We start from the raw sequence: 72,089 nt of genomic DNA, 5'->3' as shown, positions 1-72,089 counted from the left end.
ACAGAATGTGTTCCACAGCTACACAGAAAAATTCTGTCTTGAAATCCCCCCAAAAATCTAAATCAAACAATGACTATGAGCCAACTTTAATCAGCATCTTACATTCTGGTAGCAGCAGTCACATATAAAGTATTTTGAAGAAGAAAAGTCTTTTTTGCCTCTGTGCTGTAGCTCTGGCTATCAAGCTCATTTCTTTACCAGCATTAGAGCCTACTTCATTGTAAAATTGGTGAATACTTAAAACCAGCTGAGACATCAAGCCTTGTGGGCTGAACAACTACTGGATTCTTCACTTGATTCTTCACTGAGTGTTTCTTCACTCAGACAAAAGGCTGAGAATCAGTCTATTGGATTCTTCAATTGCCATTGGAAGGCAGCTGTTCTTAATTTACCTGGACCACAGCTTGTGAGATATTCTATAAGCTTGCTTTTTAAATACATTGTGAGAATCATTCTACATGTCCTGTTCATGTAGAGAATCTTGAATACTGCAGTTGTAGATTTTATATACCTGACCATGGTGGGAGATGTGTTAGCTAACAATAGTGCTCATGAAGACATTATTTCTAGCTCCATTATTTTCCACTTATTCAAATTTCCATGAATACTACTCTTTTATTATTATTCATTTGCCTGAAGTTTGTTTCGAATTTAAGGAATGAAACCCACAAAGCAATGAACTCATCATCCAGCTTTCCAATGGGGGAGACTAATCATCTTGATTGAGATCTAGTTCCTGCTTTTCTCTTTCCTGTTGTGTAAAATCCCTGTGAAAACCATGTAAAATGTACCGTCAGTTCATCTGACCTCAGAATGAAGCCACAGAACAAATATTTCATTTTGTAACTTTAAAACACTCTTTAGTTGTTAGTATTCTAGGGATTCTTATCCCTGAGGGACAGAAAATTGCTCGACCCACCTAGCACAATGTCTGTACAAGCTAGCTAGTCATGTTGCATCCCACAGGAAAAAAGGAAAGTTCCTATGGAGAGCAAGAAGATGACATTGATTGCCTTTGTAGCCAGGGGCAAGTGCTATTGAAATGTATATATTGTCAGATCTAGAGAAGTTCTCTGTTGGGGTGAATGGAATAGATAGGAACCAGTATTCTGTCCCTTTAAGCACTCTATAGCCCTATGGGAGGTGCTGTTGCCACTCAGAACTCACTAGCCAATCGTGCACTCCAGGTGACCTGTCAGTCAGAAGCAGTGCAGGTCTCTTCCAGGCTGCCACCTTCAGTCTTGGCTTTGAAGAGGAGCTGGCACCTATGGATTCCTGTTCTTGGGTGCAGTTGCTGTTGCAGGGAGATGATGAGCTGAGAACTTTAGCAAAATGGAGAACAACAACAGGGTGAGTGAGGGAATGCTGGCTCCTGATGGCGAGGAGCAGAGGGTGAGGTGCAGAAAACACTATGGTTTCCTCCCATTTTCTGCGTGGAAAGCTGCCGCCATATTCCCTGTGTTGTGAAGTACCTCATGGTCCCTGCTAACTCATGAGCCTAGGGGCAGGCCTCTGAATAATTTTGCTCTGTGACTTAATCTGCTTAGAGTATTGGGAGCAGGAAGCAGCATGTAAAAACACTTTAGAAAACTTCAAAAGTCAGCTCAAAAGGGTGGATGCATTCATTAGAACAAGTTGCCAAACTAAGAGAGCCCTAGTTTTTCCAACATGTTCTCAATATTGAGCACTTTGCATTTAACATTTAAATGTAATCTCCATTTATATTTAAATTTGTTGAGGTTATCAAAGGCTTCTCACTTGTTGGGTGGCACTTTACTACTGTACCATAATGTAGAAGAGTAGAATTGGTGATTCATAGGATTTTGCAATGCTTATAAAATAATTGTCATAAAGTAGAATTTAGCAGAGGGAGGGCTGTGTCTAAAACACCCAAAAGCTAAGTATATGCAAATAAGGGCTGGTAGAGATTAGAATCTCTAGGTATACATTGTTCACCAGGATTGTCCAGATATTTGACTCCAAACCATTTCAAAAAAGCCATCACTGATTTAAAAAAAAATTGCTGGCGGGTAATCCCTGCACTTGGGCTACAAATGCAGGTGGATCTCTGTGAGTTCAAGGCCTGCCTGGTCTACAAGGGTGAGCTCCAGAACAGGCTCCAAAGCTACAGAGAAAATCAAAAATAAATAAATAAATAAAAATCACTAGGCCCATCCAAATATCGAAGAACAGACCTCTTAACAAGCTGCTAAAAGAGGCATTAGAGGATCACAACAAACCTTAAGGCCTGGTCTGCCTTAAAGTTCCTGTTTTCCTTTGAGATAAGCACAGTTCTACCAGATAAGCTATATGACACCAGGTGACCTATATTTGAAATGTAAAACACTGTTGTGTGATGAACTGGCCTGATCAATAAAGGCTCACTTAGGACCTCAGACAGGAAAGAGGAACTTTCTTGGGAGACCTACTAACAGCCTGGGGCCTAAGCCTTGTGAGTTTCCCTAAGGACCTGATATATTGATAATAAAACAGAGCTCATTCTCTAAAACCAGGAATATGCTTTGGAGATCTGGTAATGGTCTGGTGTCAAAGACTTTGTGGAGGGATTTCTTCAGATACTAAGAACCCAACTCTTCCCACCATATGGAGCTATGGTTATTAGTACCAATGTGCTCTGCACTTAGCCAATATTTTGAGATACCCTGTATACCTTTTGTATAGAATTGTTGGACTAGCCTCTTCTTAAATTTGTCTCCTTGTATGATCGTTTCTGCTGACTTCATATAATTCTCTCATTTTCCCCCAGGAATTAGTGTACAAATTCAAGACATCTCTCTCTCTCTCTCTCTCTCTCTCTCTCTCTCTCTCTCTCTCTCTCTGATACAGTGTTTCTCTGGGACAGTTCTGACTGTACACCAGGCTGGTCTTGAACTCGCAGAGAAGCACAGAGCTCTTTTCTCTGTGTCTTGGGATAAAAAGAATATGCCACTACCACCTGGCTAATTTTCTTAAGAAGCTTACTAGGCATGGGACGAATCTTCTGCAACCCCTCCCCACCCTATCTTTTTTTTTAACCTTTTACTCAGCCAGTATTTCTCATTTCCTGTGACCTTCTCCTTAGAACCCTGTCAGTGAAGAATGACTTGCTGTAACAGGTCACTGGAGTACTTAAGACAATAATCTGGGAATATTTTTTGCCTAAATATCTAGACTGGCAAATTGCCTGTTACTATATCTCAGTTGTTCAAAGTATAATCTGAGCCTACGAGATACTTAAAAGATAACAGCCTATATTAAAAGCAAAATCTGACTAACCTGGTTCCCTTTGCATTGGCTGAAGATTGATGTATACCTTAAAGAGACTTTTTTTTATTAATCTCCTAAGTGTGTGATGTGATTTCTCAGTGAAAAGGCATACTAATTCTAGAAGAGTTGCATTTCCATCCTGATAGAAATATTGTTTCTGAGATAACTTCTCTTATGGTGACTCAGGTGGCCTTGGTCCCTGACTGTTGCTTTCCAAAGCAGTGACCTTGAGTGTCCTCTATATTACACCTTCAAAATTCTTAAATGACTATACTAACTCACAACTTTAAAATTATGTGTTTGCCAGGCAGTGGTGGTTCCTTTAATCCCAGCAAAGGCAGTCAGATCTCTGTGAGTTCAAGGACAGCCTGATCTACAACAGCTAGTTCAAAGACAGGCACCAAAGCTACAAAGAAAGCCTGTTTCAAAAAAACCCAAAAAATTAAAATTAACCATTTGAGTCATGTAGTTCACAGTCCAATGCAGTTGCAGGGAAAGGATTTGCATATATAGCATTTCTTCTGTCTTCAGACCACAATAGAAAGAATAGATTATTGTGTACACTGCAGGGGACACAGCATAGGCAATCAGCTGTTTGAGCCACCATTATGAAAAAGGGCCTGATTGCGGCAGCAGGAGTGGTTTGTAAATTGCCAGCATGTTTAAATTAATGCCATGTGAATGAACACAGACCAGATTCTGTGTTTGTCCAGATTGGGAAGTTTATCTTGAGTCAATGAGCATTGAATTTGCAATTAGGCAACTATCCTCTACAGATATGATCAGTCTTACTTGACACAGTAATGTCAACTCAGTGATTTGAAAAACAGGTCATTGACTAACTGTATGTGTCAGGTTACAGATCTCAGCAGCCAACATACATATATGGGCAACATCAATGTATCTCTTGTTAATGACACCCCCTCTCCTTGGGAAGGGCCTACTCTTTTTTCAAAGTCAACATGGAAAATTTTATTTAATCTTAAAAGTACATTATTATCCTCACTTTATAAATCACTTTTTGGTATCAGTTTCAAATACTTTCTTTTAAGCATACTACTGCTGTTATCTCTGTTTCTGTTCTTTAATGTTTCTAAGTCATTAATATTTAATTTTATTTCTTTCAAGTTGTTGATTTCTGTGTAGAGCAATGTCTCCTGTAGTTTAGGTTTACTTCATGCTGTGTAATTGAGAATTATTTTGAACACCTAATCCTGCCTCTAAAGCCTAATGCTGGGAAGACAGTCCTGCAACTCCTTCCAGGTTTGGCCTTGACTTGTCAATGAGAAAGAAAAATAGATCAGTTAATGACTGCTAATCTTTCTGGCTTTTATTGGGGACTTAGAAATGAAGAGAGATTGGTATAAGAATTGAACTCATTGACCTAATTTGAAGCTGGTGGAGACAAAGTGCAAGAAGGGAGAGGTTGGCCCGAGGGTGAGAGCTTTCCTCCTTCAACTGAGATTACTGATGTGGAATCAGGTAGTCAATTGTGATGCTGTGTGACTGTCCTGGTTGACCATTGTTTGCAGTTCATGGACCATGGCAATCAAGAATCTGGGTAAGGGACTGACTTTATCTTGAAACCTAATTGCTATATATACAGAAGTTCATCTGAAAGAGAAGATCTGGGTAAAATGTTGTGTCTCTACTTAAGAGGACTGTTACTTTTCTGGATTAAGATCTTCATCTTTAGGGAAAATATGATAAATATTCATTGTGCTCTACTACAATTCCCTAGTCTCTGGAGCACATGGCCGTAAAGCCTGTTTCAACTTTTCAAAAATGATTTTTGAGATTAAAACTACATCATTTTTACATTGTCTTTGCTCCCTCCAAGCCCTAACATGATCTCAATGATTTTCTAATTCATGGTCTGTTCTTTAACAACAGTTACAAAGTAACCTCAGTTACATATTAACAGTAGCTACTTTATGAATGTGACCTGTGTCTTTAGGATTTCCCATCTCTGAGGCAATGGGATGGCTGCACTGGAAAGTGAGTGTGTAATGGAATGTGTACACGAAGGACCCTGTGCTTTGGATGAGGAACAGGATGTGCTCTAGGAAAGTGGAATAATGTGTACTAAATACAAACTTTCTAAACAAGGGCCCTGTCTGCTGGACTGGAGGGTTGAACTGGAAGGACCATGCTGTGTGAGTCATTTGATCTCTGATTCTCCTATAGAAGAGCTGCAAATATTGTGATGTCCAGCTGGGTGACCCTATCCAGTGAGGGATTCTGGGATGCATTAGCAATGGGGAGTACTAGTGGCAGACAATTTGTGGGTTCTTTCCATAGTTCTCTCGGATCTTCCCATACAACCCATACCTACCCTCCATTTCTCTCTTTCATTAGAAAAGAACCACACATCTAAAAGTTGTATTTGCAATCTTATACACTGCAGAACCACCTGGCCAGGAATAGCACAACTCTACAGTGGGCTAATTCCTCCCTCATAAATCATTAATCAAGAAAATCCCCAATCACTGAAGTTCTTCATAAAGAATCCTAACTTTTGTCATATTGAGGAAAATCAAACCAAGAAAAGGATCATTAGCTAAGAGCCAGCCTGAAGTATGTAGTGAAACCATATCTGAAAATAAAATCAAATAATATAACAGACACGCTAAATGAATGTATAATCCCTCAAGATTAATTTAACTTTTAACATTACTCTTCAAATAATTTGTTCCTCTTCCCAAGAATTTGGATAGTTGGTTATGAAAGCATCTACTATTTTTTCCTTCCTTAAGTTTGACTTTTAACTAAACGTGGTGATTTTGTTTAGAAGTATAAAACATGGAAATGTTTGAACTGGGTAGGATCTGCTATATAACATGAGGACCAGCTTGTTGGGGTTTCTGTCCTGCCCAGTACCCCACAACCAGCAAACCCCAAAGAAAACCAGTCACACAGAGATCTCTATGAGTTTTAAAGCTGATTGGCCCATTAGGTCAGGCTACTTATTAGTTCTTATGACACATATTACCCCATTATCGTTATCTATGTTAGCCATATGGCTTGGTACCTTTTTCAGCTGGGCAAGTTGCATGCTGCCTCTTTGGTGGTCTATGCAGAACAGGGGAGGGAGCTTCCTGCTTTCCAGAATACTCCCAGTCTCTTTGCTCCACCTCTAATTCCTGTCTGACTTTCCCACCTATACTGTCTGCCTGGCCAATCAGCATTTTATTAAAATATGATTGACAGAATACAGACAATTCTCCCACACCACTGCTACAGGTATTATATACTTTTATCTTTATTTTAAAATCAAATCTCAGCATAATAGCTGAGAAATAACACTCAAATATTCCTCTTACGCTCTCAAGAACATTGCACCCTATAGTCACATGTTAACTTTTGTATGAATACTCATGCAAAATAAAAAGAAAAATTTGCTGGGTAGTAGTGTTACAGCCCTTTAATCCCAGGTCTTAGAGGCAGGAGCAGGTAGATCTCTATCCAGCCTGGTCTACATGGGCTAGTTCCAGGACAGGCTACAAAGCTACAGAGAAATCCTGTCTCAAAAAACCAAAAAGAAAAAAGAAAAAAAAGAAATAGGAGAAGAAAGATAAAAAAATTAAACATTAGGAATAGTTAGAAGTGGAGACAGATATCTAGGAGTTCATTATTATGACAAATTTTTGTTGCTAGAGGGCAACATGAATATTGAAACTTTAGTGGGTAGATTGAAATCCTAGAGGGTAAGATTCAGAAGAGTCATTTTACCTAAGACAGTGAGCAGGAATTACTAAGCGTGAACTAGTTCAGTAAGAGCAATGCCTATAGGGTGCCAGAGAATATCCTATCATTAGGGGAATGAAAGAACAAATGCACACTACCTGTATTATTAATGTAAAATGTTCAATATTCAATTGTTTATAGACACACAGACTCTACAGTGCTTTTGCTGAAGCCAGTGGAGAATCAGGAAATTATCCTCTGATCTTCATGTAAGCTTTATTTATCAGAATACAAACAAAATATCAGGCAGTGAAATTTGTAGTTTAATTTTTCTCAATGCTTCAATGTTACCATATATGACTAAAGCAATTTTTATTATTCATTAATCAGCTGGTGCAAATCTAGGGTCCTTTCTGTGCCCTGGCTGTTGTACATATAATTACAATGAACATGAATTAGCAGATTTACCATACATGATATAGACTTCTGGATGTTTATGCCAGTGGTGGTACTGATGGGTACATAGTATCTTTAGAGGTGGCCTTTCAAGGAACCTCCAGTTTGAGTTTAAAAATGGTTAAACCAGTTTGCATTTCCTTAAGCACTGAAACGAAGTTCAACTTTCTGCACATTGTTGCCAGGAGTTGTCATTTTTTTAAAAAAAAATTAGGTATATTGACATTAATGTGGTACAGGAGAATTGTCTGTATTCTGTCAATCATGTATTTTAATAAAGCGCTGATTGGCCAGGCAGGAAGTATAGGTGGGTCAACCAGACAGGAAGTAGAGGCGGGGCAATGAGAACAGGAGTATTCTGAGAAACAGGAAGCCCCCTCTGCCACTCCTGCCCAGATCACTGAAGGAGCAACATGTGAGCTGACAGCTGAAAAAGGTACCAAGCCATATGGCTAACGTAGATCAGAATAATGGGTTAATATAAGCTATTAACAAGAAACCTGAGCTAATGGGCCAATCAGTTTTATAATCTTATGGAGTGATATAATCTTATGTGTGATTTTCTTGGGAACTTGCCGGCTGTGGGGTACTGGGTGGGACAGATACCCCAACAAAATGGCCCATATGTTACAGATGGAGCCCATGTGGATAACTGCATCCACAGAAAGCCTGAGAAAGTTTGGGAAAGAATAGAGTAAAGCATGTTTTCTTGATAGCAGCAATTTCTCGGGTCTGCTCTGTTTGTAAGAGGCAAGCAAATGTTCTCATCTAAGAGAGGCTTCCTGACTCAGCTTTAGCTGCAAAACTTTGTAGCTCATTAAGAGGTCCTGCCACGAAACACTTAAAGAGTGTTGATGAAAAGCTGAACGCATGCTTTTCGGTTTTCAGCCATAGCAGTAAACAAGTTGCAATGTTTTAAAAAGCTGACTTTCTGGGCTGTCCTGCCAGTGATTGTAAGCTACCATGTGGTTGCTGGGAAATAAACTCAGACAGGACCTTTGGAAGAGTAGCCAGTGTTGTTAACCACTGAACCATCTCTCCAGCCCTAACAATACACTTCTAAAATTAAATACAACATTTTTGTATTGACTTTGAAAAAAGAGTAGACCCTTACCCGAAAGAGAGGATGTCATTAATAAGCGATAGGTTGATGTTGCCCATATATTTATGTTGCCTGCTGAGATCTGATCCTGACAAATAGAGTTACAGTCAGTGGCCTGTTTCTCCAATCTCTGAGCTGACAAAACTATGTCAAGCAAGATCAATCATATCTGCATAGGATAGTTGGGTAAGTGCAAGTTTAATGTTTTTTGGCTCAAGATAACCTTTCAAACCTGTACAACCACAAAAACTGTTCTGTGTTCATTCACATGACATTAAATAAAACATGCAGGGAAAATACAAAATCACTCCCCCCGCCATAATCAGGCAATATTTTATAATGGTGGCTCCATCAACTTACTGCCAATGCTGCTTCTCCTGCAGAGTATACAGTAATTTATTCCTCCTATTCTGGTTTGAAGACAGAAAGAATGCTCCATATGCAAATCCTTTTACTGTGACTACATTGAATAGTCAACTACATGACTCAAATATATAATTTTAAAACTGTGAGGTGGTATAATCATTTAAAAATTTTGAAGGCAAAATATAGAGGACACTCAAAGTAATTGCACTGAAAACTAACAGACAGGGATGAACGCCACTTGAGTCTACTAGGAGAAATTGTCTCAGAAACAACTTTTCTAACAGGAAGGAAATATAACTGCTCTAGAATTAATATGCCTTTCCATTGAGAAATCACTTCACACATTTAGGAGATTAATACAGAAAAATCTCTTTAATGATGATATGCATTAATCTCTGGGTAATGCTCAAAAAGGAGACATCTTAGACAGATTTTGTATTCCATGTGTGCTATTATCCATAAGTGTCCTTTAGGCTCATGATCCAGATTATATTTTGAACAATTGAAATAGAAACAGGCAAATTACCAGTCTGGGCATTTAGGCAGATGGGAGAGTTACACAGCAAAGATATTCCCAGGATATTTTCTTAAGTACACCAGTGAGCTGAAAACAGCATGTCATTCTTCACTGACAGGGTTTTAATGTGAAGACCACAATAGATGAGAGCAACAGCACAAATAAAAGTTAAAAAGGATAGGGTGGGGAGGTATTGCAGTAGATACATCCCACCCCTAGAGACTTCTTAAGAAAAATAGCATCTTGCTAGGCGTTGGTGGTTCACACATTTAATCTTAAGACTCGGGGTGAAGAACCATGTGGTTGTCAGTGAGTTCAAGGAAAGCCTGATATACAGAGTGAGTTCCAGGAGAGTCAGAACTGTCCCAGAGAAATGTTATCTTGAAAAAACAAAAAGAAGAAGGAGAAGAAGAAGAAGAAGAAGAAGAAGAAGAAGAAGAAGAAGAAAGGAAGGAAGAAAGAAAATATTATCATATACTTCCAAGAAGGAAATGGAAGAAATATATGAATTATAAGAAGTCAGTATAAACTGTCACACAATGAGAAAATTTAGGGGGAGGCTAGTCCAACAACTCTACACAATAGGTACACAGGGTTTTTGAAATATTTACTAAGTGCATGGTTGCCTTGATCTGACAACCATAGCTCCATATAGGGGAAAGGACTGTTTTCTCAACATCTGCAGCAACTCCTCCACAAAGGCCTTGACACCAGGCCATTACCAGCTCTCCAAAGTATATTCCTAGTTTTCCTGAAGGAACTCTGTTTTATTATCAATACATCAGGTCCTTAGTGAAACTCATAATGCTTAGGTCCCAAATTATACTAGGTCTCCCAAGATTATACCTCTTCCCTGCCTGAGGTCCAAAATAAAATTTTTGATTGATCAGGCCAGTCCTTCACACAACAGTGTTTTACATTTCAAACACATGTCACCTGCTGTCATATTGCCCATCTGGCATAACTATGTTTTTCTCAATAAGAAAATTGGAACTTTATGGCTAATCAGACTTAAGATTGGTTGTGATCTTGCAATGCCTCATTGAGCAGCTTGTTAGAGGCCTGTTTTTGATATGGGGATGGGCAAAGTGACTGGTTTTAAATCAGTGATGGCTTCTTTATAATGGTTTGGAGCCACTGGACAATTCTGGTAAACCGTGTGTATCCAAGCATTCTTATCTCTAACAGCCCTGATTAACATATTCTTATCTTTTGAGCATTTAGATGCAGTCTTTTCTGAGCTCCATTCTACTTTATGACACTTAAGTATTTCCTAAGCATTGGTAAATCCTTTATATCACTACTTCTACAGTTCTACAATATTAAGTTGAGAGTGTCATCCTAACCCCTGACATCCATCCCAGACCCATGGCCTGGAAGTTGCTTTTGGCTGGACCCCAAACCCAGCATGCCACGTCCTGACCCCTCTTACAGGTTATCTAAATGGACTTCCAGAAAGGAACAAGGGGCTCTGGGTTTACATGTGCTCCCACATTTTCTGTCTCTTCTGCCATGATTTCAGCCACCTGAAAGCATTGCACTTGTTAAACCATGGACATTTTAATTTGATTTAATCTGTTTTACTTGGACTTTTGTGTGCCAGCAAAGTGGCTTGTCATAGAATTTTTTCCTAACATGGAGGTACCACCAAGGAGGTTCAGTTTTTCCTGTGGACTCAGTTCCCAGGACAATGCTGAAAATTGCCCTTCCTGTGCACGTACTCCACCAAGCATGTTGGCTTTACTTGGTGAGATCCCCTTTTTAAACTGCATGCGGGTAGGGTTTTGAGGTGACCCATTCACTTTTCAGGCTTTTGCTGAAGACTCAGACATGCCAAAAGCCTGGCCCACACAGGCGCCTGGCCTCTTGCTGAGATGCGATTTGGGAAGGAGATCTCCCTGGCCAATTTCTCATGTACCCGAGTTTCCTGACTCAATGCCATTCCAGTGGATGCACTGCAATGGCCTTGAATCACAGGCCTGCATTTACAGTGGATTTCTTGTGATTCCTAGCCAATTTCAAAATGCCTTTAAGCAGGAATTTATAATTTTTTTTATTGAGACTATCCAAATTAAAGCAATTATGCTCCAAAATCCAAGCTTTTCTAAGTGCACCCTCATTCTTAACCTCCCCTTTTGCTTTTTGCTCTCTGTTTATTTGCAACCAAGCAAACAAGAGGTTGGCCACACCACTATTTTCACCTTTCCTTGTCTGCTCATTAGTAGATAGCTCTCTTGTCCTATGTTCGGATGCTCAGGCTCTGTAAACAGTTCTCTCATCCTGCCTCTACTTCCATCACTCTCTGTGTTCTTAGTCAAGGACAGATCTATTGTTCTGCCCTAACTTCCATTTAGCCCTCTCCCACTTGGCTGCCTCCTCGCAGTTCTCAAGTGCCCCAACTTCCTGTCTCCCTTCCTGCTTGTTCACACACAGCTCTCTCATGCCACCCGATAAGCCCAGAAGATGGGCTCTGGCATGACTCTGATGTGCCCTGTTCCCTAAGCCGCAGCATAGGCCATACACTCAGCCTTGTCATTCACAGCTGTGGCATGAATAACAAAGACTCTAAACATAAGTTTTATGTACATGTGTGCTTCAAAATTACAACAGCTCTAAAAATTTAGCTTATATGCCCAGTTCAAAATACCAGGTAATAGTACCTGGCTTTCAAGTGTCTTTAGAGATCTGAGATAGTGGCATTTGAACAACAAGAGCTTCTCACACATAGACATGCCAGATTTTGCAACACCCTATGGCTTCTTCAAGAAGACACAAGACCTGCTGTCTCCAGACTTGCTCAGGGTTTGGCAAAGTCACCCACACAGAAGCAAAAAGAGGCGTTGTACCGTTCATCTCCTGGACGCTTCACCTCGGGAATCGATCCCCTCATCTTGGCAAGACAGTTACACTAAATCTTCCCCCTCACAAGAAAATCTTTGGGCCTCTCACACACAGCAGCTAATAGCAAGCACTGCTTCTAAGACTGATGTTCTCCAAGGACATGAAGAGGATTTTGGATTGCTTGCCAGGAAAACGCTGTCTCATTTTTGTTCATTAATTCCTCCCAGAACTGCCTAAAGGCATTTGACAAATCAAGGAACTCTTCTTTTACAGGCTCCAGAGTCCAGGTTTAACAGGTTTCAATCTTCAGAGGTTCATAGTTCCCAATTTTCTTTAATTGCCTTCTAACCTGAAGCACTAGCCTTTTGCTATTACACCAAGATATAAAATCTGTTCCAGTTCTCTTACAATTTCCTGGAAAGATTCTATTGTTACATCAGAATCATGTCTGGTAAAATCCAGGGTTTTTAATTTTTTAGTTGTTTTATATTACACTAACCCCAGCCAGTTTTAAGATATTTTCTTGGTCATTCCTGCTGCTTAACCTTGAGACCAACCTACAAGGCACTCTGAGGGCAATGCCAAAGGCACCTGTACCAGCTCCTGTGCCCTTACCATTGGTACCTTTGGTACCTGCCAGTTCTTCTGGATTAAGAACACCTGTCAACAAAAATCTAGTTTCACCTGCTATTGTGTCAAATCCCATGGATAGCTCCATTTCATATAGTCAGTAATAACAATATTTTTTCTCCTTGACACCTGCCTTCTTACCTCCCTCAAAAAGCAGGTGCCTCTAATTTCTGTGATGATAGTGAACAGAATGCCTTTCTATACCCACCTGATGTAGGAGAGTCTTCTTTCTATTTGTTGCTTTCATTGGTTAATTAATAAAGAAACTGCTTGGCCTGATATGTCAGAACATAGGTAGGCAGGGAAAACAGAATAGAATTGTGGGAGAAAGAAAGCAGGGTCAGGAAAGCTGCCCGCCATGAAGCTACCAGGTCAAACATGCTGAAGCTTTCACGCTAAGCCACGAGCTCATGGTGCTAGACAGATTATTAGAAATGGTTGACTCAATTTGTCAAAATTAGCCAAAAGGGGCTGGAGAGATGGGCCAGGCAGTGTTTAAAAGAAAACAATTTCCATGTAAATATTTGAGGTAAAGTTAGTCAGGCGGCCAGGAGCCGGGCAGGGTGGCAAGCAGCCCACCATTTTTCGACTCTGTCCCTCCCATGACATCCCATGCCCACAGGAAGTAGCCAGTCTTGAGTTTAGCACTTTTCCAAAGAGCGCCTAAAATATCAGTCATAATTATCATCTCAACTTTCTGTGACCCCTATATCCAAAGAGTCTGGAATGTTAAGTTGGGAGCAACACCCTAGACCCTGGGATCCATCCCAGACCCCAGCCGGGGAGTTTCATTGGTTTGGACTCCAAATCCCAGCATGTCAGGTCCTGATCTTTTCTCAAGAGGGGGTTAAGACCACTTCAACAGGGTATTAAGTGGGATTCTAGAAAAGGAACCCATAGTCCGAGGTTTGCATGTGCTCCCAGGTTTTTTGTCTCCCCTGCCATGTTCTCGGCCACCCAAGAGTGCTGTGCTTAATAAAACATAGGCATTTTAATTGGTTTAATATTTAGCCAATTTGGCGAAGTAAAGTATATCATGTATCCTACTTTTGTGAGTCTCAACTTTTATATTTACACACACCATAACTAAGGAAAACTATAATTATAGAGTTTTGAACTCAATCAAAGAACCCAGAAAGACATAATATTAGCCTGGAAAGTCTGTGGCAACAAAAGCAGAATCTTCAATCTTCTGTTGCAAAATATGTGTAGATTATTTTTAATTAAATCCCATAAATCAGTTTTCCTTAGCATGAGGAGTTATTTTATTCAACTTCATAATTAAGCAAAGTTCCATATTTCAGATATTCATTTATTACTTTCACTTTGGATAATTCAGCCATGATCTTCTGTGTAGCAAGGATTTTTTTAACTGTTTTTTATTCAACTATATATTTTCCAACTACTTTCCTTTCTTCTTTACTCCCCTTCTATCATGATCCACATGCTCCATGTTTACTTAGATATTGTTTTTCTCTATGTCCTATGTAGAATAGATCCATGTATGTCTCTCATAGGCTACTCTTTGTTGTCCATATTCTCTGGGATTGTGAATTGTAAGATGTTTGTCCTTTGTTTTATATCTAAAAGCCACTTAGGACTGAGTACATATTATATTTGTCTTTCTGGGTCTGGGTTAACTCACTCTTTTATGATGTTTTTTAGACCAAACAATTTGCCCATAAATTTCAAGATTCATTATTTTTATCTACTGTGTAGTACTCCATGGTGCAAATATACTATAATTTCTTTATCAATTCTTCAGTGGAGGGGCTGTTTTCAGGTTCTGGCTGAGAAAAATAATGTTGCTGTGAACATAGTTGAGCACTTCTCCTTGTAGTATGACTTAGTATCCATTGGGTACATCACCAAAAGTTGTTATGTTTTGATATAGGTTCTTACCTTATTTTCTTTCTTTTTTATTTTTTGGTTTTTTAAGACATTGTTTCTCTGTAGCTTTGGAGCATGTCCTGAAGTAGCTATTGTAAACCAATCTATCCTCAAAATCACAGAGATCTGCTTGTCTTTGCCTCCCAAGTTCAGGGATTAAATGCATGTACCATCACCAGGTTGTTTGCTTCCTAATTTTCTGAGAAATCACCATATTGATATCCAACGTGGCTGTACAAGTGTGCACTCCCATCACAATGGAGGAGCATTCCCTTCATCCCACAACCTCTCTAGCTTAAATTGTCATCAGTGTTTTTGATCATGGCTGTTGTTACAGATATAAGATGGAATCTCAGAGTTGTTTTGATTTTCATTTCTCTAGACGTTAAGGACGTTGAAAATTTCCCTACGTTTTGCTCAGGCAATTTAGATTCATGTATTGAGAGTTCTCTGATTAGGTCTGCACCCTGTTTTTTATTGGATTATTTGTTCTTTTGATGACAATTTTTTTTTTAGTTCTTTGTATGTTTTGGAGATCAGTCCTCTGTCCAGTGGGGGGTAGGTGAAGATCTTTTTCCCATTCTCTAGGCAATCTTTTTTTGTATTGTTGATCATGTCCTTTGGTTCACAGAAATTTCTCAGTATCAGGAGGTATCATTTATTAATGATTATTCTCAGTGTCTGTGCTGCTGGGGTTATATTTAGAAAATGGTCTCCTGTGCAAATGAGCTCAAATATACTTCCCACATTCTCTTTTTTTGTGATTCAATATGATTGGTTTTATGATGTGGGCTTTTTGCTTTTTTATATGAAATTGAGTATTTTTTTAAGGTTTTTGAAAAATTTTGCTGAGATTTACATGGGCATGGTATTGAACCAGTTGATTGGTTTTGGAAAGATTTTCATTTTATTATATTAATTTCAACCTACCAAAGGGCTTGGGAGATCTTCCCATTCTCTGGTCTCTCCTTCAGTTTCTTCCAAAGTGTAAAGTTCTTGTCATACAGGTCTTCCACTTCTTTAGAGTAATTCCACAATATTATATTTTATTTGTGGCTATTCTTAATGGTGATGTTTTATGATATATTAATTGTAGCCATATTCCTCTTTCAAGAAAATATTTCTTGTAACCACCTTCTATCTTGCATCCTGATGACCACTCACAATCTTCTGGTAACCATAATTATACCCCCAACTTATAACAGAAATTTTAAACAAAACATACAAATAAACTCACGTGAGATTTGACTCTTCATGCCTGTCATATTTCACTTCATGGTATCCTTCAGGCTTAAAAACATTGTTAAAATTTTTAGGTTTTCATATTTTACAACATGTTCAGTATAATTTTTATACTTTATAAGTGTTATTCTGCAAATTTGGAGTATTTTCTCCCATTCTTTTCTGATTCTAAAAACACATGAGTCTCAGTTTCTAAAAGTTTAGAATTTGATTATCATTTTCGAAAGAATCATATTATGACTATATTGCATTTCTCATTTATATTTTGTATTATAAAATTAGTTTCTATGTCAATCTTTTTCCTTGCTCTTTTAAAACCGTCAATGGCAGTTTCAGCCAGAAGCATAGGTGTTGTACTCAGTTTCACATACTTTTCCACACAAAGAAATTCAAAATACATCATAAGCTCCATGTCACTAGATTTTTAGATCATGCTTGCCCTCTATCCAATTCTCTTTCCTGTCATTGCCATGATGTGAGTTCCTAGGTCCTTCTTCATGTGTTTTTTGTACTCTGTTATTACTCCTGTACTTCTCATTGCTCACACACTTGCCTGTGCTTTAGACAAGGCTGTCCATGGTTTGATGAGTTTGAGGACATCCAAGCAGATAAAAAAAAATTTTTTTTAGGATGACCAGCTCATAACCATCAGTTCCCACAGCTCCATCCCCAAAGAGTCAACTGGAAGGCCATGTTATATTCCCTGGGTGCTGACCCTTGATGATTGCTACTGTTATGGCAATTTATTTTGAGCTCCATGGACCACTTTCAAGAAGCTCAATTAGACAGTGTATTTAAAGCATGCTTTTGGTTATCTTCATAATCATACAGATGTCCTGCTAAGATGCAAGCTCTCTGACAATCATCAGTGTTTCTCATAGGAATAGGAAGCCTCATATGATTTGAATTCCAGGGAATTTCCTGACCTTACCAAAAATAAATAAAAGCTTGTAGCTCAGTATAGGTTGTAGAACAGGATTCAGCATTCATGAGTAGAAGGCACTAGTGAGGGTGGTAGCTTTCCTCTACCTGAATCTCAACCAGTGTTACTTAGGAGAGGACTAGTCTACCTTTTTCTGCACAGTTGCACCTTTATAGGATACAAAGCTATCTGTGATTCTTTTCTAGCTGTGATACTTGAACACTGTGTACTCTAGTATAGTAACATGTTCAAAAGTACTGACATTTCAATATGTTGTCCAGGAAAGTGTCTATGCCTGATATAAAGGCATCAAACCATATCTTCAGCAAGGCAGCCACTGTGATTCACAACAGCAGAAATCACCTGGACTTCTGTTGTCCACCTCGTCTTGGTCCTGAATTTTCAGCTTTCTGACTTCACTGACAATGTTGGACTCATCTCTGATTGCTCCAAATCAAAACGCAGCTTGAAGCACTAAAATTGAGAAATGGTTCTGCCCAATAATGTGTAATTTAGTTTTTCACCACTTTGATATAACTTTTTGACTTCTGGAAATAGTGAATCTCAAAAGAGAAATGTCTCTATCAGATCTGAACTATAAGGAATGATTTACTATTAATGATTTCAATGGGAGAACAAAGACCACTATGCATTATGATACCCCTGGGCAGGCTAAACAAGAAAGGTGGAGCAATGCAGTAGTCAATATTTCTCTTCTTTAGCTACTGCTGTGACTTCCTCATTGACAGGTGGCAATTGGGAAATGTAAGTCAAATAAATCCTTTCCTCCTCAAGCTGCTAAGGAAATTGTGATCAATATCACAATAGAAAACAAACTGGCACAAGTAAAAGTGCGATCAAAGTCATGTTTCAAACATTTTGGCAGTCATACAGAAATGCAGAAAGAAGAAATATGAATAAATTCAATGTGTGAATACAGCATACATTGTTTACTAAGTGTATTAACTTTGATTACTAAATTTTGGAGTAGAGAAAGCATATAGTACTCTAAGTATCTCATTTGAATCAAGCTGCCTCTTCACTGATCATGTTATTAATTGCTACAATATTGGGCAACATTTGAAGGTTCTCCTTACCTATCCACTCGTCCAGCTACCTAGTATTCTTTAAGGGTTGCTGACTCTCTCTTTCTTCCTTTTAAATCCCTCTCTTTCATTTGTTCCTTTGGTGTGTAAGTTTAAAAAAATTTTCAAATACAGAAAAAAAACCCTTGAGATAAATTTACAAAAAATAGCTTTAGTGGTTAGATTCCAGTGACTGTGAAAAAAAAATACCCCTGAGAAATGCTCAAAGACAGAAAGAGATCAGAGGTTCAGTAGGTCCAGTCAGAGATTATGCTAATGCAGAAACATAACTCCACTGTAGAGGGCTATCATTGAAACTCTGTACAGGGGTGACTTGAGGTTGCACTCTTGCTGACATGCTTGGCAGGCCAAGTAAGGAGGAAACATACCTCCTCTATCAGTAGAATGCCCTGCCAATAGTCAGTCCTTGAGTACACAGAAGTGCTCTAGAGTTCACTAGCTATGAATAGGTTGTGCTTTGTCTTCTGATGAAGTGTTTGTATATATTATATTACAGCTAAAGATTTTTCAATAACAACAGGCTTCTTTTTTAGATTAACTAGGGAAGAAAACTATTGAAATAACTTGTATCAAAGTTGGTAGTTTCTCTATTTCAAATATTATGAGAACCTAGCTTGGATTGTTATTCAAGTATTATTAGAGAGCACTGACTTTGCAATAAAGTATGCAGTTGTATTTTCTACCCTGCATCTTTTGTGTTCTGATTTCTGTGGTACTACCCAGAGTCATCCATAATGGAGGTAGTTGGGAAGGGACCCCAACTATTCGTTCCTGAGACAGGGACCCTGAAAGAATGTCAGGAGTGTCAGATAATAAGAAAATTAATTACAGGGTAATGGGACAAGATAACTTTTCTCTTTCTGTCTATGCCTAAGAATTTGCTGGAAATTCATGACACCCCTGTATCTATATCAGACTTAGAGATGTGCCTTGAAACTATCAATTCATATAATCCTTGATTTCCCTCAGAAGAGAATTAAATGGATATGGAAAATTGGAATTGGGTTCAGATAAATGAGGAGAGGAAGCTACTAACTCAAGGACAGGAAGGACCTTGTGGTCAGATACTGACTGACCATCTGTGCTGTGCTTTGTTCTGCTTTTGTATTTAAGGAAGTTCTGAAATAAACCCTGGGCTGTTTGGCTGCTTCAGCATGACTGGACACACCTCCCAATTCTATCCTGTCTTCTGTTTCTTCTGACTTTACTTTGGCCTCGAGAATATCCTATCCAGGAACCCTAGCTGACCTTGTAGGAGCTACTCCTATAGCTCCTACATCCAGCTGTGCAGCTTTCTGGGGAGGGGTGTCTTCATAGGGACACCACAAATTCCAAGGGTGCTCTTAGGTACATTAAGGATATCCTGGGAGCATCAGCAATTGCACGGCATAAATATAAAAAGGAAGTTTGCTGTGTAGCATGAAAAACAAGTAAGGAGTAACTCGAGTATAATTGCAAAATAAGTAATAGCAAAATAAGAAGTAATTTGTATATAATTTTCAAAAAGTTAAATATAGGCCAGGAAAATAGCAAACAGCTGTTTGTACATTACTTATAGATATTTAAAGGTCAGAGGTCCTAAGGAAGGACAACAATAATTGCTTCAGTTTTTGAAATGTATAAAAGATGTGCGCTCCCGGTTTTCTCCAGAATAAGTATAAATCTAGAGCTTTAAAAAGTATATGTGAATGAATGAGTGCATATTTTCTTGGTCTGTGTTTTGACCGTTACTACATTGCTGTTTTATGTGACTATGTTTTTAAAAATGTTAAGTGGTACCAGTACCTGTTTGTCTGTCATTACTGTACATTTTTGTGTATTCACCTTCTTTTTTATCCTGAAAGAGATGAGCAGGCAGCCACTGCCTTTATCCTTCTGGAAATTTTTATTGAATCAGTTCCAGAACTTTGGGTCCCAAAAGAAAAGCTTCTCTAAGGAGAGGTGTGAAACTGACCACCTTCCTTCATTATACTCTGATCTGGACCACCGCCTGACAGCAGTTCCTGCAGGGGACAGGGTTGCATGCTCATGCTCACATCGGCACAGTTCCAAATGAAAGTCACAATTGTGTGTCGTCAAGGAGTTTTTGAAGCATTCCAGTTAAAGAATTTCTTCACACAAATCTCCAATCAATAGAATTGGGAGGGAGGAAACCAAAAGCATAAGTACCCCTACCAGTGTGGAATGGGGCAGCTGCATACTGAATTTGCATATGGCTCATATAGGTCTTTTTAAAACCAGAGTGTATCAAAGGAGATTTTGAAGGAGGAAATTTGTTAGATTTTCATCCCCGATCCTGAACAAGATCAGAGATGGGCTGGATTTTATACTGAGGGATTGGTTACATTTGTGCTGACTTGGAGAAGGAGAGAATATGGGGCTTTATTATTTGGTTGTGCTTTGAGTGTGTGTTTCTTTCACTGGCACTTTTTAATGTTTGGGCTGTTTTCAAGGAGATATTTTTTTTTAGCCAGTTCTAGATTCAGAGGAAAAGTGCTTTCCTTTGGCTCTGCTTTCAGGTCCAAGGTGTGTTTCTTTGACTAGCCCTTTCTCCCACTCATAGGCACAAAAAATGGTTTTGCCCATTAGGTTGCTGGTTCAAACAAAATAAAAAGAGATATCATAGTGCTTAAACAGATTTTTACACTATCGATTTTTTTTCTAGACAATAACTGCTATTGGTTTACTGACTATATGTGTGTTGGCTTAAGATCTTTTAAAAATAAGTTATGATAAGCCCTCCGTTTCCTTCACAGGCCCAAATGATTAGGGTAATATGCATAAACTTTATTAGATTGATTACATACAACAGCCTTTCTCCTGAATGAAGTACAAAACATTAAAACACTCAATTTACTTATAGAGTTTCACTATAGTATAATTATTCTCATGGTTTTGCAGAATACATACATTAAATTCAAAGAGGTTTTCTGAAAGATGGTTAATTTTATGGATTTGGAGATTATTGTGACAAAGGATTTACCACAGATTCCATTCACTGTTATCTCTCCAGTCTGTGTTCTTTTAGGGATTTGAAAATGAGTAAGATGTGAAAAATCTTTCTTACACTGATATACATTCATAAAGATTCCCTACACTGTGTGTTCTTTTATTGCCATGAACAGTACAGTGGTTTCCAAAGGCCTAACCAAACTGATTACATTCATAGGGGTTCTCTCTCCTATGTGATCTTTGTATATTTGAAGATGACTGTGTTTTACAAAGGCCATACCAAAATGATTACAATCATATTATTTCTCTCTACAATGTGTTTTTTTATGCAATTGAAGACGACTGCAACTTGGAACAGCCTGATCACACTGTTTATATTCATGGTGTTTCTATCCAGTATGTGTTCTTCAAAGCAATTGTAGATTACTGTGCAGTGCAAAAGCCTTACAAAACTGTTAACATTCATAGCATTTCCTTCTCTCCAGTATGATTTCTTTTATGCAATAGAAGACTGTTTTGATAGGCAAAGACCTTGCCACATTGGTTACATTCATAGGGTTTCTCCACAGTATGTGCTTTTTAAGCAATTGAAGATGACTGAGACACGCAAAATCCTTACCACAGTGATTACATATAGGGTTTCTCTCCAGTATGTGTTCTTTTATGGTTTTGAAGACTACTGTGTTAGGCAGAGGCCTTACCAAACTGATTACCTTCAACGTGTTTCTCTCCAGTATGTGTCCTTTTATGCTTTTGAAGATCACTGTTTTCAGCAAAGGCCTTACCACACTGATTACATTCACACGGTTTGTCTCCAGTATGTGTTCTTTTATGGTTTTGGAAGACTATGGTGTTGGGCAAAGGCCTTACCACACTGATTACATTCATAGGGTTTTTCTCCAGTATGTGTTCTTTTATGCCTTTGAAGACTACTGTGTTGGGCAAAGGCCTTACCACACTGATTACATTCATAAGGTTTTTCTCCAGTATGTGTTCTTTTATGCTTTTGAAGACTACTGTGTTCGGAAAAGACCTTACCACACTGACTACATTCATAGGGTTTTTCTCCAGTATGTGTTCTTTTATGCAACTGAAGATGTCTGTGCCGGGCAAAGGCCTTACCACATTGATTACATTCATAGGGTTTCTTTCCAGTATGTGTTCTTTGATGACTTTGAAGACTAATGTGTTTTGAAAAGGCCTTACCACACTGATTACATTCATAGGGTTTTTCTCCATTATGTGTTCTTTGATGACTTTGAAGATTACTGTGTTTTGAAAAGGCCTTACCACACTGATTACATTCATAGGGTTTCTCTCCAGTATGTGTTCTTTTATACAGATGTAGAGAACTGTGCCGGGCAAATGCCCTACCACATTGATTACATTCATAGGGTTTCTCTCCAGTATGTGTTCTTTTATGCTGTTGAAGACTTCTGTGCAGGGAAAAGGCCTCACCACATTGATTACATACATATGGGTTTTCTCCAGTATGTGTTCTTTTATGATTTTGAAAATCACTGTGAAATACATAGGCCTTACAACACTGATTACATTTATATGGTTTCTCTCCAGTATGTGTTCTTTTATGCAGTTGAAGATAACTGTGCCTGGCAAATGCCTTACCACATTGATTACATTCATAGGGTTTCTCTCTGGTATGTGTTCTTTTATGATTTTGAAGACTACTCTGAGCTGCAAAGGCCTTACCACACTGATTACATTCATAGGGTTTCTCCCCAGTATGTGTTCTTTTATGCAATTGAAGATTACCATGCTGGGCCCGGTATGTGTTCTTTGATGACTTTGAAGATTAGTGTGTTGTGAAAAGGCCTTACCACATTGATTGCACTCAAAGGGTTTCTTTCCAGTATGTGTTCTTTGATGACTTTGAAACTTACTGTGTTTTGAAAAGGCCTAACCACATTGATTACATTCATAGGGTTTCTCTCCAGTATGTGTTCTTTTATGAAATTGAAGACTTCTGAGCTGGGCAAAGGCCTTACCACATTGATTACATTCATAGGCTTATTCTCCAGTATGTGTTCTTTGATGACTTTGAAGATTAGTGTGTTGTGAAAAGGCCTTACCACATTGATTACAAGCAAAGTATTTCTCTCCTGTATGTGTTTTTGATGACTTTGAAGATTACTGTGTTTTGAAAAGGCCATACCACACTGATTACATTCATAGGGTTTCTCTCCAATATGTGTTCTTTCATGCAATTGAAGTTTACTGTGCTGGGCAAAGGCCTTACCACATTGATTACATTCATAGGGTTTCTCTCCAGTATGTGTTCTTTGATGACTTTGAAGATTACTGTGTTGTTAAAAGGCCTTACCAGATTGTTTACACTCATAGGGTTTCTTTCCAGTATGTGTTCTTTTATGCTTTCGAAGATCACTGTTTTCAGCAAAGGCCTTACCATACTGATTACATTCATAGGCTTTCTCTCCAGGATGTATTCTTTTATGACTTTGATGAGTTTCATAAAGAACAAAGTCTTTATCATCTTGACTGCATTCATAGGGTTTTTTCCCAGAATGCTTTCTTTTAAGCACTTGAATATTACTGTGATAAGCAAAGGCTTTACCACACTGCTTACTTTTAGAGCATTTTTGCCCATTATGTGTTTTTTCTTTCTGTAGAAGGTGAGTGTCATAAGACAAGTCTTTAACACAGTGAGGATACATGGAAAGTTTCTCCTCACCATTTGGATTCCTTTCAATCCTGCACAATAAGTGGCACATTTAAAAAATTTACCTCATTCAAGACACTGTTGAACCATATATCTCTATGAATTAATTTTATAATTTGATCCAATTCTAAAAGGAATTAGGTATTAAAACTTCATAACTCTGTTTAAAATCATGTTTGCTTTTTAATTAATGATCAGGTTGCATCTAGGAATATGAGTATAATGATAAATTCCTTTGTCATGGTTTACCTTTTCACATATAGAAAAACATTTTATATTATATTATTCACACTTTTGAAGACAACTGAATACACTGAGAGATTTACCAACTTTACTGCATTCATAAATTTTACTATACTGTGAATCATATATATTTGCTAAGTGAACTAGGACATTCAGAAGTATTTGCACAAACCTAGAACTCATGTGGCATTTTTGTAATATTTATATATTAATAATGATGTAGAAAACCATCAGTATTGTATACTTGAATCAAATTTAACAAGTATACTCTACATGGGAACTATTGCTGATCTTCTTTTTGTTATCAAGGAGAGGTATGTTAAATCTTTCCATATCCCTATGCTCATAAGCTTATATACACATAGGAAAGGAAGAATAATTCACAGATATGAAATTGAGGTATATGGATTTGTGAGGATTTAATAACCATCTATGCACTTAAAGCTGTGCTTATTGCATTGTTGCTTTTATTTAAAAGTTCTAGGAAAAATTACAATATCATCAGAGGCACATTGTTATCAACTTGCACGTGAAAATTACCTTGCATGTCTTCTAGAACATTGCCAATATTCTTCAGTGTTATGGTCTTCCCAAATGTAACCTGAAATTCAGGACCAGAATATATGTCATATCATTTAACAATGTTCAACATTTAGCTTATTATCTTAAGTGCACCTAAGAACTATGACTGCTTTATTCACCTCATTCTTCTTTCTAAATCAAATTGCAGAACAACATCCTTTACAAAGGAAAAGCTGTTTCCATACTTTGAAACATGAAGGAAATTCATTATTACCTATAGAAATGAGGATCCTGTAGGTCTCCAGCATTACATCTTTATAGAGAATCTTCTGGGAAGGATTCAACAAATCCCACTCTTCCTGAGTGAAGTTGATATACACATCATCATAGGTCACTGCCTTCTAAAATATACGACACATGTGTAAAATGGAAAGCATGACAGTGATAAAGTTGGAAATGCATACTTCTTTCAGAGTATAGACATATGATTCTGGTGTTTCTTAATCTTATTCCATGACATAGACAGTCACTTTTGAAGGAAATTGAAAAGCAAAGTAAACTCTGTCATTTCTGTACTCTTTATAAGGGTTATCACCTCAGAAGAGCAATGTCTATTGACAGGAAGAGACAACAATAAAGATCAACAGTATATAGTATGCATGAGAAAATTGTATGAAGAGTTAAAGACCACACAATAAAAGTAATATGGACACACTGGGTGTATTGTGTCTTTAGCCACAACACTCAGAAAACAGAGGTGGATATATTTGTCTCTAAGTAGAATGTCAGTCAAGCATATGCAATCAGGTCCAGGACCGGTTGAAGAACACATTAAGACACTGTCTCCTTTGCAAAATCAGTGAAACAGACAAATGGAACAGAAAGAACTGAAAGACATTTATTGAAGTTCTTACATATAATTTTGCATTCATTCCAGTTTTGTATTCATCTTCCAGCTATCGAAGTGCCATAATTTAAACTGTAATTCCAATAACATTTTGTAGAATGGAACTTCATGTATAAAGCAGTTAAAATGGACAGATGAAAACACTAGAAATATAAATGTTGGTCATTAATAATCAACACAGGGCTGGTGAGAGGGTAGAGTATTTCAGAGTTCTAGCTGGTCTTGGGTGGCGGTGAGCACATTTTCCAGTACTTACATGGAGATCACAAATTTCCATTGTTCCATGATCAGGAACTCTGAGATCTTTTGATCACCATGATGACCAGGTACCCATGTAATGAATATCCAGACATATAAAATTGTCATATTGATTTTACAAAAAAAATCAATTCAAGAATAACAAGCCAGATGAATTTCATATACTTGCAATTAAGTGACTCAGAATGCTCAGGCAGTATTAATGTGATAAATACATGACATCCTGGGAATCAGAGTGAAACCCTCCTTGAAATTTTAAAATTCAAGATACAAATGAAGCTCAGCACAGCAGCATATACTTGACATATAAAAAACCTGTATTCCAGGGTTAACACCCTAAAATATAAAAATGAATAGAGCCAAAAATGATGTCCCCCTTTACTTTCAGGTATTTGGAACCACACAGTAAGGGTTACTCAGACAAGCAAACAAAATAATTAAAATAGCAGGTTGCCAAACTCTGTAAAAGCAACTGTTTCTGCTATATCTTATTTTTAGTTATAGAATATACATAAGATATAGAATACATAGATCAAGCCTATTATGATAGCAAAATCATTTCAGTATAAGTAAAAAATTGTCAAATTAATGACAAACACAAAACAGTAGAGATAAATGTCAGGAAATAGTTGAGGGTACTAAGACTGACCACATACAGTGAGGAATTTCATCTAGACAGGCTTCTCCTACTAAAGATTCACACTTGTCTGCATTTGTTTTTATTGCATACCTAAAATTGTTTACTGTCCAGGGGTGCTTTTTAAAATGCTAAGCACTTTTTAAAAATGTAAGCTGCATCATTGCTAAGGGAAATACAGCAGAGCCTGCTTTCCCCACCCAGTCCAGCATGGCTTGCTGCATATAAGCTGCATGCACTGCCCTACTTCCAGGCACACAGCCAGTACATGCAACCATTATGCAAGCTTCAGCATGCTCCTCACAAACCCCATCCAAATACCTGGTCTCCTAAAAGAACTAGAGCTCATACTAGCAGCACGTCCCAGAAATTCTACATGTCAAAATGGTGCATCTTTTTTGCCTGCTACTGCTGCTGAGTCAGGAAAACCTCTCTTAAAGGAGGTGTGGCATGCCATCAGCAAAGAGCAACACTCTGTGTTAAACCTCTCGATGTTTTTTTCCTGGAATTCCTTTTCAAGCCCTCTCAGGTTTTACATGGATTTAGTTAGTTATGTGAGCACCAATTTGTTCCAAAAAAAGGGTCACTTGTCCTTTCCAGCCACCCAGCTAGCTTAGATTCAAAAATAATTACACAGAAACTATTAATTACAACACTGCTTGGCCTATTAGCTCTAACTTCTTATTGGCTAACACTTACATATTAATATAATCCATCTCCATTAATTTGTATATCACCATGAGGTCATGGCCTACCAATAAATCACGTCTAGTAACTTTATCTAATGGTTTGGAAAGTAAGATATTTTCCCTTGAATGCTGGCTCTTTCCTGGGTCAGGTCACCTGTTCTGGTGTATTGCCTTGTTAAGTTCTACCGGCCGCTTTTGTGATTTTGATATGCCTATTATCATTTTCCTTGCCTATGGGTTTTCCACCTATGTCTGTAAAAACTAGAAACCTCATGGAGATCTGCCCTTATTCTTACTCTTCTTTTTCTTCTCCTCACTATTTCTACATTTTCCACTTAATCTCCGTTCTCCTTACTCTTCTCCTTATTCTTTCTCTTCTATGTGCTTCCTTCACTTCATTTTTTCCTCTTGCATGAAAAATAAAGAAGACACAGAAGTAATGTTCTTAAGTTTAATTTTACATTCAAATCCTCCCCTGCTGTAGATATCCATTATGGAGGTCTATGGGGATACTGAGGCTGGTAATCAAGGCCCCCTAATAGAGACAGAAATGACACCCCCACCTTTTCTCTTTTATTGTCCTTCTAGCAGAAGGTGTGACACAAATTAAAGGTGTGCCTTACAGCTTCAAGTTCTAAAAGAAGAGTCATCCTGTCTGCTTGAGTTTTGAACTCCTCCTCAGCTGAAGTCACCTTTTCATCATATTTGCATGGAATACAAGGATCTTTATACACTTTTCCCATTTCTGGAGATTATTCACATTATTCTTCCTCAGATTTCTTGTCTCACTAATTTTCTAATCATGCCCTTTACTAATCCCTGACTTATCCAGCCAACCCACTGGATAGAGTCCATCAGTCAGTAAATTGCTAGTTGCACATTAGGTCAATTCTTCCAAATAAACTGTATGAAAATGTCTACTCTTTGAACTTCTGCCCACTGTGAAGATTTCCCTTTACAAGTATCTTTCAGTGTTGTGCCAGTAAGGGGTTGCAATCCTGCAGCTGTCTAATTCTTGTTGGTTCCAGCATGATGTATAGAGCCATCAGCCAGGCCCTAGGCTTCTCTTCCTTATTCAGCCAATCATATGGAATAGGCTATAGGTGTATGTTTAACAGCAGAAGGCATTGTAACAGGAGTAGAAATGATTGGCATCTGGCCACTTCTTCATGTAGCTTCCTTGTGCCTTTGCTCTGCTTGGTTCTGATCTCTTATATACCACTTGCATTTGATAAAAGATTACAGATACACATGTCCTACTTTATAACTTGATAGATCTGATAATACCCAGCTCATGATGGGCATTATAGGTCACATGATAAGGTGTTTACCCACTGTCAAATATTCAGTTTCTCCCAGAGACTGGAATTAATGGCATGTGCTCATATTTGACTATATTTATTTTTGAAAGTAATTATATGGGCAGTAGTAGCAGACACTTGGAATGCATTTAAGAGATCCTTTATTGTTCCAGTTTTCCAGTGATCCTTTTCTTGTAACTCAGTTTTCTTCTATTCTTGTGTGTCTGTGTGTGTGTATGTATGTGTGTGTATGTATGTATATAGACTATGTATCAAAGACCATAAATTGCAGTGAACTTCCTGCCTCTGTTTCAAGATTACTGGTATGAAAAGAATGTACTACCACACTGTTCAAGGATTCCTAGTCAGGGTCAGAAACCTAATGTTGATTAAAAAGTAGATTTCTCCTCCATTTGACAGAATTGCTCTTAGGAAGGGATCAGCTCCCTAATGGTTTATCCAATGAAAAGTAGTCAGTCCACTATCCTTACATACACAACCAACAAAAATGGAAGCAGTGAATTGCATTCATGTATCAGCATAGTTATTCACCCACACTTAACAAGATGAAGTTGGAAGGGATTTGTGGCAGGGATTAAATGAACAAATAAACTCCAAAAGTAATGTACCTTCTTTTAATTAACATTTTTGGGGCTTAATTTTAAATTAAAAAGAGCAGCTAGATAGTTGGCTCAGCAATTAGAGAACTGGGTGCTATTACAGAGGACCCTGATTGCATTCCTGGACCCTGCATGCTAGCTCACCATCTGTTCTAAATCCATTCCCAGGTATCTCATCCCTTCTTCTGCCCTCTGTAGGTACTGTGCACAGGCATATTCACACAAAACACCATATAAGTAAATAAATTTAAGGTTAGAAAAAATAAAGGATGAAATTCTCTACAGTAATGTCACAACCCTGAGAAAAGCAACAAGCCAGGTCTAGTTAAAATGGACTCCTTGTCTTCTATGGAAGCAGCTGGGGCCTTCTGCATTGCCACCCTGCACAGAGCAAAAGCAGCTTTGCTCTGAGATTAATAGAGATCATCATAACCATTCTTTCAGAAGCACTGTATAGAGGGCTGTTAGGTAGGTGACTTTTCCTTGAAGTTTTCTGGCTTTGTGTTCTTCATGTTTTGTAGCTGTGAGAATTATGGTTTTGGTACAGTTGTCTTTTAGATCAAACATCAAAATTAACAATCAACTTTTCACAGTGTCATCTCCTTGATTTTCAACTAAGAACTTATGGTATCATATGAACATGCCAGAGGCATTTCTTTCCATCATTTTCTAACTCACATATGTTCCTACATGACTTTGAAGGAAGAATGTCCCTAAATATCTGTTTTTACATTGTATTCATGTTTGGTAGTGGATTTATTAACTGAGCATGCTTAAGAAAAGGGAAAACATTACATGCACATGTTCAGACATCCTAAGTAAAATCCCCATACTTCCTTTGTTGACAAAAAAACACTGATTTGAAAATTACTCCTGTGTACTGTGTGCCTCCTGCAAGCAATATTTTTTGTTTCGTTTTGTTTGTCTTGGCTGTTGAGATGCTATTTTTGGTAGTCAAACTGACTACCTCTGGGATTAACTAATACACAACGAATTAATTATATCTGAGAAAGATTTTACTTAAATGTTTTGAAATGGAAAAATCCTCGTGGTGGCATACAGATTAGTAGATATGGGTTAGTCAAGATGTGAGAGTTAGCCAATAAGAGGCTAGAACTAATGGACCAGGCAGTGTTTAAATGAATACAGTTTCCATGTAATTATTTTGGGTGTAAAGTAGTCAGGGAGCCAACGTGAATGCAGCCCACCATTCCTTTTTGCAACAGCTTTTTAGACAAAAAGGAAGAAATGTTACTGAAGTTCTTAGTAATTCCATCATTGACAGGAGACCAAAAACATCAAAAATACTTTAGGAGCTATGACTTTTGTTGCTAAGTGATTCTGGGGTCCTTAGGAAGCAGGAAAGTTTAAAGTGGTACTGAAGGCCTGTAAGGAGAAAAGGACCCTTCATTAATCTCTATTCTAGGTGCAGACCTAACATTTCAACGTGGCTATGTCAAACCGCTGGCAAAGGAATCTAGTCTGTGGAGATCAAGAAATGGCAACTTATCTATCAGAAATAATAGTTTAACTAATTTCACATTAGCAACCACAACTAGAAACAAGCTAGAAATTTTAAGCTTCCTTCCTACCCCTGCTTTCTGAACTGTGACTATGATTTCTTGAAATACGTGGACAGTGAACTCTGATTTTCACAAAAGTACCTCTGTATCACTACTCCATAATAAAATCTGGACAGCATTAGAACACAAATTCCCCTCCCTCTTTGTCTTCTTACTGTGAAGTCAAGGTTTACGCTGGAATATCTGACTCAGTTAGACTAGGAGGCAGAAAATGGGTGGTCGAAATGATGTAATTATAATTTCCAAAAATTATGTTAAGAAACTGTAACAAGCTTTATAGCCATGTTCTCCAGGGCACCTCCAGCTCCTACTGCAGGGACTTCTTGATTTCTCAAGGCCCTCCCCTCCCCCCATGTTCACCCTTTTGTCTGCAGGGTCTTTGGAACTTCAAGAGTCCTGTGCCTGTGCTGAGGACATCCTTACAGACCTGTGAGTGGGTGCAATCCCTGGGCAGCGAGGAAAGTCTGGGAAAGAAGCACTGGGCCCCTCAGCTCCTGCTGCAGAGCCTTTTTTGTTCCAAGCATCCCTGCTTCCCTACCCCGACAAGCATGCCCGATTGCCATAAGGTCCTTGGCCCAGGAACAGTTCCTGCTCCAGCACTGAGGCTATCTACCCAGAGGGGAACAGTGTCTACTCCTACACTGAGACTATCCACCCAGAGGGGAACAGTTCCTGCTCCTGCACTGAGGAGATCTACCCAGAGCCAGTCACAGAACAGATTGGACCAAGACGCCAAGACTATCCTGGCTGCATTTGAAGGAAGAGATGTGCAGGTGTCAATGCAAGATTTGCTCCAACCTGAAAGTGAACATGACAACACCAGATTCCAGGGATCACACAACAAGAAGACTTGAACACCCTATTCCAGAAGAAGTAGAAGAAATCAACTTGAAACATAACATTATGAAAATAATAGAGGACCTTAAACAGGAGGTGAAAAACTGCTACAAAGAAATGGAGAAGACAAACAGAATAATGAACGAATATTAAGAGTTGCAAGGGAAGAAGGTCAGTAACATATAAAGGGAAACCTATCAGAATCACACCTGACTTCTCAATGGAAACCATGAAGGCCAGAAGGTCTTGGATAGATGTGCTGCAGAAACTAAGAGACCATGGTACCAAGCCCAGACTACTATACCCAGCAAAGGAAAACTTGCATTCACCATCGATGGAGAAAACAAGATATTCCAGGACAAAAGCAGATTTAAACAATACATAGCCACAAACCCAGCCTTACAGAAAATACTAGAAGGAAAAACACAAACCAAAGAATCCAACAACACCCATAATAACATAAGCATCTAACAACCCTCCACAAGCACAACTCAAAGGAGGAGAACACACAAACACCACCACCGGAAAAAATAACCAGAGTTAGGAACCACCGGTCATTAATATCACTTACTATCAATGGACTCAATTCACCCATTTAAATAGCACAGGTTTAAAGAATGGATATGAAAACAGGATCCAACATTCTGCTGTTTACAAGAAACACACCTCAAACTCAAAGACAGACACTATCTCAGTGTAAAGGGTTGGGAAAAGGTTTTCCAACCAAATGGACCAAAGGAACAAGTGAGTGTGGCTATACTAATTTCTAACAAAATTGATTTCAAGCTAAAGTCAATCAGAAGAGATGGAGATGGACACTTTATACTCATATGAGGAGCAATACATCAGGAGGAAGACTCAATCCTGGATATCTATGCCCCTAATATAAAAGCACACACATATGTAAAAAAAACATTACTAGAACTCAAAGCATATATCAAAACCCACACTCTAATAGTAGGAGATTTCAACACACCTCTCTCACCAATGGACAGGTCAATCAGACAAACACTTAACAGAGAAATAAGAAAACTAACAGATGTAATGAATCAAATGGACTTAACAGATATCTATAGAACATTCCACCCAAACAGAAAAGATTATACCTTCTTCTCAGCATCTCTCGGAACCTTGTCAAAAAATGATCACATAATTGGTAACAAAGCAAACATCCATAGATACAAAAGAATTGTAGTAACCAACTGTGTACTATTGGATTACCATGGAATAAAGTTAGAATTCAACAACAATTCTACCCCCAGAAAGCCTACAAACTCATGGAAAAAGCTGAATAGTCAACTACTGCACCACCCCTGGGTCACGGAAGAAATAAAGAAAATAAAGTCTTCCTTGAATTCAATGAAAACAGACACACAACATACCCAAACCAATGGGACACTATGAAAGCAGTGCTAAGAGGAAAGTTCATAACACTTAGTGCCCACATAAAGAAAATGGAGAAAGCACACATTAGAGACTTAACAGCACACCTGAAAGCTCTTTAAAAAAAGAAGCAGACTCACCCAGGAGGAGTAGAAGACTGGAAATAATCAAACTGAGGGCTGAAATCAACAAAATAGAAACACGGAAAACAATCCAAAGAATCAATGAAACAAAAGTGGGTTCTTGGAGAAAAATCAACAAGATTGACAAACCCCTATCCAAACTAATCAAATGGCAGAGAGAGCACACACAAATTAATAAGATCAAAACGGAAAAGGGAGACATAAACACAAACACAGAGGAAATTTAGAGAATCATTAGATCTTACCAAAGCCTGTATGCCACAAAATTGGAAAATGAAAAAGAAATAGACATTTTTTTAGATAAGTACCATATACCAAAATTAAATCAAGGCCAAGTGAACAATTTAAATAGACTTGTAATTCTTGAAGAATTAGAAGCTGTCATCAAAAACATCCCTACTTAAAAAATCCCAGGACCAGATGGTTTTAATGCAGAAATCTACCAGAACTTCCAAGAAGAGCTAATACCTATACTCCTTAATGTATTTCACAAAACAAAAACAGAAGAGTCATTGCCAAACTCCTTTTATAAAGCTGCAGTTGTCCTGATACCAAAACCACACAAAGACACAACCAAGAAAGAGAATTACAAGCCAATCTCACTAATGAACATTGATGCAAAAATTCTCAATAAAATACTGGCAAACTGAATCCAAGAACACATCAAACAAATTATACATTATGATCAAGTAGGCTTCACCCCAGAGATGCAGGGCTGGTTCAACATATACAAATCTATCAATTTTATATGATGTAATCCATTATGTAAATAAACTGAAAGAAAAAACATATGATCATTTTATTAGATGCTGAGAAAGCATTTGACAAAAATAAACACCCCTATATGATAAAGGTCTTGAAAAGACTAGGGATACAAGGTTCATACCTAAATATTATAATAGCTATATTCATCAAGCCAACAGCTAAAATCAACTTAAATAGAGTGAAACTCAAAGCCATTCCACTAAAATCAGAAACAAGAGAAGGCTGTCCACTCTCTCCGTACCTCTTCAATATAGTGCTTGAAGTTCTAGCAATAACAATAAGACAACATAAGGAGATCAAGGGGATTCGAGTTGGAAAGGAAGAAGTCAAACTCTTTTTACTAAAAGATGATATGATAGTATACATAAGCAACCACAAAAATTCCACCAAAGAACTCCTACAGCTGATAAGGACCTTCAGTAATGTGGCAGGATACATGATGATCTCCAAAAAATCAGGTGCCCTCCTATACACAAAGGATAAAGAAGGAGAGAGGGACATCAGAGAAGCATCACCTCTCATGATACCCACAAATATCATAAAATATCTTGGGGTAACTCTAACCAAAAAAGTGAAAGTCTATTTGACAAGAACTTTAAATCTTTAAAGAAAGAAATTGAAGAGGATACCAGAAAATGGAAGGATCTCTCATGCTCTTGGATTGTGAGGCTCAACATAGTAAAAATGGCAATTCTACCAAAAGCAATCTATAGATTCAATGCAATTCCCTTCAAAACGCGAACAAAATTCTTCACAGACCTTAAGGGAACAAGAATCAATTCTATATGGAAAAACAAATCAGCCAAAATATCCAAAACAATCCTTTACAATAAAAATATTTCCAGAGGCATTACCATCCCAGACTTCAAACTCTATTACAGAGCTACAGTAATGAAAACAGCTTGGAAAGGGCATAAAAACAGAGATGTTCATGTGTTTTTAAAGGATGTACTGAGTGAAAAAAGCATAATAAAAAACTTAAAAGGGAACATTATTGTTCTGATAAATAACAATATTTCTTCAAATTCTATAATTTTATGGCCAAATAATTTCATATGTTCACAGTAATGAGATATTTTTATTGCATTGTCAATTCAATCCTTTAAAAAATGTTTTATGTGTGTTTTTGTGAATACACATGTGCCATGCTATGTATGTAGCACAGATAGGAAAACTAACAGGTGTCTATGATCTACTTCCACTTTGTGACTTTTAGTCCTTAAACCTAGGGAGTCATTTGACTGCAAATACCCTCAAAGACACTTCTTTTGGTTGAAAAATTATTTGTGAATGAGATGATGTAAGAATGTGTATAAGTAACTGATAAAGTTAACATATATGAAAAAATTGTAGGAATATTAGGGTAAACAAGATATAGAAGTCAGGTTATCAGACTTAGATGCAATAAACTTTAATAAATGATGCAATTTTATGGCATGTAATTTTGGTTGTGAGAAAGTATAAATACTTGTCTTGTTCTCAGAATGAAAACAATTAAAACATCTGTGCTGGTAAGTATATTTTCACATGCAAAGAGAATCGACTATTCAAATTGTCCCATGGTCCTCTATTCCTGTATGAAATTACATTTACAATTTGAAAAGAAAACAAGACTTTACTTTTGTAATATTTCTTCTAATTAAATTCGAACACCAATGAGATGACTCAGTGGGAAAGGACTTTTATGGGCAAGACTAGAATCCCAACCTCGATTACATCTTGAATTTTGCAGGAAAATAGATTGGTCCATGGTCAACAATTGAAAAAAAATCATTTTGTCACTTCAAAGATTCGCATTTAATGATCCTTAAAGAAGGATTCTTAAAAGAAATGCAACACTAGCTCAGATTGAGAGATAGATGTTTAATTATTAGGGATAGACTCACAAATTATAATTCTATGCTTGAACTGAGATCAGAAACCGAATCATGCAGCCAGGAAAGAGGCTGGACAAAAGCTCTATACTGGCATATATAATATAAGAGGCCATGCCCCAGAGGTAAAAATTTTTTCTAAATTCTTTTTTCTTTCTGTCCCATGTTCCTGACATGGATCAGCAACTCTGAATTTTATTTAATAACATGTATGGATTTATAGAGAGACAGAGCCAGTGTCGAACTCCAAAGCCAGCTCTATATATTCATAAACTTTTATCCACCTACAAAAGGCACCCAATGAAATGATAAGATAGAAGTGTAGATTATTGAATCTGCTCTTTAAAAAAATAAAGAGGCATTGCAGTGTTGTTTTTTGTTGCTATTGTTTATCAGGTGTTCTTGTTTTATTTTATTTTTTTCTTTACATTTTCCCCTTTTATTTGGAGGGAATGGGAAGAAGTTGCAAAAGGAGTTGGGAGCTGGATTTTGTTTATTTTTTTAAAATCATTTACAAGGGATGGGTTTTTTAAAATAATGTGTCATGAAGAATGTTGTTTATGGAAAAAAAGAAAAATGATTTATTTTTTGCTACATGGATTATGGCCCAAGATGTGGATTATGCTCTATCTCTGTGCCCAACACAATGCACATCTGAGAAATGTCTGCAGATCAGAAACTCCTTTGCCGCCTGGAATTAAGCTTTACTACATCACACCACTGCAGCTAGTGGTGGCATCACATTAAAAGCATTCAAATCATGCATTGCAAGAAGATCAATATCTTCATTTCCTACCAGTGCCTAAAATATTTGTAATATTTATAACACATATCTGAAATTGGAATGCAATATTGAGAACTTCTAGAATCTAGACCTTCAGTTTTCTTATCTCTCTTCCCACTGCACACCAAGAGCAGTGTCCATGTGTGTGCTCTGGACAATCACCATCATATCCTGAATTTCCAGAGTCACCCCTGCCCCAATAAATTCATATACAGGGAAGCTCAGAGGACAAGGGCCACTGCCAACATGAACCACATGGACCAACATAACTAGAGTCTGTCTCATGATCAGTCCAAGTCACAGCAGAAATGACAGTTCAACAGATCTGAACACTCAACACTCACCATGGTATAGCTTGTGATCTTCCTTACTACTCCTACTGCAGAGGCAGAATAGAATCATGGAAAGAACCCACAAGTGTCTGCCACTAGTACTCTTGAATCCTAACCCTTCCCAGAATCCCTCACTGGCTAGGGCCACCCAGCTGGGCTTCTCAATATTAGCAGCTTCTGTATAGGAGGATCAGAGATCAAATGACTCAGACAGTACAATCCTTCCAGTTCTGCCCTCCCAGTCCAGCAGACAGGGCCCTAGTTTAGAAAATTTGTATTTAGTACACATTATTCCACTCTCCTAGAGCACATCCTGTTCCTCATCCAAAGTACAGGGTCCTTTGCATGCAGATTCCATTGCACACTCACTTTCCAGTGCAGCCATTCCATTGCCCCAGAGAGGGGAAATCCTAAAGACACAGGTCACATATAATGTAATCATTGTTCCTGTGTAACTGTGATTACTTTGTAACTGTTGCTAAAGAAAAGCAGACCATGAATTAGAAAACAATCAAGATCATGTTAGGGCTTGGAGGGAGCAAAGACAATGTGAATATGATGTAGTTTTAATCTCAAAAATTATTTTGAAAAGTTGAAACAGGCTTTATGACCATGTGCTCCAGAGACTAAGGATTTGTTTTAGAGCACAATTAATACTTCTCATGTACTTTCCCTAAAGATGAAGATCTTAATCCAGAAAAGTAACAGTCCTATTAAGCAGGGCCACATTGTACCCAGATCATCTATTTTCTATGAACTATTGTAAATATCACAATTAGGTTTGAAGATAAGGTCAGGCCCATACCCAGATTGGCATTGTCTGTGGACTGCTAACAACGGTCAATTGGGACAGTCATACAGCATCACAATTGACTGCTGATTCCACATAAGTAATCTCAGTTGAAGGAGGAAAGCTCTCTCCCTCAGGCCAACCTCTCACTTCCTGCACTGTTTCTCCACCAACTTCAAAGTTGGTCAATGAATTAAATTCCTATACCAATCCCTCTTCATTTCCAAGTCCCCAACAAAAGCCAGAAAGATCAGCAGACACTCATTAACTGCTCTATTTTTCTTTCTCACTGACTAGTAAAGGACAAACCTGAAGGAGTTGGAGGACTGTCTTCACAGAACAGAGCAGGAGAGGCAGGATTAGGTGTTCAAATTAATTCTCAATTATGTAGCATGAGGCAAGCCTAAAGTATAGGAGACATTGCTCTGCATAGAAATCAATATAATTTGAAAGAAATGAAATGAAACTATCAATGACTTAGAAACATTGGAGAAGAGAAACAGATAGAGATAAGAGCAATACACTTAAAGAAAGTATTTGAAACTGATACCAAAAAGTGATTTTTAAGGTGATGATAATAATGCACATTTAGCTGGGCAGTGGTGGTGCACGCCTTTAATCCCAGCACTTGGGAGGCAAAAGCAGGTCGATCTTTGTGAGTTTGAGGCCAGCCTGACCTACAAGAGCTAGTTCCAGGACAGGCTCCAAAGCTACAGAGAAACCCTGTCTTAGTACAACAAAAAAGTGCACTTTTAAGATTAAATAAAATTTTTTTAATTGACTTTAAGGAAGAGTAGGCCCTTCCCTAGGAGAGAGGATGCCATTAACAAGAGATAGATTGATGGTGCCCATATACATATGTTGACTGCTGAGATCTGTAACATATAGAGCTAGTCAATGGTCTGTTTTTCAAATCTCTGAGCTGACATACATCTGTCAAGCAAGATCGATCATATATCTCTTACCAAAAGCAATCTACAGATTGAATACAATGCCCATCAAAGTCCCATCAAAATTCTTCAAAGACTTTGAAAGAATGGTACTCAAATTCATATGCAAAAAGCAAAAAAAAAACCCAAGATAGCCAAAACAATCCTATACAATAAAAGAACTTCTGGAAGCATTACAATCCCTGACTTCAACCTTTACTACAGAGCTACAGTACTGAAAACAGCCTGGTATTGGCATAAGAACTGACAGGAAGACCAATGGAACTGAAAAGAAGACCCAGATATCAATCCACATATCTTTGAATAGCTGATATTTGACAAGGAAGCAAAAAATATCAAATGGAAAAATGAAAGCATATTTAACAAATCGTGCTGGCATAACAGGATATCAACAAGTAGTAATATTAAAATAGACTGATATCTATCACCATGCACAAAACTCAAGTCCAAGTTGATCAAAAACCTCAACATAAAGCCAGCCACACTGAAACTTATAGACTAGAAAGTAGGAAGTATACTTGAAGGCATTGGCACAGGAGACCACTTCCTAAATATAACCCCAGCAGCACAGACACTGAGAGAAACGATAAATAAATGGGACCTCCTGAAACTAAAAAGTTTCTGTAAAGCAAAGGAAAAACAAGAACCTATAGAATAGGAGAAAATCATCACTAACCCCACATTAGACAGAGGTCTGATCTCCGAAATATACGAAGAATTCAAGAAATTGAACACCAAAAGAACACATAATCCTATAAAAAATGGAGTAAAGACCTAAACAGAGAACTCTCAATAGAGGAATCTAAACAGGCTGAAAGACACTTAAGGAAATGTTCAATATCCTTAGTAGTCAGAAAAATGCAAATCAAAACAACTTTGAGATTCCACCTAACACCTGTAAGAATGGCCAAGGTCAAAAACTATGAAGACAACTTATGCTGGAGAGGTTGTGGGGAAAGGGGAACACTCCTCATTGCTGGTGGGAATGCAAGCTGGTACAGTCCCTTTGGATGTCAGTGTGGCAATTTCTCAGAAAATTAGGAAACAACCTTTCTCAAGACCCAGTATTACTACTTTGGGTAAATAACCAAAGGATGCTCAATCGTGCCAAAGGACATGTGCTCAACTATGTTCATAGCAGCTTTGTTTGTCATAGCCAGAACCTGGGAATAACCTTAATGCCACTCAACTGAAGAATAGATAAGAAAAATGTGGTACATTTACACAGTGGAGTGCTAAACAGCAGAAAAAATAATGACATCTTGAATTTTGCAGGACAATGGATGGAATTAAAAAAACACTATTTTAAGTGAGGTAACCCAGACACGGAAAGATAATTATCACATGTACTCATTCATAGGTGGTTTTTAAGCATAAAGCAAAGAAAGTCAGCCTACAAACCACAATTCCAGACATTAGACAAAAATGAGGATGCTAAGAGGGACTTAGAGTTCTAATTTACATGAGAAGTAGAAAGTATAAAAAGACAAGATCTTCTGAGTAAATTGGGTGCATGGGGACCTTGGGAGAGTGTTGAAGAGGGGAGTGGAGAGGCAGGGAGTGAAGCAAAGAAAATTGTAGAGCTCAGTAAATATCAAAAAAAAAGATTGATCATATCTGCAGAGGATAGTTGCCTAATTGCAAATTCAATGTTTCTTGACTCAAGATAACCTTCCTAATCTGGATACCCACACAATCTGGTCTGTGTTCATTCACATGACATTAATTTACACATGCTGGGCAATTACAAACCACTCCTGCTACCACAATCAGGCCATTTTCATAGTGGTGTCTCAATCAGGCAACAGCTGATTGCATATGCTGTGCCCCTTGCAGTGTACACAATAATTTATTCTTCCTATTGTGGTCTGAGGACAGAAGAAATGCTCCATATGCAAATCCTTTTCCTGCAACTGCATTGGGCAGTCAACTACATGACTCAAATGCATTATTTTATTTTATTTGTTTTTGAGACAGGGATTCTCTGTACCTTTGGTGCCTGTCCTGGAACTAGCTCTTATAGACCAGGCTGGCTTCATACTCACAGAGATCTGCCTATCTCTGTCTCTCAAGTGGTTGGATTAAAGGCATACACCACCACTGCCAGCAAATACATAATTTTAAAACTGTGAATTGGTACAGTCATTTAAGAACTTTTGAAGGTGTAATATAGTGGACACGGAAGGTCACTGTCCAGAAAAGCAACTGACAGGGACCAAGGCCATGTGAGTCAACAGAAGTTGTCTCAGAAACAATATTTCTATCAGGATGGAAATGCAGCTCTTCTAGAATTAATATACCTTTCCACTGAGAAATCACATCACACACTTAGAAGATTAATAAAGAAAAGTCTCTTTAATGATGTCATGAATTGATCTCTGTTCAATGCTCAAGGGGAGCTAGGTTAGATAGGTTTTGCATTCAATATATGCTGTTACCAATAAGTATCCCTTAGGATAATGGTCCAGATTATACTTTGAACAATTGAAACAGAAACAGGCAACTTACCAGTCTAAATATTTAGGCCAAAATATTCTCAGGATACTTTCTTAGGTATGCCAGTGACCTGTTACAGCAGGTCATTCTTCACTGAATGGGGTTCTAAGATGAAGATCACAAGGGAGGAGAAAGGCTGGACTGGACAAGTACAAGGTAAGAAAGATAGGGTGGGGAGATGTGGCAGAAGATAAGTCCCATGCCTAGTAAGCTTCTTAGGAAAAATAGCTTCTTAGCCTAGCACTGGTGGGGCATGCCTTTAATCCCCACCAGCAGATCTCTGTGAGTTCAAGGCCATCCTGGTCCACAAGAGCTAGTTCCAGAACAGGCTCCAAAGCTTCGGAGAAACCCTGTCTTGAAAAACCAAAAAAAAAAAAAAAAAGGAAAAAGAAAAAAAGCATCTTGCCAGGTGATGGTGGCATAAGCCTTTAATCCCAAGAAACAGAGAGAAGAGCCCTTTGCCTCTCTGTGAGTTCAAGGCCAGCCTGGTCTACTACTTCCTATAGGAGAATTGAAAGAATTAGAAACTATCCTACAATGGGGCAAATATAGAAAGAGGAGAGTCCAACAATTCTATGCAAAGGGTATACAGGGTATTTCAAAATCTTTGCTATGTACAGAGCGGCCTTGGTACTGACAACCATAGCTCCATATGGTGGGAAGGGATAGGTTGTCAAGATCTGAAGCAACCCCTCCACAAAAGCCTGGGCAACAGACCATTATGGGCTCTTCAATCCATATTCCTGGTTTTAGAGAAGGAGCTCTGTTTTATTATCAATATATCAGGTCCTTAGGGAAACTCACAAGGCTTAGGTCCCAGGCTGTTACTAGGTCTGCAGTAATGTCCCTTCTCCATGCCTGAAGTCCTATATGAAAGTCTTGATTGATCAGGTGAGTCCTTCCACAACAGTGTTTTACATTTCAAATATATGTCACCTGCTGTTCATATTGCTCATCTGACAGAACTATGCTTTTCTCAAAAAAAAAAAACTGGAACTTTATGGCGTGCCAGACTTTAAGGTTGGTTGTGACCCTGTAATGCCTCTTTTAGAAGATTGTTAAGAGGTCTGTTCTTTGATATTTCAATGGGCCTAGTGATTTTTTTTGAGACAGGGTTTCTCTGTAGCTTTGCGGCCTGTCCTGGAACTCACTTTTCAGATCAGGCTGCCTTGAACTCACAGAAATCCACTGGTCTCTTCCTCAAGTGTGCTGGAATTAAAGGCCTGCACCACCACCACCCAGCAGTGAGTTTTTATTTTTAAATCAGTGATGGCTTCTTTGAAATGGTTTGGAGTCAAATATCTGGACGATCCTGGTAAACAATGTATACCTTGGCATTCTAATCTCTACCAGCCCTAATTAACATATGCTGACATTTTGAGTGTTTTAGATGCAGTTCTCCCTCTGCTAAATTCTACTTTGTGAGGCTGAATTATTTTTTAATAATTAAGGTAGGTGGGGAAGACAGAACAGAATTTTGGAGGAAGAAAGCAGAGTCAGAGAGAGCCACCTGCCCATGCTGCTAGGTCAGACATGTTGAATCTTTCCCAGTAAGCCATGAGCTCATGGTGACATACAGATTATTAGAAATGGGTTGAATCAAGATGTGAGAGTTAGCCAATAAGAGGCTAGAACGAATGGGCCAGGCAGTGATTTAATAAATACAGATTTCTGTGTGGCTTTTTGGGGGTATAAGCTAGCCGGGCCAGGGATGCAGCCTGCTCTCCACTACATCACCTACCTGCTCCTCATTCGGGCATATCATCTTTGGTGATAACAATTTTTTCCTAGATACCTGCCTCTCACCTCCCCCAAGGAACAAATGCCTGACATCTCTGGGATGACAGTACTTGGGATGCCTCTCCAGCCACACCTTTTGCTGAATGTGGACACCTAGCTCTCCCCTTTCCCACGATGCCCTGTGCCCACAGGAAGTAGCCAGATTTGAGACTACATTCCCCAAATTCCAGCTGGCCAGGTCCAGAGTGCTAACTCTCTGGGTCAGGGGGCTAGAATAGATGCAAGGGCTGGGGCCTAAGCTCCCAACGTAACATTCTAGGCTCTTTGGATATAGGGGTGACAGAAAATTGGAGTGGTAAATATAAAAAACATTTAGGCTCTCTTTGGAAAAAAGGATGTAGACTCAAATCTGGCTACTTCCTGTGGAGTGCTCAGAACCACTTCCACAGAATATTTAAGTGAACTCCCAAAAGAGGAACACGTGGTCTCTTTCCCTTCCTCTCACTGGTCGCGTTCGTGACCTCTTGGGGCCACCCGAGAGTGCAGAACTCCCATTAAACCTGGATCTATTTTTTAATTTGGTTTGTTTTGATGTGAGTTGATTGGAATTTTGCATCGGCAGAGAGCTCACATTAGGAAAATATTCCTAACATCTTTGATGGTCTCTATATCTTTATTCCCCATTTTAACACATATCCTGCTTTTTTATTCTAAGCTCAACATATCGTTAAGGCAAAGAGGTTGATTTAACTCAGCAGGGTTTTTTATTATCTAATGTCTCCCCACAGCTGTTTCCTTTCCATTAACATTAAAAACTTTAAAGTTAATAATCCATTCTGTAACCTATATTTGGGTGTCTTAATTACCCCATTCTGTTAACTGAGCATATTTTTAAGATGCCTGATGAAGTAATATTCTAATTAATCCTTATCAATAAAAAATTAGGAGTCAGATATGGGTGTCTGAACCTGAAAGATCAGAGAAGCAGCAGAGCACCACCAGTGACTTGGACTTCCTCCATCTAAAAAAGACAAAGATCCTCTCTCAGAACCACCTGTCTACTTCCTGCCTATTATCAGATCATAGTCCTCAAAACCTCTATAAAAGAGATAAAGGCTATCTCTGATCTCTGACTACAAACAAAGTTTATTATCAAAGTATATACATTTCAATAGCACTTGCCCCTGGCTACAGACGCAATCAATGTCATCTTCTTGCTCTCCATAGGAACTTTCCTTTTTTCCTGTTGGATGCAATATGACTAGCTAGCTTGTACACTGCATTGTGATATGTTTGTCGAGCAATTTCCTTTCCCTCAGGGGTAAGAACGCCTAAAATACTAACAACTAAAGAGAGTTTTAAAGTTACAAAATGAAATATTTGTTCTGTGGCTTCATTCTGAGGTCAGATGAACTGAAGGTACTTTTTACATGGTTTTCACAGGGATTTTACACAATAGGAAAGAGAAAAGCAGGAACCAGATCTCAATCAAGATGATTAGTCTTTCCCCCATCGGAAAGTTGCATGGTGACTCCATTGCTTTGTGGGTTTTATTCCTTAAATTTGAAGCAAACTCCAGGCAAATGAATAATAATGAAAAGAGTAGTATTCATGGAAATTTGAATAAGTCGAGAATGGAGCTAGAAAGAATGTCTTCATGAGCACTATTTTTAGCTAACACTTCTCCCACCAAAGTCAGGTGAATTAAATATACAACTGCAGTAGTCAAGATTCTCTACATGAACAGGACAGGTAGAATGATTATCACCATGTATTAAAAAGCAACTTATAGAATATCTCAAAAGCTGTGGTCCAGGTAAATTAAGAACAGCTGCCTACCAATGGCAATTGAAGAATCCAATAGATTGCTTCTCAGCATTTTGTTTGAGTGAGTCTTCAATCAGTGAAGAATCAAGTAGTTGTTCAGCCCACAAGGCTTGATGTCTCAGCTGGTTTTAAGTATTCATCAATTTTACAATGAAGTAGGCTCAAATGCTGGTAAATGAATGAGCTGGGTAGCCAGAGCTAGAGCACAGAGGCACAAAATAATTTTCTTCTTCAAAATACTTTTTATGTGACTGCTGCTACCAGAATGTAAGATGGTGATAAAAGTTGGGCCATAGCCATTGTTTGATTTAGATATTTTTTCAGAGATTTCAAGGCAGGATTTTCCTGTGTAGTTGTGAAACTCATTCTGTAGGCCAGACTGGTCTCAACCTCAAAAAAGCCCACAACATCTACTCATGAGTGATGGTGTTAAAAGTGTGCACAGACACCAAGCAGTATAAGATGGGTCTGATCATCTCAAATTATATAGATTAATGGAAGATTTTCCCATTTCAAAACCTTTAAGTAAAATCTCTCTCGGGTATAAACAATTCTTTGTGTACTAGCTGATCCCAAGGTAGTCAGTTTTGACTATCAAAAATAGCCATTTCAAAAGCCAAGGCAGAAGAATGAGAAAAAAAATTCCTTCCTGCAGGAGGCACAAAAAACATGGGAGTTGTTTTCAAAACTGTGTTTTACCTCAACAATGGAAGCATGGAGATTTTACGTAGGGAGTCTGAACATGCTCATGCCATTTTCTCCCTTTCCTTAAGCATGCTCAGTTAACAAATTCACTTCTAACCATAATGACAATGTAAAAATTCTCACCTCAAAATCATGTAGAAACAAATGTAAATTAGACAAATGTTGGAAAGAAATGCCCCTGGCATGTTCATATTGTACCATAAGGTCTTGCTTGAAAATCAAGTAGATGACACTGTGAAAAGTCAATTATCAAACTTGATGCTTATTCTAAAAGATAACTTTACCAGCATCATAATTTTCACAAACACAAAAAAATAGAGAACACAAAACCAGAAATCTTCAAGGAAAAGTCACCTAACAGCCCTCTATACAGTGATTCTGGGGGAAGAGTTATAATGATCTCTATTAATCTCAGACCAAGCTGCATTTGCTCTGAGCAGCTGACTAGGCAGAAGACCAGAGCTGCCACATAGTCCACAAACAAAACAAAATCACACAACTCAGGAAAATAAGAAATCTGAATAACATACCCAGACACAGGAAGACACAGGAAGAGAGTATCACATGTACTCACTCATAGGTGGTTTTGAAAATAAAGCAAAGAAAGCCAGCCTACAAACCACAATCCCAGAAATCTTAGACAAAAACATGGATGCTAAAAGAGACTTACATAGATATAATCTACATGGGAAGCAGAAAGTAGAAAAAGACAAGATATTTTGAGTAAATTGGGAGCATGGGGAGCTTGAGTGGAGGCTTGGAGGGGGAGGGGAGAGGCAAGAAGAGGAGCAGAGAAAAATGTAGAGCTCAATAAATATCAATAAAAGAAAAATGCAAGCACATGACTTTAATTCAATTCACTGGGAAAAACTGAACATTTGACAGTGGGTCACTGAAATTACTTGGTACAAGAGACAAGTGTTAAGTCTGGAGCTTAGCCTACAGCCCCTGGCATCCATCCAAGCTTCCTGGGCCTGAGAGTTGCATTAGCCTGGACTCCAAATCCCAGCATGCCAAGTCCTGACCCACCTGCACAGTTCATTTAGGTGGGATCCTAGAGGAGAAAGAGGTTGTTCTGGGTTTGTATGGGCTCCCTGCTGTCCTGTCGCCCACACATGGGATCTGAAACCAGAGAGTACTCTACTTAATAAAATGATGGGCATTTTGTTTCTTTGATTTGGTTTGATTTCACCTAATTGGACTTTGTTCTGGCAGAGCTGCACCTTCTTGGGATTTTTTTCTTAACAAGAAATAAACACAGAACACACAACAAACACTCTTAGGAGTTTATTAGAGGGGGTGTACACAGGCCTGGGAGGTCAGTGTGCAGAGAAAAGGAGGAAGATGGTTCAGCAAGCTTTTAAAAGCTGCCTAGTGCATGCACACAGGGGTTGACATGGCTACATCACATGCAGATGGGGCTCATGCAAGTAGACAAGGCCTTAGCTGAGACATATATGGATCATTCAGGGGTGTGCTTTTAACATCCCCGGGTGCCTGAGGGTTTGTCTGCCCCTGCATGACCCCTAGAACCTATGAGTATCAACCTTAAATCATTATGTGCCTTAAATCATTACAGTCACCACCTTACCAAGTGATGTGAAATTCCCATCATGAGCTGGGTATTACTGAATTTATCAAGTTATAAAGTAGGACATTTACTGCTGCAACCTCTTATCAAATGGAAGTGGTATATTAGAGATCAGTACCAAGTAGGTCCTGAAGACACAAGGAAGCTACATGAAGAAATGGCCAACTTCCAATGGTTTCTGCTCCTGTTACAGTGCCTTCTGCTGTCAAGCATATACCTATGGTCTATTCCCTATGATTATTTAAATGAGAAGAGATGAGTAGTTTTGTTTTTTAAAAATATAATGTTAGGGTGACCGCAGCCACTAGTTCAGGCAGAGATGGCTAGAGCAGTGCAGATTCCCTGTAGTGAGTGGCAGAGCTGGCAGAAGCACGTCCCGGACAGGCTGGTACTGCCATATGGCCAGGAGAGTCATCCAAGCGGGCGGGTGAGCAGGTGGCAGATAAGAGGCTTACAGGACATAGTAAATAGACCTAAGGCTAAACATAAAGGTAAACATTTATTACTTAAAGGAGAGACAGAGAGACAGAGAGACATGGAGACAGAGAGAAATAGAGGAGACACGTGTGCACACGCCAAGAGAGGGAACAGAAAAGAGAGTTAAGATGGCAACAAGAGGTCAGAAGAGAAGTCAGAAGTCCCTCGGAGTGGGCGTGGCTTGCCCCTTAAAGGAACCACAACAAAAGAATAACATTCCCGGATCCTTTTTATAATAAAAAGCAAGAGATAAGACACCAACCTACTGGCAGATTGACTACACTGGAAAACTTCGTCCATGAAAAGGACATTTTCCAACAGACTAAAGAAAGAATAACAACCTTAGGCAGGGTGATTTATCTGTATTGTCATGGGGAAATTGGATTGTCTCTTCACTATAGAGATAAGAAGGATAATATGTCTGGAATGCAGGAGATCTTTTAGGGAATCTGCTTGTAATAACAGGTCTTGTCATTAAGATAAATGAGAAACAAGAACAGTATAATCCAATAAGTATGACAAAGGTCACATATCCATCAGGAATGAAGGCATGGGTCACTTCTCTAGGAAAAGACCCAAGACCTTGTGAAGTGTTTGCAAAGGTTGTGAGAAATACAGAATGGGCAGCAGAGTATGGCAGCTCTAAATACCATCTAAGGCCATGTGGCTATTGCAGAAATGAGAACTCTAATGGATATGAGTGCTTCTGTTGTGTTTTATTGATAATACATTTGTACAGTTATTTTTATGCCCTTTAAATTTCCTCATCATATCTTGCAACAGCAATTAAGATAATATTTGTGGTTATCAGAAGTAAGTTTGAGATACTAGAAAGATATCCTTCAAGGGACATTGCCACTATTCTAAATATACAATCATTTGAATTTGACATACATGTTATGTTTAGTCATAATTAACAACCCACTTATTGATTTTCATTTGGAAATTAATAAGGTGATATGATTGTGTGCCAAGTTAACACTGGATTGATTATGATAGTTACTCTTGGTTGTCAAATTTATTATATCAGGAATAAACTATAATTCAAAAATGGAGTGGGGCACAGTTGTGATCTATACCTTAAGGGAAGAGGACAACATGTTATTGATCCAAATAGAAAGGATGGGTGACACTAGACTTTGATCTAGACCTTGAAGCTAGAAAGCACAGCTTTAATTTGTGTCACACCTTGTGCTGGATGGACAATGGAAGAAGAAAAATGGGGTAGTATTTCTCTCTACCATGGCACCTTCAGTACCAGCCTCAGTACCCCCAGAGTGCTTAGAATTGGATGTGTACAGAAGGCCAGGATCTGAGTGTAAAAGTTAAAAAATACATTACCTCTGCATCTTCTTTATTTTTTGTGCAAGGGGAAAGAAATGAAGTGAAGGGTCACAGAGAAGGAGGAGGACGAGAAGGGTCTACGAGGAAGAAAATGTAGAACAAAGGAGAGTAAGGGCAAGAAGTAGAAGTAGTGAGAAGAAGAGAACTAACAATACGGACTGATCTCCATGAGGTTTCTAGTTTTTACAGACATAGTAGGAATATTCCACAGGCAAGGACAATGATAATAGACATGTCAGAATGACAAAAACAGGCAGGTAGAACCTAACAAAGCAGTACTCCTCACCAGTTGACCAGACCCAGGAAAGAGCCAGCATTCAAGGGGAAGTACCTGACATTCCAAACCATTAGAGAAAGTTAATAAACAGGCCTGAATCCTGGATTCACCCATTCACCTTATCTAATCTCTTTGTGATAACCAGTTTTAGGAATGCCAAGATTTGTTTCTTAGCAAAGGAGGGGAATGCTGCCTTACTGCTCAGTGCCTGTCTTCTATAGAAATTTCTATGTGGTCTGTAAGAGGATAAATTTGTGAGATTGACAAATGTACTTTTGACTGTTAGAAAAAGGAATGAATGTTATCACTCCAAAGCCCGCTAGAATGGGGAAGCAAGGTCACCCCATTGCCCTGCAGAAGTCACACTGCTGAGGGGTTTTGGAAACAAATCCCATTTCAAAGGGAAGAATCATGGCTTTACAAAGTTAACTCAGGTACGACAGTGATTTTTCCAAAAGAGATGTGTTCCCGCAGCACAGCAAAATGGGTTGCTCCATGTGAAGTTGGATGTATACACTTCCCGTGGATCTGCCTAGAGCTCTGTCAGCTGTGCATTGGCTGTATAGTCGTGTGGGCTCCAACATCCTCGCATTCCCTCACCTTGTCAGCACAGGTATTCCTTCATTGTCATTGAAGTCTACTTCTTTGGGATTCCAGCATATACATAAAACAGCTGAGATACCCAGTTTGGTGGGTCTAAGCTAGATATTAGAACTTTCCATTCACTGACAGCCAGTTTTAGACTATAGATAGATAGATATAGGTAGATAGATAGATAGATAGATAGATAGACAGACAGACAAACAGACAGACAGATACATACATACATAGATGAATGGAGAGAGATTTAGTCCATAAGTTCTATGACTCTAGAGAACCCTGACTGTGATTTTCAGTCAATTAAAATTTTAAACTTTTAGTTTTTAATTTTTCTGTTTATCTAAAACAACACATCAGAAACACTTTTAGCAAAAAGTTTAGTATCACATTATAAACATTTTAAGACAATAGCCCTTTATATTGTAATAAGATAAATATATGTGAAAGAGTGAAGTTAAGGATTGAGTGCTACTTCTGACAAAAAATATAAAAAAATATGAGACATTAGATCCATGACAAGATTTGGTTATTTGCTTCAATCAAGTTGATGGATACTTGTTAGTGGAAAACTAATTATCTATTAGTTTGTTCTTGCAGTCACATGTTCCTTAAGTCTATTAAAATCAAAAATTAAGTAAATTGATACTTAAAAGGAAAATACCACCATCAAAGCTCATACCACCAAAGAATGGGAAAGTAAACTCTGTCTCCAGTTCTAAAGCCACATTTAGAATTGTACTTGAATGATGACACTGGAGAGATGGTACTGTGGCTAAGAGCTCTTCTAGAGGAGCTTGGATCAATTTTCAGCACCAACATGGAAGCTCACAACTGTCTATAGCTCCAGTTCTAGAAGACATAACACTGTCACACAGACATCCAAGAATGCAAATCAGGAATATACATAACATAAAAACAAATACATTTAGCATACAGAATGAAATTCAACATTAGTTTCTAAATGGAGGTCTCATGCTAGTATCATCCATACTTAATGTATTTTAGAGGTATGTGTGCATGCTTCAGTTGCTAAATTTGAAGGTATAAAATTGGAATAAAATGCTCTAAAAGTGTTAATAATGATGTAGACTCCAAAAAAGGCATATACACCAGAAACTATGGTGGGATTTTTGAAAGTAAATGGTTTAATGAAATTTATTTTACCTATCACTGTAGTACAAAGTCTAATTGTTCTTAATTATAAAAAGACAGAGGCAGATATTGAGATAAATTCTGAAAGATCAGAAAAGTAAAGGAGTCAGACACTATAAAGATCTTTTATGCCTACTGAGTCCTCAGAGAAAAGTGGGCATAATCCTGTTTCAATGAATACTCAGATTGAATGCCATGGGCTCCTGTCCTCTCCCACAATATATTCCTTGATCTACCAAGTCAATTTGATCAGTATAGGTGTTGACTCTTCTTTGAAATTCTGGTAGAATGCTGCTCTGAACTCATTTGGCCCTGGGTTTTTTTTTGTTTTTTGTTTTTTTTTGGCGGGGGGACTGGGAAGGAGACTCTGACGTTCAAATCACAGTAAGACATATGTATCTTTACATAGGCAGAGCTCAGGTACTCTAAATTTTATGTAAATCACAGATCTTGCTTATAGTACATGATGAATTAATTTATGTAATGGAATATAATTTTGAGATGTGCTACATGCATTTATGCTGTGGAATATTTGTTCAATGATGCAAAGATCTTTTGCATTCATTTTTTTTAATTTGTTTAACACTATAAAATTATATGTGCCTGCTAAAACACCTGATTAATCAAATATAGAGCTTAGTAGCCAATAGCTAGATAAGAGAGAAAAATATGTGGGGCTGGTGGGCAGAGAGAATAAAGAGGAAGAGGAGTGAGAAATGAAGGAGAATAAGAGTCCATGAACAAGCTATTCAGCCACCCAGTCAGCTACAGAGTCAGAAGGAAAAATATATATTAAAAAAGTAAAAATAAAAAATCTCAGAGGTAAAATGTAGTTAAATAGAAATGGGATAATTTAGTTTAGAAAATTTGCCTACTAGCAAGCCAAGTTAAGGCTGGAAATACATAATTAAAAATAAGTCTCTGTGTATTTATTTGGGAACTGTGTGTGGGACTTCAAAGAGTAAATAAAAACAAGTATAAATTTATGCATATGAAAAAATTCCAGAAATAGTAAATATTTCAGACTTAAAACATAAAAAATATCAGTGAGTGTTTATTAACAATAATAAATAATATAAATAATATAAAATATAAATAATAAAACAATAATAACAAGTTTTGTTTGTGAGAGAGAACATAGTAGAGATTGTGTGTTGAAGATGTCTAATTATTTTACATTTTCTAAGAAAAATAACACAAAATTTTATTTTCTTCATGATCTATGAAACAAAACTTGCCTGAAGATCAGCATGTGAACAAACGTCCAATAGACACAGAGGTGAGGCTTGGGATAGAAGAAAATGAAAATTTATGTACTATCTTATTGCCACTAATTTTATGATTCTGATTTTATTTTGACTATTTGAAGCAGTTCTTAAGGGATAAATATCTCAAAATTGATAAGACTAATGTACACACACACATATATATACATGTTTTAAACTTTTTGTCATGATATTAAGGTCATATTGAAGGCTAACTTATTCTAGGAAAACACTTCATCTACCTTCCTGCTCATGATATCAAGTTTTCTGCAGTGAATCATGTCCGTGCCTAACAATAAACTTAAAGTCTCCAAAAAGAAGGTGGGTCTCCACAATGATGATACCACCAGGACTATGATAACACCACCAACCTGAAAAAAACACTACCTTAAGATAGGATTTGAAATGTAAATTGATCCGGAGGATTTCAAGGTGGCTAGCTGATAGGACCCAGTCTCACAGATAGAACACAAGATAAGCCCTGCACTTTCCCATTACACAGAGAGTGAACAATAAACAAAATAGCTCCCTCTTCAGGATCTGACAATTTAACACAATTTTTTGGTTCAGGATTCTGTAAAGATGTTGTCACCCCCAGATATCAGACAGTAAATTTAAAAACAAAAAATTCACATTCCCAAGCGGTGAGGAAACATGGGATGTCCTTCTGTATGTGTTATTTTTATTGGTTGATGAATAAAGCTGTTTTAACCAAAGGTTTAGCAGAGCAATTTCAAGCAGGAAAATTGAACAGAGATAGAGAGTGTAGGGAGAGTTAAGCAGGCACCTTTGAAAACAAATTACTGCTATTTCTTGTGTATGTTTGTGTATGAGAGAGAATGTCTTGCATATGTATACAGGTGACATACAGAAAAGGAGGTTGTCAGATCTGCTGGATTGGGAATAGTAGAGATTTATTACCCTCCCAACTTGAGTATAATTATCTGAACTCAGGTCATCCACAAAAAGAATATGTGCTGAGCCACTTGCCAAGATACATAAAATCTTCTTTCTATCCTATAAGTTAAGTCTATCTAAGATTAATAAAAACAAGAAAAACAAATCATAAAAAAATAAAGAAGTAAAGAAATGATATCTAGGCAAAAGATACATCGAAATTAAGATTTTAGTAGGAAAGATTCAAATATGAAAATAGCAAAAACTGGAACACACAGATATGCCAATAAATGGACAGAGGCAGGCATCTAAGATTAAAAAGATGAGTCTCTCCATAGAAACTGTACCAAAAAACAAAACTTAAGAAACTGATCACACACACACACAAAAATGTTCACCAGAAAGAAAAGGAACCGAAAAGAAAGAAAGAAGAAGAAACTGATCATATAAGAGACATTCTGAATAAAATTTGTGAAGGTCTACCATTTTAAAGAAAATGAATACTATAGTTTACATTACAGTCATACATTACAGAAAAAAACAAATTCATATAATGTGACTTTACTTTCCTCAAATGTACATCAATCAAGAATGTGTACAAAATTTGTGAAAGAATAAAGGGGGTGGAGAAACAAAGAACAAAAGCAGTGAAATATTGTCAAGTTTAAATCAAAAGGCCAAAGAAAACTTACGTAAGGAAAAATGTGAACTGGACCAATGTTACCCAGCTACCTTTGATAATAAGTAAACAGAAATTAAATAATCACAAACCTCATACCTTTCTCAAAGTTTTTTCAAAGTGATCCTTAAACTGATATTTCTGACTCCCCAACTTACTGATGTCTTCCAAAAAAAAAGAAGCCTCATGATACAGATGCTATCTTTCAAATGGAGGAGATTTCATTCAATGACTCTACTGCCCATCATGCGTTCTTCCGGTTTCTGGGAAATGCAGCCCCACTGATGACCAATCCCAAAACAAGCATAAGATTATTTAAAATTTGCTTCCTGCTACATGGAATATGGCAGGAAATGTGGACTGGGCCCTATCTACCTGTCTAACACAATAAACACCTGAGAAGGCTCTACACATCAGAAACGCCTTTCGTCTTTTGGAACTAAGCTTCACTGTATGACATCATTGTGGCTAGCAGCAACAGCACAATAAAAGCCTTCTAAACATGTATTGCTGTAAGAAATTTGATATCATCATTTTCCTACCAGTTACCAAAATATTTAAAACGTTTATTACACAAACCTGAAATTAGAATTAGATATGCAAAACTTCTGGAATCTAGAAATTCAGTTTTCTAATCTCACTTCCCACTGAACAACAAAAGCAGTGCCCATGTGGATACTCTGGACAGTGATAAAACCTGCATCATAGTCTCCATTTCCAGGGCTTCAGAGTTTCCCTTTACCCTGTAAATCTCTACAAAAGGAGGCTCAGAGAAGAAGGACCCCTGCCAACATGAACCACATGGACCAACATGACTACAGTCTGGTCCATCCAAGTCACAGCAGAAATGACAGTTCAACAGGCCTGCTCTGAACACCTTCCACGCAACATGGTATAGCTTTGTGTCTTCCTACAATAGAGACAGAAGAGAAACATGGAAAGAAACCACTAACCTGCCACTAGTACTCCTGATTGCTAACCCTTCCCAGAATCCCTAATTGGCTAGGGTCACCTAGCTGGGCCTCAGGATATTAGCAGCTCCCCTACAAGATGATTAGAGATTAAAAGACTCAGACAGCACAGGCTTTTTAGTTCTGCCCTCCCAGACAAGCAGACAGTTCCCTAATTTACTTTGTAATTAGTACACATTATTCCACTTTCCTAGAGCACAATCTGTTCCTCATCCAAAGCACAAGGTCCTTTGTGTGCACATTCTATTACACACTTACTTTCCAGTGCAGCCAACCCATTGCCTCAGAGATGGGAAATCCTTCAGACAAACAGGTCACATTCATAAAGTAACTACTGATACTGCGTAACTATGGAAACTTTGTAACTGTTGTTAAAGAAAGACAGACCAGGAATAATAAAACAATCCGGGCATATTAGGGCTTGGAGAAAGCAAGGAGAATGCAAATATGATGTAGTTGTCATCTCTAAAACTATTTTGTAAACTTGAGACAGACTTTATGGTCATGTACTCCAGAGACTAGGGATTTGTATTCGACCACATTAAAAATTTCTCATGTATTTTCTCGAAAGATCAATGTCTTAATGCAGAAAAGTTCTGTTAAGTAGAACCACAACATTTTACCCAGATCTTCTATTGTAGATGAACTACAGTAAATATAGCAATTAGGTTTAAAGATAAGGTCAGTTCCTTTCCCAGATTCCTTTTTGCGCTGGTCTGTGGACTGCAAACAATGGTCAATGAGGACAGTGATAGTGAATCTCCAACTGACTACCTGATTCCACATAGATAATCTCAACTACTTATGAAGGGCAAAAGTTTTATCCCTCAGTGCAGCCTCTTCTTTTCTCTACAGTGTCTCCACCAGCTTCAATAAACTCTTTTTCTTTTTGTGTTCTGAAGACAAAAGGAATGCTCCATATGCAAATTCTTTCCCTGCAACTGTATTACATAGTCAACTGCATGACTCAAATGCATAATTTTAAAACTGTGAGGTGGTACAATCATTTTTTAAAGGAATTTTGAAAGGGAATCTGGCAGAAGGTTCCTACACGGATCCCGGAAGAACACAAAATCCTGTCCCCCGTACCTCATCCTCTGCTCCTCCCCATCTGGAGACAGCATTCCCCCGCTCACCATGCTGTCATTCTCAGGTAGCCAAAGCTCTCAGTTCATCATCTCCCAGCAGCAGCAACTTCACCGCAACACAGGAAACCACCCTTGCCAGCACCTAGGCAAAATTGGCAAAATCGAGACGAAATGCGGATGCCTGGAAGCGGCCTGCATGACTTCTGACTGGCAGGTCACCTGGACAGCCTGATTGGCTAGTGCATCCTGAGTGACAGGAACACCTCCTACAGGGCTGAAGTGTTCCAGAACACTAGCTGGCTTGTACTGTGCACTGTACTGTGCTAGGTGAGTGCAGGGATTCCCTGTCCCACAGGGGGAAGAATGCCCAGAATATTAACAGCTAAAGAGAATTTTAAGGTCACAAAAAGAGATGATTGTTCATGCTTCTTGCTCAGGTTGGATGAACTGAAGATACTTTTACAAGGTTTTCACAGATATTTCACACAACAGAAAAGAGAAAAGCAGGAGCCAGATCTGAAACAAGATTATAGGTCTTTCCCCCATCAAATGGCTGGATGATGGCTCCATTGCTTTATGGGTTTTAGTACTGAAATTCGAAGCAAACTCCAGGAAATTGAATAACAATAAAAAAGCAATGTTCATGAAAATGTGAATACATAAGAATAATGGAGCCGGAAGGAATGTCTTCATGAGCACTATTGTTAGCCAGTACATCTTCCTCCATGGTCAAGTGGTTAAAATACACAACTGTGGTATTCAAGATTCTCTACATTAACAGGACAGGTAGAATGAAGCTCAAATGGTACATAAAAAGTGGGCTTATTAAAATGTCACACAAGCTGTATTTCAGGTTGTCTAAAAACATCTACTTATAAATGACAATGTAAGGATCCAATAGATTGCTTCTCAGCCTTTTCCCAAACATCAAGTAAAGATTCCAGTAGTTGTTCAGATCATGAGGCTTGATGTCTCAGCTGGTTTTAAGTATTCATCAAAATTTCAAAGAAGTAGTCTCTAGTAGTAGTAAAGGAATGAGCTTGGTAGCCAGAGCAAGGTGACAACAAGGAGACTTTTCTACTTCAAAATACTTTATATGTAATTACTGCAACCAGAAAGTGAGAAGGTTAAAGTTAGATCATGGTCTTGTTTGATTCAGATTTTCTTGTTTTGGTGATTTCAAGACAGGATTTTTCTGGGTAGTTGTGGATCTCATTCTGTAGGCCAGACTGCTCTCAAACTCAGAAAATTCCAGTGCCTCTTGTTGGGCCCAGATTATGACCTTCAGAGAGAGACCACCATAGAGGCAGAGACTGTAATAAGCAAGCTTTAATCAGCGTAATATAGACATGTTTGGAACTCATCTCCATCCCCCTTACAGCAAGGTAGAGAGGAGTTGTACATCCTCTGTGGGGTAAGCTTTTAAAGACATAACTACAAAGAGAATCTTTGAAGCTGATTTGACATGGGAACAAGGACTTTTGCTCTCTTCCATTCTGTTAAGTCAGCTTTCTCCATATTCTTAGATCAAAGTCACTGTTCTTGACTTAGGTCATCTTTATCAGCCAGTACCAGGTGGCTGGCTGGGCTGAGCTAAGTGACCTTGTGCTTGGAATCTTCCGTGTGGGACAGGGGAAGGTCACTATCTTCCTGGGAAAACATTCTGTTAGGAAATTCCTTCTTATCCCTTTGAGAATAAGGGATGAGGGTTCCACATTCCCCACTTCTCTTAGTCCTAAGATCAATCATGAGCTGGCTTTGCTACCTTTGGCCAAATTGTCTTTTACAATAACAGAGTCATTTTTTTAGTTTTTTTGACTTAGCATTTTAACAGGGATTATTGGATCATGTATTCCTTTAACTGCTTCTAGCTGACTTTAGTGTGTCATTGTCAAGAGTTAACAAAGGTGAAATGCCAGTCAAAAGCAGAAAATTTTAGGAACATTTGATTTGTGGACTTTGTTGAGAGCCAGGGAGCATTTACACCGACTAGACTGGTCCACATCAGTTTTAAATAAGTCTGCGGTCCACAGTCATTTTGAGCAGGTTATACTCAGCAATTCATGCTTGTTTTTGTCTGCCAGCGAACGCAAAACCTGTTGAGACAAATTTAAACTAGGAACAGGAGTTAATACATTTGCAACTTTTAGGCCCATATTAAAATTCATATTATAAAAATAGCAAATAACAGATATCTATAAAACAGTAAAAATAGACTTATACCTTTCAGTCTCAGCAAAAACACAGAAAATCTTGAGCTTGTAACCCAAATAGTATATAGTCATTGCTTTATTGTTTATGAACTTTTATATCCTCAGACCTTTATATATAATGAGCTAACAAGCTGGCTATAGCTTTGTGTAAGGATCTAGATATCCTTTTTGCTCTTAAATTGATATTATAGCTGGCCTAGCCATTAATACAATCAGAGATCTTAGAAGGATAAATAAATTATACTTAAGTACCGACAAAACAGAAAAATGACAGAGACCAGCCCATAGACAGTCATACAAAGGTCTCCAAAGCATTGGAGGCAGCAGTATCAGAACAGCAGACTTTACCAGACCAATATGGTGATTGGTTTCTGTGGAAGAGAGACATGGAAAAGACTGACCATATTTTGTCTAGGCAAAAGTGGTGCAATCAATTCTCCAAGGTCCGACTGTTTGTTCACAGTCTGGGCTGGGGCCTGGCAGCCATTGCTGCACTAGGGGTCATCTTTCCCAGTGGTAAGCATCATTGTTATCTAGGTGAAGGCATTGTGGGGTCCCATAGTCTTCTTTGGAGACCTTAGGTTACTGTTAGGATCTCAGAGTCTCTGTATGATACAAGCTATTTAAATTTTATTTCAAATGCCATTTTTATAGATCTCTGAAGTGTTTAGGGCTGTTTAGGTATCTCTGATTAGACAGACTTTATTTTAAATTACTTGTTTTAAGCTTTGAAACATATATAGGGGACTAAATAAGGCTTATCCCTGCATTTATATTAGGAGGTTGAGGATGGCTGATTATTAACTTGTATTTTGAACAGACCAGAATTATATACAACATTTTTGTCAGATTGCACCTTTAAATTAATGATTTTAGCAGAGACAATGAGACTAAAATCTAAATATTAACAACATGAAACATTTTATAAGCATATATGTTTTATAGCCTAATTTAATGTAGCTGATGCTTTTGGTGACTATCACTTGGCATTGGTGTTTTTTTCTTGTAACTTTTTTTTGGGGAGTCTAGTCCCAGCTTTTCCCAGTGGTAACTGATATTCTTGTGTATCAATATAGAACAGCATAAGACAGTCTTTAATATTATCTATATCAAAAAGACATTTAAATTTTTGCAAACCCAAATCTAATGACCAGAGCGCAGAGAAAAATCACAAGTACAAAACTTATAATTATCAAAAGCTAATTCTTTTTTTAATTTTTATTTTTTCATTCAAGTATTTACATTTCCTTCCCTCTTCCCAATCCCGTCCTGCTCCCCCAAACCCCCTCCTCCCCCTTCCACCCTGCTTTGAGTGGGCAGGGAACCCTGCGCTTTAGGTAGTCTGAGGCCCTTGCCCCTACATCCAGGCCTAGGGAGCTGTGCATCCATATAGACTAGGGTCCCAAAAAGCCAGAACATGCAAAGGCTAATTCTTTAACAAAATAATCATACAAATTTTCCTAAGAAATAAACATGACATTTTAAGAAAACAAAATTGAATTAACCATTAAACATTTAGGTACAAGAAATTACAGCAAACATCTTTTGGCCTCTTATAATTTTTTTTCTTTTGTGAATTTTTATGTAACATTTGTAATTTTTATAACTCATATTTTTTTCTGGGGAAACAAAAACATTTTTAGACATAATATATCATTGACATTTATTTTAAAATCAACATTTTTTAAAGTTACAGGTTAGTATAATTTAAAACTTCTTATAAGCAATATCAGGACAGGAAAGGGTTAAGACAGGAAACTGCTGGCCAGCACAAGAGACCTTGAGTGTTATCATACTGAAGAACTTGGGTTAGAAAAGAAAAGAGGCCCAGAGAGTGTCTTTGGCTGCCAAAGCTTTTTTAAAAGAGTTTTTGTTAACATTTTTTTTTGCCCATGATCTCAGATACTCTGTTTTACATTTACCCAGTTTTTAAATTACATGCAGTCAATTCCCTGCCACCCACATGCATGTCCCTCTCTCCTGTCTAAGGCAAAGACCCTCAAGATTCAGAGAGAGAACAAGGGAGAGGGGGCTGCTCTGTTCTGCTGCAGCCAACCTCTCTCAGTCACTAGCTCCACCACCTTATGAAGGTGACATTCCTCTGCCCTCAACTGGGTGCATGATGACTTTGCCTCCTGATCTGTCCCAGGTGCCCCTGCTCCCTGGCCTTGGAGCCCTGTAGGCCTCAAAGATCCTCTGACATAGAGATGGGTCACAGGAAGAATGCTGCACCTCTTCTGACTGGCAGGTCACCTGGAGGGCATGATGGTTACTGAGGCCTGAGTGGCAAGAACACCTTCCAAAGGGCTATAGTGTGCTTAAAGACACAGCACAAGGGTTTCTGGCCATTCTTTCTGCTCCCCATCAAAGGCCTTTTCTAGATCTGCCAAGATAAGGATTTCAATATCACTTGTGCCTGTCTCCGGTAGCAGACACTGTCATAATCTTGTACTCCTTAGGAACTTTGCCTTCTTCCTCCAGGACACAGCGTGACTAGCTAGCTTGTACAGTACACTATGCTAAGTGGATGCAGTGATTTCCTGTCCTACATGTAGAAGGCAGCCCAGACTATTAACAACTAAAAGAGTTTTAAGATCATAAAAGGAAATGTTTGTTGTGTGATTTCATGCTGAGGTCAGATGAACAGAAGGTACATTTTACCAGGTTGTCACAGGGATTTCAGACAACCATGAGAAAACAGCAGGAACCAGATCTCAAAAAGATCTTTCCCCCACTAGAAGGCAAGGTGATGACTCCATGGCTTTTTGAGTTTTATTCCTGAAATTCAGAGCAAATTCTAGACAAATGAAAAATAATAAAGAGAGTAGTGTTCATGAAAATTTGAATACGTAGAGAATAATAAAGCCACGAAGAATGTCTTTATGTGTACTGATGTTAGCCAGCAGTTCTTCCTGCATGGACTGGTGCATAAAAACATGCAGCTTCATTATTCAAGATTCTCTACATAAACAGGACTGGAAGAATGAATCTCACCCTTTTAGTAGAAAGTGCGCTTATTTGAAAGTCTCACAAGCTGTGGTCCAGGTCATCATAAAAATAGCTGCCCATCAATGGAGATTGGAAGAATCCAGTAGATTACTTCACAGTCTTTGGTCTAAGATCAGGTGAAGAACCCAGTAGGTGTTCCATCCATGAGGCTCAATGTCTCAGCTGGTTTTCAGTATACACCAAAATTCCAAAGAAGTCCACTCAAATGCTGGTAATCTAATGAACTTGATTTTCAGAGCCTGATCCCAGAGCAAAAAGAGTGCTTATTTCTTTAATATCCTTTCTATATGTCAGCTGCTACAAGAAGGTGAGATCTAGGGTAAAAATGGATCATATTCTTTGTTTGTTTTTTTTTTGTTTGTTTGTTTGCTTTTTTTGTTTTCGTTTTGTTTTGTTTTCATTGGTCTTTTTAAGACAAATTTGTCTGTGTAGCCCTTAAACTCATCCTGTTGGCCAGACTGGTCTCAAACTCAGAAAATCCCAATTCGTCAGCCTCCTGAGTGATAGTGTTAAATGTGTGCACTGCCACCAAGCAGCTAAAAATGGAGCTTTCTGGGAGGTAATCGTGCATGCCTTTAATCCCAGCAGTTGGGTAAAGAGGCAGACAGATCTCTTTGAGTTCAAGGCCAACTGACTCTACAAGAGCTAGTTCCAAAACAGGTTCCAAAGCTACAGTGAAACCCTGCCTCATAAAAAACAAAAACAAAAACATAACATAAAACAAAAAATAAAAAAAAAGCAAATATGGAGCTTATCACCTCAGATGATCCATATGAATGAAGGGTTTACCTTTTCAAAACCTTTAATGAAGTAAAATCCCTCTCAGGTATAATCAATTCTTTGTGTAGTCAATAATCCCAGAAGTAGTCAGTTTGACTACCAAGAATAGCCATCTCAAGAGCCAAGACAGAGAAATGAGAAAATTTTGTCCCTGCAGGAGACATAGAAAGCAGTCATTTTCCTAACAAAGGAAGCATGGAGATTTTACAAAGGGAGTCTAAACATATACATGTAATATTCTCCCTCTTCTTAAGCAGTCTCAGTTAACAAATCTAGTTCTGAACATGATCACAATGTAAAAGCAAGACATTTAGGACATTCTAAGCTCAGACATGCAGAAACATATATAAATTATAAAAATGGTGGAAAGAAATGCCTCTGCAATGTTCATATTTTACAATAAGGTCTTAGTTGAAAATTCAGTAATTGACAAGGTGAAAAGTCAATTGTCAACCTTGATTTTTTATCTAAAATGTAACTGTACCAACACAATAATTTTTACATACACAAAAGATAGACAGCACAAAACCAGAAAACTTCAAGATAAAGTCACCTAACAGCACTGAATACTGTGCTCATAGAAAAATAGTTATGATGATCTCTCTGAACCTCAGAACAAGGCTGCTTTTACTCTGATGAAGCTGCTTAGGGAGGACTTGGCTGCTTTCATGCAACACAAGAAATACAGGAAGATCACTGTGGGTTTTAAAGCATGTACTACATAGTCTACACATAAACACACACACACACACACACACACACAGAGAGAGAGAGAGAGAGAGAGAGAGAGAGAGAGAGAGAGAGAGAGAGAGAGAGAGGGAGGGAGGGAGGACAGAATGACATACAAGAAATGAATCACTGGAAAATTAGGACAACATAGTATTCACAGTGGCAAAGACAGGGGTTAGGTAGGCATGAACTCAACAATACGGACTTGCATTCACAATGGTTGATGAGACTAAAGCTGCTGCTGATTGCCAGATGACCAAACTGTAGAGACCAACATTGAGCCCCAGACAAGATGCTATTGCTGCAGTTACCAGCCATCAACCTACTGGGAGGTTGACTACTCTGCACAACTTCCTCGATGAAAAGGACAAGTTTTTGACTTAGGTTTGTATCCCACCTGGCCCCACAGCTCTTCAGTCAAAAAGAAGCACAAAAAGTTATGCTGATTTAAAATGCTGGCTTTCTGGGCCATCCTGCCAGGACAAACTCTGACTCTTGCAGACAGGCAGTCCGACTGAGGGTGGTCTGTGATCAGAATACCGCAGCTTGCTTGCTGGCAGGGACCTTGAAACACTGTAGAGTTGTGAGGATAAAAGTGGCTCTGGCAGTACCTCTGCCATGAGGCTGGAAAGCTAAGGAATGGACTGGATCTAGCCGTCAAAGCCATGGTTTTTATCCTCTCCTTAAAGACCCATGTAGTCAGAAAAAGAGAGATATACAGTAAAGAGAGATTCAAAGAAGAAAAAAAAACTCTAAATGGTTTACAGTGTGTTAAAAAATATATGCAGGATAAAAGTTAAAGTTCTTAAAGTAAAAAAAAGAGAGTAGTTGGGTGTGGTAGCACACACCTTTAATCCAAATGCCTGGGAGGCAGATCAGACAGGTCTTGGTGAGTTCAAGCTGTGGTAGTATACACCTTTGAGCCCAGTACTGGGGAGGCAGAGACAGAGGGATCTCTGTGAGATCAAGGGCAGCCTGGTCTACAGAGTTGTTCCAGAACAAAAATATTACTGAGAACCTGTCTCAAAAAGCCAAAAGTTAAAAGTAAAATTAAAAGAAATAGAGGTTGAAATAAAGCCTCATAAAGATGGAAAATATACAGAGAATCTTGATACTGTATGCTATTATGCTCTCTTTGAATTGTTTGCATGCTGAGGAAGGAGTAACAGCTGCTAAAAGATATTTGTTTATAAATGCTGCTGAAATTCAAAGATAGATAATTTGCACATACCTGGACATCAAATTTTGGATCTAAGTTTATGATGCTTTGGAAAAGTTCTTCTTTTGTTTTCACAGAGGATGAGACCCTGTGGATTGCTTCTATCCCAATATGGTATGATAGACCACACCCTCCTGAAAGGTTGCCCTGAACACCATCAGAAAATTACTTCACTCAACTGCCAACTGAAATGAACCTGGTAGACAGGTTTTACCATGAAAGACCTGATTAGCAGCACCCCTATACAGCAGAAAGAAGTTTGGAGAGAAATAACAACGTCCATTTTCCCAGATATTGTCTATAAATGTTCTTTTACATTTAAAGGGGGATATGATATAGATATGAATAATTTTCATTGGTATGGATTTTAAGGTCAAGCTTGTTATATGCATATGCATTTCTGATCCTAATTAAGGAATTGTGATTGTGTAGTTCATTTGAGAATGTAATGTCTAATTAGGAAATATAGATTAATAGATAATCATCTATAATAGTAAAGCTTGTAGTCATGGTAGTTAGACTTTCTAGATATATAGAGATATATTTCATTTAAATAGGCATTCTTCATATCTTTCCAAGACTATAGAATATGGCATTTAATGTCTTAATAACTTAGGGCTTTTCATGACAATGAGACATGTCTGCTACTGGCAGTACCAGCTACTTCAAGAGGAAGATGGGCCTTGCAGAGGCTCTTTATGGAGTTTGGTAGCCATTTGGGCAAGAAGCTGCTCTTTCCTGCACTGATGTATAAACTGGACAAAGAGAACCCACAGAGAGAGGACTGCTGAACTTGCCTAAAGGTGAGATGGTCTTTTGGGGTTGCTGATTCATGAAAGAGTCTGTGAGACATTCTGCAGGATACAAAAGAAGTGACTGAACTGTCTTTGAAATTTTCTGCTTCATGGAAATGTGTGCTGGATACTATGGGCCTGTAGGCCAAAGATGGATGCCCCAATGGTACAAAAAAACTTTGGGTGACTGTCCAGGCAGCGAGATGTCTATGTCTTTTCTAGAGTTTGGAAGTTGCTTACTTCTTGTTTACTTACATAGTGTTATATCCTTTCGAAGTCTTTGATGGCCTTGAAGAATGGTTAGTTGTAGTTATAGTTTTCGTTAGTTATGATGAAAGATAAAATGGATATAAATACTGTAACTGTAATTCTTGCTTGATAACTGCTTTGTTATATGTAATTTTACTACGTTAAAGTTAAAGCCTTTTTGTTTAAACAGAAAAAGGGGAAATGATGTTGGTGGGTCATCTGTGTATTTGTTACTTTCATTGGTTAATAAAGAAACTGCCTTGGCTTTTGAAAGGACAGCAGTTTAGATAGGTGGAATAGACAGAACAGAATGCTGGAAAGAAGGGAAGTGAGGCAGACGATGAAGCTCTAGCCCAAGATGGACATAGGCTAGAATCTTCCCGGTAAGCCACCACCTCATAGTGTTACACACATTAATATAAATGGGTTAATCAATGTGTGAGAATTAGCCAATAAGAGAATAGAGCTAATGGGCCAGGCAGTGTTTAAAAGAATACAGTTTCCGTGTAATTATTTAGGGGGTAAGCTAGTCCGGATTCAGACGAGAACAAAGCCTGCTGCTCAGAGAATGCAGCCCACAGCTCCTTTCACAGACACTCATTAACTGCTCTATTTTCTTTCTCACTCACTACTCAAGGTCAAAACTGGAAGGAGTTACAGGAGTGTTGTCCCATCATTGGGCAACAGAGGTAAAATTAGGTGTTCAAAATAGTTTTCATTTGCATAGAACGAACAAGCTTTAACTATAGTAGACATTGCTTTACACAGAAATCAATAACCAAGATAACTCTAGAGAAATGGAACCAAAATATTAATGACTTAGAAACATGAGAGAACAGAAAGAAATAGAGATAAGAATAGAAAAAACACTTAAGAAAGTGTTTGAAAATGATACCAAAAAGTGATTTTTTAAAGTGATGATAAAATGCACTTTTAAAAAAGATTTATTTATATATTATGCATATAGTGTTCTCCCTGCATGCATGCTTGCAGGCCAGAAGAGGGCACCAGATCTCATTTTACCTGATTGTAAGCTACCATGAGGTTGTTGGGAAATAAACTCAGGACCTCTGGAAGAGTAACCAGTGTTCTTTTCCACTGAACCATCTCTCCAGCCCTAATAATACACTTCTAAACTTAAATACAACATTTCTATATTGACTTTGAAAAAAGAGTAAACCCTTCCCCGAAAGAGAGGATGTTATTAATAAGAAATAGGTTGATGTTGCCCATATATTTATGTTGGCTGCTGAGATATGATCCTGACAAATAGAGTACAGTCAGTGGTCTGTTTCTCCAATCTCTGAGCTGACATAACTGTGTCAAGCAAGATAAACCATATCTGCATAGGATAGTTGCATTATTGCAAATTCAATGTTTTTTGGCTCAAGATAACCTTACCCATCTGTACAACCACACAATCTGTTCTGTGTTTATTCACATGACATTAATTAAAACATGTAGGTAGAGAAGCCATGGAGCCAGCCACCAGGTCAGACATGCTGAATCTTTTCCGGTAAGCCACCACCTTGTGGTGCTACAGATTATTAGAAATGGATTAATATCAAGATATGAGAGTTAGTCAGTAACTAACTCTCTAGAGATAATGGGCCAGGCAGTGCTTAAATGAATACAATTTGTGTGTTGTTATTTCTGGGACTAAGCTAGCTGTGCGGGAGCTGGGTCAGGTGAAAAGCAGGCCTGCCCGCAGCCCCTCACTACAGATGGCGCCAACGTGGATAACTGAATCCACAGAAAGCCTGAGAAAGCTTGGGAAAGAATAGAGTAAAGCATGTTTTCTTGGTGGCAGCAATTTCTCGGGTCTGCTCTGCTTGCTAGAGGCAAGCAAGCGCTCTCATCTAAGAGAGGCTTCCTGACTCAGCTTTAGCTGCAAAACCCTGCAGTTCTTTAAAGAGGTCCTGCCACGAAACACTGAAATGGTGTTGATGAAAAGCTGAACGCATGCTTTCCAGTTTTCAGCCATAGCAGGAAAAAAGCTGCGCTGTTTTAAAATGCTGGTTTTCTGGGCTGTCCTGCCAGGGCAAACTCTGACTCTTTCAGGCAGGCAGTCTGACTGAGTGTGGTCTGTGAGCAGAATGCTGCAGCTTGCTGGCAAGGACCTTGAAGCGCCATAGAGTTGTGGCAGTGAACACAGCTCTGGCTGGTACCTCAGCCACGAGGATTTAGCTGTCAAAGCCACGGCTTTCATCCTCTCTTTAAAGACTCCTGTAGTCAGAAAAAGAGAGATATATAGTAAAAGAAAGATTCGAAGTTGACATTTAAAGGGGGATATGATATAGATATGAATAATTTGCATTGATATGGATTTTAAGGTCAATTTTGTTATATGTATATATATTTCTGGTCTTGATTGATGTATTGTGATTGTATAGTTCATTTAATGGATAATCATTGATAATGTTAGTTTGATTTTGTAGATGTGCATAGATATATTTCAGAGAGACATTCTTCATATCTTTCAAAGACTACAGAACATGGCATTTAATGTTTTAATAACTTAGGACTTTTCATGACAATGAGACACGTCTGCTCCTGGCAGCAACAATCTACTTCAAGAGGAAGATGGGCATCGAAGAGGCTCCTTATGGAGTTGGTTAGCCATTTGGGCAAGAAACTGCTCTTGCCTGGACTGTTGTATAAACTGGACACAGAGAACCCGCAGAGAGAGGACTGCTGAACTTGCCTAAAGGTGAGATGATCTTTCGGGGTTCCTGATTCATGAAAGAGTCTGCGAGACATTCTGCAGGACACGGCAGATAGTGACTGAATTGCCTTTGAAATTTCCTGCTTCATGGAAATGTCTCTGGATATTATGGGCCTGAAGGCTGAAGACGGGTGCCCCAACGATACAGAGGAACTTTGGGTGACTGTCCAGGCAGTGAGATGTCTCTGTCATTTCTAGAGTTTTGGAAGTTGCTTACTTCTTGTTTACTTAGGTAATATATCCTTCTGGAGTCTTTGATGGAGTTAAAGAATGGATAGTCATAGTTATAGTTTTCCATTATTATGATAAAGATATAGTTATAAATATTGTGACTGTAATTCTTGCTTGATAACTGTTTTGTTATGTGTAATTTTACTATGTTAAAATGAAAGCCTTTCTTTTTTGTTTAAACAGAAAAAGGGGAAATGATGGAGGAGGGTTATCTGTCTATTGTGTTATTTTCATTGGTCAATAAAGAGACTGCCTTGGCCCCTTTAAAAAAAATGTAGGTAAAATACAAAATCACTGCCACTACCACAAACAGGCAATATTTTATAATGATGGCTCCAACAACTGATGCCACCACCTCATAGTGTTACACACATTAATATAAATGGGTTAATCAAGATGTGAGAATTAGCCAATAAGAGGATAGAACTAATGGGCCAGGCAGTGTTTAAAAGAATACAGCTTCCGTGTAATTATTTAGGGGGTAAGCTAGTCCGGATTCAGACGAGAACACAGCCTGCTGCTCAGAGAATGCAACCCACTGCTCCTTCCACAGACACCTTTCACAGGTGCCAAAGCTGTTTCACCTGAAGAGTACACAATAATTTTTTCCTCCTATTGTGGTTTGAAGACAGAGAGAATGCTCCATATGCAAATCCTTTTCCTCTGACTGCATTGAATAGTCAATTACATGACTCAAATATATAATTTTAAAACTGTGAGGTGGTATAATCATTTAAAAATTTTGAAGGAGAAGTATAGAGGACACTCAAGGTAATTGCACTGAAAACTAACAGACAGGGATGAAGGCCACTTGAGTCTAATTAGGAGAAGTTGTCTCAGAAACAACTTTTCTAACAGGAGGGAAATACAACTACTCTAGAATTAATATGCCTTTCCATTGAGGAATCACTTCACACATTTAGGAGATTAATACAGAAAAATCTCTTTAATGATGATATGCATTAATCTCTGGGTAATGCTCAAAGAGGAGATATCTTAGACAGATTTTGTATTCCATGTATGCTATAATCCTTAAGAGTCCTTTTGGCTCATGAACCAGATTATATTTTGAAAATTTAAATAGAAACAGGCAAACTGCCAGTCTGGACATTTAGGCAATGGGAGAGTTACACAGCAAAGATATTCCCAGAATATTTTCTTAAGTACAGCAGTGAGCTGAAAACAGCATGTCATTCTTCACTGACAGGGTTTTAATGTGAAGACCACAATGAATGAGAGAGACAGGGCAAGTAAAAGTTAAAAAGGAGAGAATGGGGAGCTATTTCAGTAGATACACCCCACCCCTAGAGGCTTCTTAAGAAAAATAGCATCTTGCTAGGCGTTGGTGGCTCACACATTTAATCTCATGACTCAGGGTGAAGAACCATGTGGTTGTCAGTGAGTTCAAGGACAGTCTGGTATACAGTGTGAGTTCCAGGAGAGTCAGAACTGTCCCAGAGAAACATTATCTTGAAAAAACAAAGAAGAAGAAGAAGAGGAAGAAGAAGAAAAAGAAGAAGAAGAAGAAGAAGAAGAAGAAGAAGAAGAAGAAGAAGAAGAAGACAAGACAAAGAAGAAAGGAAGAGAGAAAGAAAGAAAAGAAAAAATATTATCATATACTTCCAAGAAGGAAATGGAAGAAATATATGAATTATAAGACGTCAGTTGAAACTATCACACAATGAGAGAAGTTTAGGGGGAGGCTAGTCCAAGAACTCTACACAATATGTACACAGGGTATTTTGAAATATCTACTAAGTGCGTAGTTGCTTTGAGCTGACAACCAGAACTCCATATAGGGGAAAAACTATTTTCTCAAGATTTCAAGCAACTCCTCCACAAAGGCCTTGATATCAGGCCATTACCAGCTCTCCAAAGTACATTCCTAGTTTTACTGAAGGAGCTCTGCTTTATTATCAATACATCAGGTCCTTAGTGAAACTCATAAGGCTTAGGTCTCATATTATACTAGGTCTCCCAAGATTATACCTCTTCCCTGCCTGAGGTCCAAAATAAAATTTTTGATTAATCAGGCCAGTCCTTCACACAACAGTGTTTTACATTTCAAACACATGACACCTGCTGTCATATTGTCCATTTGGCAAAACTATGTTTTTCTCAATAAGAAAACTGGAACTTTATGGCTAATCATCCTTAAGATTGGTTGTGCCCCTGTAGTGTCTCATTGAGCAGCTTGTTAGAGGTCTGTTCTTTGATATGGGGATGGGCAAAGTGCCTGATTTCAAATCAGTGATGGCTTCTTTATAAGGGTTTGGAGCCACTGGACACTCCTGGTAAACCATGTGCACTCAAGCATTCTTATCTCTAACAGCCCTGATTAACATATTCTTATATTTTGAGCATTTACATGCAGTCTTTTCTGAGCTCCATTCTACTTTATGAGATTTAACTATTTCCTAATCATTGGTAAATCATTTATATCATTAATCCTACAGTTCTACAATATTAAGTTGGAAGTGTCATCCTAACCCCTGACATCCATCCCAGACCCATGGCCTGGAATTTGCTTTGGCCTGGACCCCAAACCCAGCATGCCAGGTCCTGACCCCTCTCACAGGTGTTTATGTGGGCTTCCAGCAAGGAACAAGAGGTTCTGGGTTTAAATGTGTTCCCCATTTTCTGTCTCTTCTGCCATGCTTTCAGCCACCTGAGAGCATTGCACTTAATAAACCATGGACATATTAATTTGATTTAATCTGTTTTATTTGGACTTTTGTGTGCCAGCAACGTGGCTTGTCATAGAATTTTTCCTAACATGGAGGTACCACCAAAGAGGTTCAGTTTTTCCTGTGGACTCAGTTCCCAGGACAATGCTGGAAATTGCCCTTCCTATACACTTACTCTACCAAGCGTATTGGCTTTACTTGGTGAGATCCCCTTTTTAAACTGCATGCAGGTAGGGATTTGAGGTGACCCATTCACTTTTCAGGCTTTTGATGAAGTCTCAGACAGGCCAAAAGCCTGGCACACACAGGCAGCAGGCCTCTTGATGAGATGCGATTTGGGAAGATCTCCCTGGCCAATTTCTCATGTACCCTGGTTTCCTGACTCAACACCACTCCAGTGGATGGACTTCAATGGCCTTGAGTCACAGGCCTGCATTTAAAGTGGGTTTCTTGTGATTCATAGCCAATGTCAAAATGCCTTTAAGCAGGAATTTATAAATGTTTTTAATTGAGAATATCCAACTTGAAGCAATTACGCTCCAAAATCCAAGCTTTTCTAAGCGCACCGTCATTCTTACCCTCCCCTTCTGCTTTTCTCTCTGTCTATTTGCAACCAAGCAACCAAGTGGCTGGCCACAATCCCTATTTCCGCCTTTTCTTGTCTGCTCATTAGTAGACAGCTCTCTTGTCCTATGTTCAAATGCTCAGGCTCTGTAAACAGTTCTCTCATCCTGCCTCCACTTCCATCTCTCTGTGTGCTTAGTCAAGGACAGATCTCTTCTTCTGCCCTAACTTCCATTTAGCCCCCTCCCACTTGGCTGCCTCCTTGCAGTTGGGACCTGGTTCTCAAGTTCCCCAACTTCCTGTCCCCTCTCCTGCTTATTCACAGACATCTCTCTCATGCCACCCGGTAAGCCCAGAAGATGGGCTCTGGCATGATTCTGATGTGCCCTGTCCCCTAAGCCACAGCATAGGCCAGACACTCAGCCTTGTCATTCACAGCTATGGCATAAATAACAAGGACTCTAAACATAAGTTTTATGTACATGTGTGCTTCCAAATTACAACAGCTCTAAAAATTTAGCTTATATGCCCAGTTTAAAATACCAGGTAATAGTACCTGGCTCTTGAGTGTCTTTAGAGATCTGAAATCGTGGCATTTGAACAACGAGAGCTTCTCACACATAGACATGTCAGATTTTGCAGCACCCTATAGCTTCTTCAAGAAGACAGAAGACCTGCTGTCTCCAGACTTGCTCAGGGTTTGGCAAAGTCACCCACACAGAAGCAAAAAGAGGCCTTGTACCACTCATCTTCTGAATGCTTCACCCAGGGAATGGATCCCCTCATCTTGGCAAGACAGTTACACTAAATCTTCCCCCTTACAGTAAAACCTTTAGGCCTTTCACACACAGCAGTTAATAGCAAGCACTGCTTCTAAGACTGATGTTCTCCAAGGACATGGAGAGGATTTGGGATTGCTTGCTAGCAAAAAGATGTCTCAATTTTGCTCATTAATTCCTCCCAAATCTGTCTGAAGGCATTTGACAACTCAAGGTACTCTTCTTTAACAGACCTCAGAATCGAGGTTTAACAGGTTTCAATCTTCAGAGGTTCATAATTCCCAATTTCCTTTAATTGCCTTCTAACCTGAAGCACTAGCCTTTTGCTATTAAACCAAGATATAAAATCTGTTCCAGTTCTCTTACAGTTTCCTGGAAAGGTTCTATTGTTACATCAGAATCATATCTGGTAAAATCCAGGGTTTTTAATTTTTTAGTTGTTTTCTGTTACACTAACCCCAGCCAGTTTTAAACATATTTTGTTGGTCATTCCTACTGCTTAACCTTGAGACCAACCTACAAGGCACTCTGAGGGCAATGCCAAAAGCACTTGTACCAGCTCCTGGAATCTTACCATTGGTACCAGCTCTCTTAGATCAAGGACACCTGCCAGTTCTTCTGGATTAAGAATACCAGCCAACAAAACTCTATTTTCACCTGCTTTTGTGTCAAATTCCATGGACAGCTCCATTTCATAGTCAGTAATG

At 38.4% G+C, this 72,089-nt stretch overlaps 1 protein-coding gene across 1 annotated transcript; it reads right to left on the bottom strand.

The window, feature by feature from the left end:
• Positions 1-21,662: 21,662 nt before the first annotated feature.
• On the bottom strand, positions 21,663-70,611 carry LOC148117675 (uncharacterized). Its single transcript, XM_087902364.1, is given in 4 exon segments — positions 21,663-21,821; positions 21,823-22,431; positions 22,600-22,782; positions 70,576-70,611. Coding segments are annotated over 4 exon segments (987 nt in total).
• Positions 70,612-72,089: the final 1,478 nt, after the last annotated feature.

Source organism: Myodes glareolus, chromosome 27, assembly GCF_982192425.1.
Source record: "Myodes glareolus chromosome 27, mMyoGla1.1, whole genome shotgun sequence".
Lineage (NCBI taxonomy): Eukaryota > Metazoa > Chordata > Mammalia > Rodentia > Cricetidae > Myodes > Myodes glareolus.
This window is presented reverse-complemented; position numbering and strand designations above follow the sequence as displayed.